This window comes from Bidens hawaiensis, unplaced genomic scaffold, assembly GCF_021521415.1.
Source record: "Bidens hawaiensis isolate Kalapana, Puna unplaced genomic scaffold, B.hawaiensis_p1.1 tig00033481_1, whole genome shotgun sequence".
In the NCBI taxonomy this organism is placed as follows: Eukaryota; Viridiplantae; Streptophyta; class Magnoliopsida; order Asterales; family Asteraceae; genus Bidens; species Bidens hawaiensis.
In genome coordinates this window covers 19,392-91,480 of record NW_027495730.1, presented here as the reverse complement: position 1 = coordinate 91,480, position 72,089 = coordinate 19,392, and the positions used below count along the sequence as shown (strand labels likewise).

The following is a 72,089-nucleotide window of genomic DNA, read 5'->3' as shown; positions in this document are numbered from 1 at the left end:
TAGCAGCTCTCAACAGGTTCATCTCAAGATCCTCCGAGAAGTGCAAAGACTTCTATGACATTCTGAGAAAGAATAAGAAGTTCGAGTGGACGGAAAAGCATGAGGCTGCACTCAAAGCCTTGAAGGATTACTTATCCTCATCTCCAACTCTGATGAAGCCTGTGGATGGAGAATCCTTATACCTGTACCTAGCTGTTTCAGGAACCGCTGTAAGTGCTGTCTTTGTGAAGTATCATGAAGGTGAACAGCATCCCGTTTATTATGTAAGTAAAAGTCTTTTAGATGCAGAAGCCAGGTATTCTCATTTAGAAAAATTAATTCTTGCACTTATTATGGCTTCTACTAAATTGAGACATTACTTTGAAACTCATACTATTATTTTGAGAACTAATTATCCTATTAAGAATGTTCTTAGAAAGCCAGAGTTGTCAGGTAGGATGGCCAAGTGGGCTGTGAAGCTAAGTGCATATGATATTCAGTATGAGCCTAGAACAGCCATTAAATCACAAGCACTCGCAGACTTTGTGGCTGATTTCAGTAGCGACATGCAGAAAGAAGCTGATTTGGAGGTTCAACAACTAGAAGAGAGCAAGGATCCTTGGATACTCTTCACTTATGGAGCTTCCAACGTAAGAGGAACAGGATTAGGTATCCTACTGAAATCGCCACAGGGGGACATATTACCCCAGTCTATAGCCTGTGAGTTCCAAGCAACGAATAATGAGGCAGAGTATGAAGCTCTGATCGCAGGTTTGCAATTAGCTAAGTGCATGAGGATCAGGTATCTTCAAGTATATATAGATTCATTATTGATTGCTAACCACTTTAATGGCTCATATGCTGTTAAAGGAGAAAAACTAATCAAATATCTAGATGTTGTAGGAATTAGCAAAATCCTTCGAATTGTTTAGCATTGTACAGGTACCAAGGGAAGAGAATGCTGGGGCAGATGCCTTGGTAAATTTAGCCTCATCTCTGAAGATTCCAGAAGACACGAAGATCCCAATCATTCATATACTCTCGCCATCAATAGGAGAACAAGAAGTTGGAGAGATAACAACTGACAAAAAAATCGTACTTTGGGATCCATCATCCTCAAACAACCAAGGATCCTGGATCCTCCCAATCAAAAAATACATTCAAGATGGAGAAATTCCAGTCACGGAGAATCCGAAGTCTTTCAAACTCAAGGTATCACAATACATTTTATTACATGATGTGTTGTATAGGAAATCTCTTGCAGGTTCATACTTGAGGTGCATCGAGGATCCTGAAATTCAAGAGGTGCTCAAAGATTTTCACGAAGGTGATTGTGGTAATCACACTGGAGGTAGAGCTCTGTTTTCTAGGATTCTAAGAACAAGATACTTCTGGCCAACAATGAAGAGAGATGCCATGGAATACTCAAAGAAATGTGATGTTTGCCAAAGGCATGGAAACATCCTACATCAACCAACAGAACCTATGTATCATATATCCTCATCATGGCCTTTCATGAAGTAGGGCATGGATATTGTAGGCAAGCTACCAAAGGCACCAGGCGGAAAGGTCTTTATGCTTGCTATTACAGACTACTTCTCTAAATGGATTGAAGCGGAAGCATTTGTGCAAGTCCGAGAAAGGGAAGTTATATCCTTTATTAAAAGAAATATTGTAACTAGATTTGGGATCCCTTCTGAAATTGCTTGTGACAACGGTTCCCAGTTTATCGGGAAAAGAACCACTAAATTTTATGACAGTTGGGGCACCAAGATGATCACTTCTACACCAGTTCATCCTCAAGCCAATGGTCAAGCGGAGTCTAGCAACAAGATAATCATCAACAACTTAAAGAAGAAACTAGGATCCAAGAAAGGAAAGTGGGCTGAAGAGCTACCTTATGTTCTTTGGGCTGACAGAACAACACCCAAGAATGCAACAGGCCAAACACCCTTCTCATTGGTGTTTGGATCAGAAGCAGTAATCCCTACAGAAATGGTGGTTCCTACAGCCAGAACAAGCATCCGTGATCCTGTGGTCAATGAAGAAATCCTTCTTGAAGACTTGGATACTGTTGAAGAACTCAGAGACCTAGCCAAGATCAGAATGGCAGCATATCAACAAAGGGTAGCTGGGGCATACAACAAAAATATAAGGATCCGAATATTTCAAGAGGGAGATCTAGTTTTAAGGAAAGCCTTCCAAAACACAACCAATCCGGCAGATGGGAAGCTAGCACCCACGTGGGAAGGTCCTTATCTGATCGAGTCAGAAGCAGGGAAGGGGGCATATCATTTGCTCACCATGGAAAGCAACAGATTACCGAGAGCATGGAATGCTATCCATCTCAAGAAGTATTTTTTCTAGTCAGGATCTAGTATCCTTCGAAAATCAAGCATCCATCTAGGTTCAAGGATCCTAAAATTGGTAACATCTATCTGATCACTTACCCTTTTTCAGATTCTTATTAATTTAAGGATAATATATTTTTAACGTTTTTCTTTTCCAAGTTTTTAAGTAACAATGCAGGTTTCAATAAGAGGTTCAATGTCTAAGAGGTTGGCCACCTCTCCCTCACGCTTAAGGTACATTGCTATTTTCCTTGGCCTAGCCCACGATTGGATATGACCCCCTATGGTCATATCCTCCAAGGTTTAAAGGTTTTCACTTGCAGGTCCCTATCTGAGATGCATTGAGGATCCTGAAATACAAGAGGTACTTCAAGACTTCCACGAAGGCGATTGCGGCAACCACACAGGGGGGAGAGCATTATTCTCCAGGATACTTAAGACTGGATACTTCTGGACAACAATGAAGAAGGATGCTATGGGATACTCAAAGAAGTGTGATGCTTGCCAAAGACATGGAAACATTCTTCACCAACCAGCAGAACCTATGTATCCTATATCCTCTTCATGGCCTTTCATGAAATGGGGAATGGATATTGTAGGCAAGCTACCAAAGGCACCAGGCGGAAAGGTCTTTATGCTTGCTATTACAGACTACTTCTCTAAATGGATTGAAGCAGAAGCATTCGTGCAAGTCCGAGAAAGGGAAGTTATATACTTTATTAAACGAAATATTATAACTAGATTTGGTATCCCTTCTGAAATCGTTTGTGACAATGGTTCCCAGTTTATCGAGAAAAGAACCACTAACTTTTGTGACAATTGGGGCATCAAGATGATCACTTCTACACCAGTTCATCCTCAAGCCAATGGTCAAGCGGAGTCTAGAAACAAAATCATCATCAACAATTTAAAGAAGAAACTAGGATCCAAGAAGGGAAAATGGGCTGAAGAACTTCCTTATGTTCTTTGGGCAGACAGAACTACACCTAAAAATGCAACAGGCCAAACACCCTTCTCATTGGTGTTTGGATCAGACGCAGTAATCCCTACAGAGATGGTGGTTCCTACAGCCAGAACGAGCATCCGTGATCCTGAACTCAATGAAGATATTCTCCTTGAAGACTTGGATACTATTGAAGAACTTAGAGACCTAGCCAAAATTAGAATGGCAGCATATCAACAAAGGGTAGTTGGGGCATACAACAAAAATATAAGGATAAGAAGATTTCAAGAAGGAGATCTAGTCTTGAGGAAAGCCTTTCAAAACACAACCAATCCGGCAGATGGGAAACTAGCACCCAAGTGGGAAGGTCCTTACCTGATCGAGTTGGAAGCAGGGAAAGGGGCATATCATTTGCTCACCATGGAAGGCAACATATTACCGAGAGCATGGAATGCTATCCATCTCAAGAAGTATTTTTTCTAGTCAGGATCTAGTATTCTTCGAAAATCAAGCATCCATCTAGGATCAAGGATCCTAAAATTGGTAACATCTATCTGATCACTTACCCTTTTCAGATTCTTATTAATTTAAGGATAATATATTTTTAACGTTTTTCTTTTCCAAGTTTTTAAGTAACAATGCAGGTTTCAATAAGAGGTTCAATGTCTAAGAGGTTGGCCACCTCTCCCTCACGCTTAAGGTACATTGCTATTTTCCTTGGACTAGCCCACGATTGGATATGACCCCCGATAGTCATATCCTCCAAGGTTTAAAGGTTTTCACCTTTCTTATAAATTAGAGTTTCTACACTCTCGCCTGGAGCGCACGCTATCCAACGTATAGTCCGGGGCAGCGGGACCAGTACACGCTTAGTGGCTGACAATTTTGTTGTCTTCGGCTATATGGAGGATCCTATGATTTATGGTAGACGTACCATACCACCGGTTTATAACGTCTTCACGTTATCTCAAGACAAAGGTTTCTAACGTTTTCATATTAGCTAAGGTTTATAACGTTTTCACGTTATCTCACGTTTGGGCTAAATTCCGGTTTGGGCGAGTCCCCAGTTAACATCCGTATCCTTGGGCCAGTCCCCAGTTTGGGCTTGTCCCCAGTTTTTGGGCTTGTCCCCAGTTTAACACCAGTTCATGGGCTTGTCCCCAGATTACACGGGCTTGTCCCCAGTTGCACGGGCTTGTCCCCAGATTACACGGGCTTGTCCCCAGATTATTTTATGGGCTTGTCCCCGGTTTATTGGGTTTAATTCCAGTTAATATCATAAGTTATTTTCATAAGGTATCATAAATTAGATTCTGAGGATCACCGAAGGATCAATACTTATGGATTCAGAATCCTTTAATTCAGTTTTATAAGGATTACAAAAGGATCAATACTTATGGTAACTTAGGTCTAACCAGACCGTAAGGTATGATTTCTGTTTATCGGTTTACACTTATTTGATTTCAGTATATATCTTCATAGATATAAGGATTCATTATTCTCAATCTATTTTTATAAGGATTTAAGATCCTGGTTTATTTTTGCAAGGATATTTTATCCTAAAAAGTTTTTACTAAAGAATATTTCTCAAAACTTTCAACAAGTCTAAAGCTATATCAAACAAACTTTCAAAATAACAAACAATCAACAAATAGTTAAAAGATACTATTTATTAAACTTACTTGCAATTACCAAAAATCCTTAACCCGGATATTACCATTCATAAAAATGGACCATCCACCCGGGTTAAACAGGTGTTACTAGTTGTTCATGATTTGCAGGGAGAAGGATATACAACCGGAAGGAAAGTTCCCAAGGAAACTCCATTAAAATATGACAATTATATCCAACTTGTCAAATCTCATATGTTTTTGTAGGAAGTTTGAATTCAAAGGCAAAATGACAGCTGTGATCTTATCACAACCGTCATTTTGGGGGCAATTGTTAGTGCACAGAAATTTGACACTTTGGATATGTTATCCTGGCATATGTTTTGGATCTGTTATCCTAGCGTGTGTTCCAGATCCCATCAGGATCAAGGATCCACAGTACTTATTATTTACTAACGGTTGTTCTCATGTGTAGTCTTATATTTAGCAGGTGTAACGATTAGAAGACTCAGTCTATGTACTAACTTGCAGTCAATAAGATATTGACGTTTTTGAATCAATTATCCTTCTGAAGAGTTCCAGAGCTATGTCAGGATCCTGGATCCTCGGTATTTGATGCTATTAACGATTATTTCTTATATGAAGGCTGATATTTGTCAAGTGTAACGGCTCCAAGACCTGGTCCTCCCCCTAATTCGCAGCCTGAGTAATGGAGCATGTGGTCAAAGTGGCTATTACAAGTATATTTAAGATAAAGGCAGTTTTTTAGGAAAGTTAGTTAATAGCCTTTATTATCAATAACTCCATTGAGTTATTATCTATTATATATAATTGAGATTGTGATCAGTTATAGGACACATTGTAGACACACACTAGAGCATAACTTATAATTCTCTCTACACACTAGCATTTCGTTGTAATATCGATCACAATCTCCAAACACTTGTAACCACCTTTTATTATCAATATAATCGACGGTGATAGTTTTCACCGTCCGAGGGTTTTTTGTGCCGGAGATCACGATAATCACATACTTATCGACCAAAGGTTACTTTGTTGATCCTTGACCGAAAAGATTCAACCATCGATTATTTAGTTAATCCTTAGTTGAGGAAATTCGACCGAGAGATTACCTTGATAAGTTTTGAACGAAGTAAGACTATCTTGGTTAAGGGCTTTTTCCCTCGTGATCAAATCATTGTGTTCACCCAGATTACGATTACGCGTTCGATATTATCGAGTTAGCACCTTACCTCACATTTACGAATTTGGATACTTGATCCTTAACAGATTTTTGTCCAAAACAAACTTGTTATAAATCTAAGTTAGACGTGAAAACTATCAAAACAACGTAGTTTTGATTAAACATTACCAAAAATAAAATTAGATCATAATTAATTAATAATATCATTTATTACATCACTTTCGCTGGTGACCTACTAACAAGGGGAAAGAAAGATAAATTGGATGTGGCTCAATGGTAGAGTACTCACTTTAATAGTGAGAGGTAGGGGGTTCCAACCTCAGTATCACCAATTTATATGGGAGATATGAGGGATGACCCTGGCTTGTCAGGGTTCGAGTCCTGATCTCACCCGGTTTTACCGGCTCCTTGCTGTCGTGCCATTTGGCGGGCGTGGGGGTCGGGTTTTATCCGGTGAATCCCTCAATAGGTGAACCGCTAGGGGCTCCGTCCGTCCGGACTAGTGGCCGGCTCGGGCTACCTTTAGCCAATGGGGGGCGCATACGAAATACCCGGCGTTACTTAGTTGGTCGTTCAAAAAAAACAAGGGGAAAGAAAGATCATAGATTGAAAGCAACTAATTAATCATTGAATGATTCTAATGAATTTGGAGAGCGATGGAAAATCAGTAACATATGATCAATTTTTTATTTTTATTACTTTTTTTGGGGGGGGGAGGGGGGACCCTGTTGTATATGGACTTTGAGAACGATCAGAATCAAAGTAGAAAAACTGATTCCCAATTCATAATTTAAATATATAATTATTAATTGCTTATTAAATTGAAACTTGCATGTATTGAATTTAATGAAAACTGTATTGAAATTGATATGGTGATATTAAATAGACATGTTCTTCGTGATGCAAATAAAAAGAGAAAACTAATTCCCAATTCATGTTTAGATAAATAATTGATTCCCAAATCAAACTACCATATATTGTATTAGTGTAAAGATGGTGTATTTGGAAAAATGTCATCTCGAATCAGCTAAATCAGAGAATAGCTCATCTCAAATCGGATCGATTATCCGTGTAATCGCTTGTTTCATGTAATCAAATTTTCAATTTCTCTCAACAACTTACACTAACTAACGGTATGGACGAATTTTATAATAGGCCAAGCTCGCCTCGCCCATCCCGCTTTTTCATTTAATAGGGTAAATTTTACCCAAATATATATATATATATATACGTGTGTGTATTGAGTCCGGCTTATTCATACTATTTGTGTTTGTGTCATATCCACACATGATTTTTTTTTAAATAGGTTCCGTTTAAAACCGAAAAAAGAAAGCCCTATAAGCCATTTCTTTAATAATAATAATAATAAATCTCAAGCCCAAACGATTTTTGGACAAAAAAAGAAATAACAATAAGCCCACACTCCCAATTCTAATCGAACAACCGAAGCAGAAGAGTTTTTGTTCGGGCGCAAAGGTGTGAAATTTGAAATCGTACAAAAACATAAGTAGGTTGTTCAAAGAAGACTCGGACCATTAGACCACTAGACTAGGGACAAGTCACGAAAGCTCACGAATCACGATTTAAATTTTAGGCAGGCAAAAGGTTCGGCTTTTTTTTTCCGATTTGGTATGTTAAGGTTTGGAATTTTTGGAAGAATTGATGCCTGAATTTGGTCTCCTTTCATGAATAAGGAATATGTGTGTTTTGATTATGTGAAAAAATGGTATTTGAATGTGAATTCGATGTGTTTTGATTATGCTAATTTTGATTCCGCATCTATAATTGATAAGTTTAAAGATCTTAAAGGTCGTCATGCTAAGTTGTGATTCTTTTTCAAGTACTCATATTTCCCCTCGCATGTTGTCTTTGTTTTTAAAGCTGTTTTTTATATGTAAGAATTGTAAGCTAAATGATTGAATTTAGAGTTGAATGATTGAATTAGTATTTTAGTTGAATGACTGAATATAATTTGTTTGACCCAAACCAAACCGGATTACTGACCCGAAACATAGAAGTCGGAAAAAAAATTGGATCTTGTGACTCTTGGCTCATCCATACTAGATGTTCAAGATCTACTACTTGCAGGGCTAATATTCTGTATAATTATTAGGATTGTGTGTCTTTCTGTTTGTATACAGTTGGTGTAGTGCATACTCAGCACGTTTATTTTATACGGTAAAAGCCCATTAGGCAAGCCCACTTAGGGCCATGAAATATAAACCTTGGAAAAATAGGGTCCCTATAAAACACTTTACCCATTTCTCCAAATAACACTTAAAAGAAACTTCTCAGCATCTGAATGTGTATAAGAGGAAAGTTGACCAGGCTGCACAGTCTAAGGAACATCTTCTCCAAACACTTGAAGTGCTAAACTTAAACTCTCCACTCTTCTTGGATCGATGGGAGAGAAACCATTTACTAACATTGGACCACCATATCATTTTGTGGTTAATACTTTAGTTGCAGCCCCAGGAACCATCAACAAACAACTTAATTGCTTCTATCTTTAGAACAACTATGGTAGAAGAAGGGAGTAATGAGCTAGCAAGAAGCGTTATGGTTGATGTGTCTATTCTTTCGTTAAACGAAGTTAGAAGAATTTCATAATCATCTTCAAGAACTTCAAAAAGAGAAGGCATATGATTTACTTCAAGTCTACACTATCTCTTAAGAGGTGGGAAAATTAACGGACATGGCGGGTTGTGTGACGAATCAAAATTGGTACGAGTCAAAACAACTAATGTGGTTGCCAATGTTGCATATGGTTTTTTTATAAGTTAGATATGTTTTGTACTTAACACGTTTACTTAAACTTCTTTCTAATCCGTTTGCTTTGACGTTGTAAACTTAGTGATTTCTTGGTGATCATATGTTATGTTGTAATGTTGTATCAAACCGGTTAGAAACCGAATCGGGTTGAACCTCCTGAAACTTGTAGTTGATGAAACTGGTTGGGGTCCGTTCCAAACCGGTTTGTCTTGAATCAATTCCAAACCGGTTTAGAGCTGTTAATTAAAAAAATGTAGAGTACAAATGTATATTTAATGGCATTTGTGTAACGGCAGCTGTATATTTAATGACATTATGGCAGAAACCGATTACCATTTGTGTCATAAATGTTCAAAACTTACTGTTTTGAAGTTTCGAAATTTTAAATGTTTTGAGACCAATTTACCCCCTAAAGATATAGTATAAATATATCATGCAAATTACAATCAATTACACCAACTTGAATTCTTCAAGATAAAACTTTCACTTCTCCAATATTTTAACCTTCAAGCTACAAATTTACGACAGCCAACCACTACAATATCGATATGATAATCAAAACCGAATGAGCCTCAACGATTTGGAAGCACTACGACTTGTGTTTGACGCGAGACAACATGGAATACCCGAATGCAGGTATTGCAACGCGTTCCTCCAAGCCAACTACAATTCAACTTTGAAAAAACATACCGAGTGCATTTGCCCGGTGGATGAAAGGCAACAATTTATGCATGTGTTTGTAACAGATCCATGAACCTTTATTGTTTCTACACGTGGAGTGGTTGTCTCATACGTATTTACTTAAATGACGTTTTTTTTCTAACCCTAAAATTTTAATTTACTAGCAATGATTACTTCATTTATTTTACATTACAAAATATAAATGTCATTGAAGTAAATTCGTCTTAGAGAACTATTCTACACGTAAAAACAAAAGTGGATCTACTACAAACACATGCATATATTGTTGTATTTCATCAACCGGGTAAAGCCCTTAGATATGTTTTTTTCAAAGTTAAATTGGAGTAGACTTTGTGCATATAAGTAATTAAAACTTTTTTCAAATGGTAAAATTGTCTTTTGAAAACTATGATAACTAATCTACATTGTTTATAAATGCATATTTAATCAACTACATAGTATATATAAAAATGCACTTTTAATATTGATAATAATAATTATTATTATTTTTTAAATAATAATACCCAAATATAATTTATGTTTGAGAAAGGTCGAGTTAGATTTAACACTTACGAACCCGTCACAAAGCGTGGGCAATTCACTATTAAAAACAAAAGAGATCTTGATGCACCACAACTTTATTTTATTTCTTTTTAGTTTGTTTTATATTCCTTTCTTAACTTTGTCTTTCAAATTATTTGTTGAAGCTCGTTAATTATTTGTTGAAGCTCATTTTGTTGAAGAAGAAAAAAAAAGAGCAAATAAAATAAAGGGAACATATTTATTGCTTTTACTTTGGTTAGATCTGATATATATTTCCTTTGTTTGTTTTGTCCAACTCTTCGACAAGAACGAACTTCAACAAATACTATTAAAGAAAATGAATAAAAAGCAAATTGAAAATAAATTTAAAAAATTAATAAATACTTTAATAAAAAAGTTAAGGTACATGAGGTTCTTTTTTTTGTATTATATGAAGTAATTAAAAATGCTAGTAATTTAAATTTTTAGCGTTAGAAAATAACTATACATGTAGAGATAAAAAAGATGTGGTCTTCTTTATCTGTTACAAATACATGCATAAAATAAAAATGTTTTTAAAGTAAAAGCATTACACATTTTTTCTTATTTTATTCAATTTTACATTTAAAATTAAAAATAATGTGATGACGCAGATGGCGGTCACAAAATCACGACGAATCAAATTAATTTAAAAAGTTAAACTTTATCCGTAAAATTCATCTTTAACCATTAAATAAGAACTAAAAACCTTACCAATACAAAATAACTAACTCTAAGGGTTAAAAAACATTATATTAGAGTGAGAAAAACATGTTGTAAAGTAGAGAAGTCACACGTAGTTATGGGAAAAAAAAGAGTAAGTTTTCTATATTGATACAATCGCATCCATAAATTGTTGCATTTCATCAAGATTTATAGTTAAATTTTCTCATATTCAATCTAGAGTTTTTACCTTTCTCTCATGGTAATTATTATTACTTAACCATGCTTTGCTTTTTTTAATTCAAATTATAACAAGTCAATTTTTCATTTCAAATAAAAGGATCCAATTACAATAAAGAGGCAGGTAAGCGGGCAACAAGTTGCGTCGCCACCCCCTTTTGAATGGCAAAACCGATCCTACTGAAAATAAAATTATCTTTCTTTGGCGTTGTTGAGTTACTGTGCACGACCCGCTTGCTTTTTAACTTACTTTCCGCCTAAAATATTGGTTCAAACTAAACAAACATTGTTGAACCATGTTTCTGCTTACAATAACCGTTTGGTGCTAGTTTATTAATTGTGTGCTTATTCATATAGGATCAGGATCATAAGAGAACTTTTTTTAAATTAAGATCTATAAGAACCATTTTGGACCACAAAAAACAAAAAAATAAAAAAAATCATAAAATAAAATAAAACAAAACACAATAATCAAAAAAGTAAAAAAAAAACAAAATTCTTATTTTATCATCCCTGTTTCATAAAAAAAACTCGGTTTAGCTAAATTATATACACATATGTATACTATATACATATATGTATATTTACATGTTTTTTTGTATATATGTGTATAATTTAAGATAAATGATAATGTACATATGTGTATATTACGTAACTAAAGATTATTTAAAATTATACATATGTGTATAATACGACGTTTTTTTTATTTTTTTATTTTTATTTTATTTTTTTTAATGAAACTGGAATGAAATATAAGAATTTTGGTTTTTTTTTACTTTTTTAAAATTTTTATTATTTTTTGTTTTATAATATTTTTAAATATTTTTTTAAAGGTGTTTTTAGTGGTTCAAAATGGTTCTCAAAATTCTCAATTTACAAAGAGTTCTTTTAGGATCCTTACCCTATTCATATATTGCTCTTTATCGAGTTTTTGGTTAAAAAGAATAATAATTTATGGAACTGGATTTGATTATATTAATTATTACTTATTCACCCACACTTTTATCATAGTAAACTTCATTCCATTTGATTCTCATCTACCCTTTAGCTTTATCTTCATTAACACATAGGACCTTATCATAAACACTCATTTCTCTCCTTACATTATCATTTTTTACTTTTGATCAAACTATTTTTATTATACCAAAAAATAATAATAACAACTACCATGAGAGAAAGGTAAAAGCCCTAGATTGAATTTGAGAAAACTTAGATGTAAATCTCGATGAAACACAACAATTTATAGATGTGATTGTATCAATATAGAAAACTTGCTCCTTTTTATTTCATAACTACGTGTGACTTCTTTTCTTTACAACGTGTTTACCTGAGTACATGTTTTCTGACCCTAAGTTAAATTAATAAGCTATTTGGTATTGGTAAAGTGATTTATTGCTTATTTAATGGTTAAAGACGAATTTTCTGTTGGGGAATTTATGCAAATAAGTATCTTCGGATATCTGAGATGCGTGTAAACACCATCCGATCAAAATTATTTGTGGTTCCCAAGTATTTTGACCGGATGAAACTCAGATTTAAGAGCAATAATCAAGTATGGATTTCGTGTGTGTTATGACGAGCCAGAGAAGTTACGTATGATCAAGATGAATGATATTAGGGTTGGGTCAGTTATATCACAACAACATGTTTGAAATTCAAAACATCAAAGAACACTCCTGTTGTTTGATTAAAATTAATAATCAATTAATTACGAAATTAAATTTAACTAACTTTCTAATATGATTTTAATGAAGAAAAAAATGTCCGAAATAAAAATAGGTTACAACTCAACATACCGAAGGGACTTACCCGATGGATCAATGGCAACACTATATGCATTTGTTTGTAACACATCCATTAATCTTTTTGGTTCTACACCTGGCGTGGTTTTCTTATACGCATTTACTCAAATGGCATTTATTTTCAAACCCTAAAAGTTTAATTACTAGCAATGATTACTTCATTTATTTTTATATTATAGAAGTCATTAAAGTAAATTCGTATAAGAAAACTATTCCACCATATAAACAAAAGCGGATCTATTATAAACACATGCATGCATATATTGTTGTCTTTCATCCATCGGGCAAATCCCCTCGATATGTTTTTTCAAAGTTGAATTGAAGTAAGCTTTGTGCATATAGTACAACATTTTATGCATTCATTATATGGGTGTGTTTCGGGTCGGTTTTTTCGGGTTTCAAAGTTTTAAATTTATACCTGAAACCCAACCCAAATCTCTCACGCTTTTTTTTTGGGGCCAGGTTATTTGGGTTCAGGTTTTTTCGGGTTTGGTTAATCGAGTATCTAAGAAAATAAAAAAGTAAAGAAAAGATATACAAAAATAATCTAATTATAAATAAACATAACCCGGTAAAGGAAAATTTTTTTGTTCTATTACGGTTATTATTAGAAAAGATATATAAAAACATATAGTCAATCAACCATAATATGTGGAATAGGAACAAATAGAATGCGTATGTTGTTTTGTATATGGTGTACATACCTAATAATAATATTATATTTTTAAACAAATAGTTTATTTGGTTTTTCGGGTTGACCCAAAACCTAGAAATCAGACCCAAGAACCAACCCGAATTACTTCAGTTCGAGTTTGGGTTGGCCTTTTTTCATGTTCGGGTTTTTCGGGTCGGGTTAGTTTGGATTCAGGTGAAGATGAGATAGAGGTCGGTGAATTTGATTGTGGGACTAATAAACCTCTTTGTTCAAAGGTTAAGATCGGATCGAATCCGACTTTTAAGGTTTTCTATAATGGTGAAGAGGTAGCTAGATACCGAGGTACGATTTTACTTTAATCTTTGCTAAAAACTATCTGATAAGCCAGTTATTTTAGCAATAGTTATTTATCTTATTGAATTTGAATTTGTAAGCTGATTAATTATTAGTTACACGTGATGTTGAGTCGATGAGAACGTTTGTTTTGAATTCAGGTTCGGGTTTTCTCGAGTTAGGTTTCATGTTTTAGTTGAAAGTGACAATTCTAATTCATTATAAGTAAGAAAAAACTTTTTTCAAAGGGTAAGATTGTCTTTTGAATACTCTAATAACTAATCTACATTGTTTATAAATGCATATTTAATTCACTATGTTAAGAATATATAATAATGCACATTTAATAATGAAAATAATTATTATTATTTAAACAATAATAATACCCATAAATAATATACATTTAAGTCAGATGGGGTTAGATTTAACGCTTACAAACCCGTCAAGAAACGATGGCAACTAGCACTAGTACAAACAAAAGAGATCTTGATGCACTGCAACTTTTTTTTTAATTTGTTTTATATTCGTTTTTTACTTTTTCTTTCAAATTATTTGTTGAAGCTCATTTTGTGAAAGAAAATAAAAGAGCAAATACAGGGAATATATTTATTGCTTTGACTTTGGTTAGATCTTATATATGTTTCCCTTGTTTGTTTTTTCCAACTCTTAGACAAGAACGAACTTCAACAAATACTATTAAAGAAAGTGTAAAATATAACTAAAAACAAATTGAAAATAAATTTACAAAATAAATAAAAATTTTAATAAAAAAGTTAAGGTACATCATTTTTTTTTTACATTTAAAATTAAAAATAATGTGATGACGCATATGGTGGTCACAAAATATGACGAATGAAATTAGTTTTAAAAAGTTAAACTTTATCCATAAAATTCATCATTAACCATTAAATAAACAATAAAAAAAGTTACCAACACAAAATAACTTATTAATTTAACTCTAAGGGTTAAAAAGCATGATGTCAGAGATAGAAAACACGTTTTAAAGAATAGAAACCAGGTGTAGCTATGATAAAAAGAAGTAAGTTTCTTATATTGATACGATTGCATCCATAAATTGTTGCATTTCATCAAGATTTATAGCTAAATTTTCTCATATTCAATCTAGTGTTTTTACGTTTCTCTCATGGTAATTTTTATTACTTAACCAAACTTGCTTTTTTAACTTACTTTTCCCCTAAAATATCTGTTCAAATTAAAAAAACATTGTTGAACCACGTTTCTGCTTTCAATTTTCGTTTGATGCTAATTTACTTATAGTGTGATTATTGATATATTCATAAAAAGAGAGTGATAATTTATAGAACTGGTTTTGATTATATTAATTATTACTTATCCACCCACACTATTATCACAATAAACTTCATTTCATTTTATTCTCACCTACCCTTTAGCTTTATCTTCATTAACACATAAACCTTATCATAAGCCATTGTTAAAATACCATCCGGCTGCCACGTTAGATTTCTAATAATCTTTTATAAACACTCATTTCTCTCCTTACATTACCATTTTTTACTTTTGATCTAATTATTTTTATTATACCAAATAATAATAATAATAATTGCCAGAAGAGAAAGATAAAAACCCTAGATTTAATTTGAGAAAATTTAGATGTGAATTTTAATGAAAAACAACAATTTATGGATATGATTGTATTAATATAGTAAATTTACTCTTTTTTTCATAACTATGCGTGGCTTCTTTTCTGTACGTGTTTTCTCTCTCTGATATCATGTTTTATAACCTTCAGAGTTAAATTAATAAACTATTTTGTATTGGTAAAACTTTTTATTTGCTTATTTAATAGTTAAAGATGAATTTTCTGGATAAAGATTAATTTTTAAATAAATTTATTTTTAAAAGTAGAAGTTCGGTGAAATAATAAGAAAAAAAAAAGTGTACGTAATGCTTTTACTTTAAAATCATTATTTATTTAATTTTACACCATTTTTATTATTTGTACACTGCTTTAGTTTATTTAAAGTATTTGGTTATAAAGAGTGATAATTTGATTATATTAATTACATGAGCATGCATTTTACACAAAATGAGGAAGATGCTGCTGTTATAAAAATTAGTTAAATACTTAAGTATATTATAGGTACTTGTATTTGTGTTTGTGTTTGTTTGGATAAATTAGTTAAATACTTAAGTATACTATAGGGTCAAATGAATGAATGATCTTCTGATACCAGAAATAAATGGACAAGAACAAGTTAATGCAAATTATCAACAGTTAACACTGAAATCCTAAATCAGGTCCCACAATTTGAGTTTGTTGGGTATAACATCGTAAGCTTCTTCTGCCTTATGGTTAGGAGTATTGATGGTCGTTTTGTCAAGAGAACAAAAGTTGGTTCCTTGAAGAACACAACAGCTTCTGGTCCTTAAAAAGCGTGTGCAGACATAGATTGATGAAACACCATTTGGTGTTGATTATGTTTGGTTCAAGTCGCAACAGATGTGGTCGACTCAACTCACTTTTTGTTTAGAAGTTCTAGTTTTTTTAATAAATAATTAACGGGTCGACTAGACTCACTAATGTTACATCTTGGACAATGTTTGACCCGTTAAAGATAAAGAAAACCGGCTTATAAATAAATGCATGAACCATACATTAACTATGTAAGGCCCCGTTACCGGTACCTCACATTTGGACGTTGGGTTTACTCATCAACATAGTTTTAATCATCAGAGTTAACAAAACATTCGCGGAATATAAAAACTTTCATAAAATATTACATACGATCCATAACTTGTCTTGGAACAACATCTTTGTCTTTTAAAATAAACAAAACATTAAACATAAACATCATAGTCTTCCGATGCCAGCCTCTTATTCAATGCCACGTGTTCCCCTCAAGCGAGCTGCCTCATCCTACTCACCTGCGTGCATACTAAAAGTCAGCTACGCTGAGTGAGTTCTAGTTAATCACATAACATACATTACATACGTACTTACATACTTTCATTCATACTTTCATATATTTATCTCATTCTTACTTACCTTCATTTCCTACGTTATAAAGAGCATTACGCCCTACTTTCCTCGAGTATTGTTAGGGCTCGGTCCCTCCTTCCTCGAGTATTATTAGGGCTCGGTCCCTCCTTCCTCGAGTATTATTAGGGCTCGGTCCCTTTTCTCGAATATTAATAGGGTTCGATTCCCTCTTCCTTACCATACAACCATACATCATTTACATTCATTCATATATCATACATAACATATCATCATATAACGCAACATTTACAACCTGACAATACGTGTAATATCCGAAGATCGTTCATGTACTAACAAGCAATCATTCGTACTGTTCACATAATCACGTAAGGCATACATTTATCACCTAGTATAAATGTATTAACAAACACATCGAGTATACACACAGCCCGAAAACATAACAAGGAAGTGGGGCTAGAAACTCACCTGGATGCGGTTGCGTTCAACGTTAATAGTAATCCCTTTCTTTAGCTGTGCACGGCTAACTGTATAATAATTACATGTATTAATTAACTATTACTACTTATATCGTGTTTCTATCTTTGTATAACCCACAACGAACGGGGGTCCGGGGGCAGCGCCCCTGGCAGCGGGGTTCTAGGGGCGGCAGCCCCTAGCGGGGTCCAAGGGGCAGAGCCCCTGGCTGGGGTTAAGCTACCAGGTCAGGTTGGAAAATTTTTATTTCCATTAACTGTCTTAAAACATTTTCCCTTAGAATTTTAATTTATTTTCTAATTCATTAACTCATTCTTCATAACGAATTAAGTCTGATTCGCTATCTAATTCGTTAAGCGAACATGTCAGTGGCGAACTTATTTCACGCGAACTTGGTCAGCTGGCGAACTTGGTCATAGGCGAACTTAACAACAAACGAAGTTATAGCCAACGAACTTGGTTATTAGGCGAACTTATAAACGAACTTAACCATCAGCGAACTTAATCAATCAGCGAAGTTGACCAGTAGGCGAACTTGCTTGCAGGCGAAGTTGTTCAGTGACGGCCACGGGTTTGGTTTTAACCCATAAACATCTCCGTTTTGACGTGAAACCTCTAGATATGATGTTAATGTTCCACGTAAATTGTTCCCATGGCTAATTTTGGATAAACGCAACCCGGAAACTCATAAAGTTCGGACCTTTATCCTTAAATGTTCAAAACTAGATCTTAGGATTCTTTTAAACGGGCCGTAAAGGTTCATTAGGTTCGGTTTATCATCAAGTTTACAACTTTACGTTCCGTTTATACCAGATCTATTCTAGATTCAAGTTTCAAGACTAAACGTTTATAAGAACGTAAACTTTAAGGTAAAAACATACCTTTATGTGTTCGTTTGGTCTCGTTTGGCTTGATTATTAACTCTAGATCTTATATTTATCTTGTGTATTGAAGAATCTATCAAGAATCACGCACACTCGATCTCGTTTCTTCCCTTTCCTCACTCAGCCGCAAATAATAAGGAAGTGTGTGTGTTTTTGAGTGTGTAGGCAAATATGGAAAGATGGAATGAGAATTAGGGTTGCAGGATGGTTTAAGGGGTATTTATATCCCTTAAAGCCTATAAACCTAAGGCCCATTATCCTTTTAATCCATCTTAATTAATCCAAGTCCATGACTCTTCTTTATTAACACTAATTAATAATTTAACACCCGACAACTTAACACAACTTTCTTTATTTAATATTAGAATATTTTAGGATGTTACAAACTAGTGCATGGTTTTATTACTTGTAACAGGACTGCTTCAAAACCTGAAGCTTTGATTCAGGTTTTAACTCTTAATTTCCACTTATTTATGCAGAAAATATTATTTGATTTGTCTCCGGATCACTCACAGTTTCCTTCAGCTTTGAACTTTCTATACAGATTTTGTATATAAATTTGTATAAACTCTGGCAACTATTTATTAAAAAAAACTAGAACTTCTGAGCAAAAAGTGAGTTTAGTCGAGTCAACCACATCTGTTGCGACTTGAATCAACATTAATCACTACACAGGGAATCTCAGTTTCCTTCGGGTACTTCCAACTTTCTATGCAAAAATATGCATACTATGATAGTTTATATCTGTTGGGATAAAATAGATGTTGCATTTATGAGACTTATATTATAAATACTGATAATGTTTTTCAGGTCAAGATATATATACACAAGAACAGCATCATGCAAATTATCATCATTAGCAGCAGCAGGGAGTACCACGCATGTTTCCGTTTAACGCCAAAATCCTGAATCCGGTCCCACGACTTGAACTTGTTGGGCATTCCATTGTAAGCTTCTTTCACCTTATGGTTATATATTATGCATGGCAAAACTGATAGGTCGGGTCGTGTAACGGGTCAAAACGGGCCATGATTATCTTCAAAGTTCTTGGTTGGTGCATGTGTTGACTTTTACAGGGATGTGCTCCAAATGATGACAGCTTATGGTCTGCCGTTAGTAAGATACGTGATTACATGTATGTATGTATGTATGTATGTATGTATGTATGTATGTATGTATGTCTTCAAAGATCATCATTGTATGGATGCATTACCACGTGATACTGAGGCGAAGGGAATCACATGCAAAAGCAAAAGTCAAAAAGAAACTTATCAGAGACATAAATTAGGTAAATTGTGATTTTAAAACTTAAGGATGAATTTGGTTGGTAAAAGTGGTAAATAACATGTTATATTTGTCATGTTTTAAAGCAATATCTTCATGACTCATTGGTGGTCGTTTTGCCAAGAGAACAGAAGTTGATTCCTCAAAAGAACACAACAGCTTCTTGTCTTTCACAGCGTATGCGCTATGAGTCTACTGAAATACCAAGGGGCGAATCAGTCAATTCGCTCAGTTACCAGGCATCACATGTTACCGAACCTAACTCCACAGAGGTCGGTTGCAGTGCAAGCAACTTGTTATCGAAGCAAATTATTCATGAATCCAAGGGGCAAAAAGGTGAATATACGTTTTGTTTTTCATGATGAAGGTCTTTTTCATGTGTTGTTATGTTGGATTTTGTGGCATAATTTGTACTTGTAATGTTTTCCTTTGATGTTGAAGGTGTTGAAGTAACACTATCAATTGCCTATTTTTAAGAATTTTCCAAGCATATAAATAAAACCATTCTTTCCCAAATCAGAACCATTATATATTATACAATGGAAACTTATATTTTGAATATCATGATCTACAAGTTAGGGTGATATATGATTGTCCCTCAAATAGAAGTACATTTCTTATAAATATATGTTTGTTGGACATGGTTAAGTTCATAATAAAAATGTTTATAGAATGTGTATGAAAATGAACATATGCAGTGTGAAGTGAGTTGATGCAATTTTAAAATCATTTTAAGATGGAGTTGATGTATTGTTTATATCATTAAGAATTTTAATTAAGATGAGTTGATCAGTTAAGGTATTAAGTTGAGGGGTTTTCAAATCATCTTAAGATGTCATAAACACAAACACTTGTCTTTTACCGTTACATGTTATAAATACTTGTTAGCCAGAAGTCATAAATACTTGTCCTCTCGCCTTTTAATAAGATGTCGGACTCTCATTTTAATACATGGGATGACATACATTCATGAAACACATTTTTATGGGTCTTATAACATGTTGGGGGTTGCCTGAGACAATTATAAACTCAAGCACCAAACTGTCATGTACTTAATACTTTTCTATCAAGTGTCATGATCAGTCATGGTCTCACATTCTGATAAGTTATTAAGTTGATATGTTCACGTAAAACCACTTTTTTGAAAACAACTAATACATAACCGTAGCCTCTCTTTGTGTGCTACAAGGTTGTGCGTCTCAAATAAACATCTCTACACGAAGAAAATATACAACTACATGATGTGTTAAGTTTCATTAGAAAAACGTATGTGTTTCACGAATACAAGATTCCACAAAAGTGGTTTTTCACCTAAAACGTGATTTTCGTATACGTTTGATGGCATACAATATGCACGGGTTAAAACAGATACACGGTTATAATTTTGCATAACTCCCGACTTTATGAGCTATTAGTGATTTAGTGTATTACATTACTATAGTACTATGTTACTCATGAAATAAAAACTAGTTTCTCATCTTTATGTTAATAACATCTTTCACCTTTCATAATAATCAAGATTTATCCACCTTAGGCCTTTAGTTTTCTAGCATTACATCTTGACACGAACCTAAGTTACAATTTCAAATTGTTTTATTTTGACCCTAAATCATTGAATCCAAACCTGTTAAAGCCTGGCACCAATGGAGTAACAGTTTTTACTTTTAAGTAACTAGTACCAGTAAAACCAAGTCTAGTGGACGCCTCCCACTGCCATGTCGCCAAGGTGGGTGCACCACTCCCCTTGAGCGTTGGCCGAGTAACACTCCAACATCTCCATGCTCTTCAATTTTTGACTGTTGTGATTGGTTCATCCAAATAACTTAGTTAACTAACTCTCTACAATACACATGATTTACGGTTTAGTTAGTTAATATCTCATGTTCTACGTGACTGTTATTTTTGTTGACTAATCCCTCTCCACTACAAGGTCTAATAGAACAAAAAAACATATTTAGTTCAACATTTTACTTTTTACTATATATAAACAAATAATAATAATAATATAATAGTTCTCCCGTAAAGACAATTATCTCGAGCCCTCGAGCCCACCCAATTAATAATAATAATAATAATAATAATAATAATAGACTATGACAATTAAGTATCTAAGCTAGACCTTGCGAGGTTGTCAATTTATATCTCGAGCCCTCGAGCCCACCCAGGCTTTCGTCTCACTGTATGTTACGACGAAAAGTTTTGCTTTTGTGGTGGCACAACGACTTCCAGTGACAATCGGCAGTATGGTTTTAATAAAACGCCTAAACTAAACTCTAAAGTTAACCTAGGCTCGATTAAAACATAATAGTCTAGCCGAGGTGAACAAATGGGGTTCTCCAATTTGGGAAACAAAGTATGAGATTCAAAAAGAAATAATTAAAATAAAATAAAACTTTTATATTGATTGATCTTGAAGGTAATAACATCGAATCTGACGATCTGCAATCAATCGGAAGAAGCTACTGCAGCCATGAAAGCCAATCATCTATCCTCCGTACTGTTGATTACATTAGTTTTACTGTCAACTTTTGTACTGGATACAAGAGCTGAAGTCATAACCCTAACCGAAACTACCTTCTCCGACAAGGTATTCAATCAATCAATTAATCATCTTTTTAATTTCATTTCAATTCAGTTCGTCTATTCCTTTGATGTGTTACTGTAATTGATGCGTTCTAAGATCTCCGATTATCTGCTATTTGTATTTTATCTGTGCCCTAGTTATTTTATACAAATTCAATTCAACGTTTATCTTTAGGAATTCATGTTTATTTAATTATTTAATTCAATGTGAGTTTGTGTTTCTGATTAACCTCTTGATCAAGTTTGATTATCACTAGAGGTTGTAGATATTACGGCTGTAAACCAACCGATTCGAACTAGGCCTTTGTTTATCCCGTAACGGACAAGCAGACGGTTCGTGAACACTTAAGCGTACGAAATTTCTTGTTCGTGTCCGTTCATTAACGAAATGATGATCTTTTCGTGAACGGTTTGCGGACACAAATGAACTCAAAACAGTATTTTATATGATTTGACTAACCAAGAATGGTCGTGTCAATGGTTCTGTCCGGGTACCAAGTTTATGTTGGGGTTTTTTTACATTTCTGTTTGTAATTTTGTATGTTAACTTGTATATAAATTACTAAATTAGTCATATCATGCTCATATATGTTGTTTTATTGTTAATAATTTGGCTTAAATCTATATAGCAAGTTAGAGAAGTCATTAAAAAGATACTAAGGGGGTGTTTGGGATTCCTTATTTGCCTCCTTATAACTTTTCATTAAGTTAATAAGTTATAAAAGTGTAACTTATGAAACTTTTCCTCTCACAATATAAGTAATCCCAAACACCTTATTATTTTTTAAAAAGTTTATAAGTTATAAGTTGGTGAAAATAAGCAATCCCAAACACCCCCTAAAAACCTTTAATGAGCAAGCATTAACAAACAAACAAACGTTAAGGAACGTAAATGGACGTAAACAAACACATTATCGAACGTTCACGAACACGGCCTTTGTTCGTGTTCATTCATATAGTTAGTCAAACGAGACTCCTTGTTCATGGTTTATTAAACGAACGAACCTTCCCGCTGAATGTTCCGTTCGTTTACAGCCCTAGTGGTATATGTGGGATAAGTGATTTAATATCTGCATTTTTTGTTTGCTTTGTGTGTGTTAAGGTGAAAGAGAAAGACACTGCTTGGTTTGTGAAATTCTGTGTGCCTTGGTGTAAGCACTGGTGAGTAATTATTTATTTATTTCAATCTATTCATTTCATAAATCAGTTTGATGATGAGTTTTGAGAGGTTTGTTTTGAGATTTTGTGATTTGTATTGATAATACAGTAAGAGTTTGGGTTCATTATGGGAGGATCTTGGAAAAACAATGGAAGGTGAAGATGAGATAGAGGTCGGTGAAGTTGATTGTGGAACTAATAAACCTCTTTGTTCAAAGGTTAAGATCGGATCGTATCCGACTTTTAAGGTTTTCTATAATGGTGAAGAAGTTGCTAGATACCGAGGTACAGTTGTATTCAATTAATCCAATTATATTAGTTGTATTCATTTATCTTGACTGAATTTGAATTTGTGAACTGATAATTATTAGGTGCACGCGATGTTGAGTCGATGAGAACGTTTGTTTTGGAAGAAACACAAAAGGCAACAGCTGCAGCGGTGGATGCACATCTACAGGATGATAAAGAACTATGATTTACTTTTCAGGTATTTTGGGACATCCTTTTGTTTCTTGTGATTTTGTTAAGTAATAATAATATTTAAAATGCGACTGCTAACTCGTTTATGTGTTATGTCTGGAACAGATCAGGTCAGGAGGTTTGAACGCGGATACAGGTGACACTACTTGATAGTTGTATTACCTTATTGGGCTAGTGTTTTGATAGAAAGGATTTACTGTTTCCCCATTTATGTTTTTTGTGTTCTTATTGTCGATCACAAGCACAGTTTTGTTGTGGTATAATGCAAAACTAGATCTTTGTTTATTTATTATCAATTTTAAGTTGTGAGGATTGAATTTGGAGGCCTTCTATTTTTGCCATTTTTTATGCTTTGTTTTCGTTAAATTAAAAGGTGTACACAAGTCGAGCCCGTTTCCAAGCTCATCTATTCTTGTGCTCGACTTGTGATTAGTTTTTTTTAGTTTGGATCAACTAATTTATTATATATCAGTTTTTTATGGTATTTAGCTGAACCTTGCTATATAAAGTCTAGCTTGAGTTCGATTATTAAACGAGTATTAATTTAGGTTTTGGGAGTTGGGATCAAGTTGGACTGATTTGAGATTTTAGAAAATTGGTTTTAAAGAGGTACCAAAGCAAACCTTAGTGAAAATAGTATGTAAGGCCCCGTTACCGGTGCCTCACATTTGGACGTTGGATTTACTCATAAACATAGTTCTATTCATCAGAGTTAAATAAAACATACGCGGAATATTAAAACTTTCAAAAAAAGCATTACTTAAATCCATAACTTGTTTTAAAACAGCATCTAGTCTTTCAAAATAAACGAAACATTAAACATAAACGTCTTGAGTCTTCCGATGCCAGCCTCTTATTCAATGCCACGTGTCCCCTCAAACGAACTGCCTCATCCTACTCACCTGCACGCATACTAAAAGTCAGCTACGCTGAGTGAGTTCTAGTTAATCAAACATAATACAATATATACGCTTACCTTCAATCATGCATCCGAAGATACATAATAATTACTTTGCTAACTTACTCTCATTACATAATTTCATACGTATATTCATATTTTATTACTTTCATACTATATAGATACTGTCCATTCTATCTCAGATATTATTAGGGTCTGGTCCCTCTTTCCTTTGTCTATCTCAGATATTTTAGGGTCTGGTCCCTTTCTTGTCTATCTCAGATATTATTAGGGCCTGGTCCCTGTTCACTTCTCTATCTCAGATATTATAAAGGGTCTGGTCCCTCCTTCTCTATCTCAGATATTATTAGGATCTGGTCCCTCTTTCTTCATCTTCGTACATACTATCTTTACATACCAATAACATACATACTTTCTTTAATCAATCATACATATTCATATATTGTACGTATATCTATCATACACATTCGTCCATCATAAACATACCTCCCTTTGTTGGCACGTGCAATATCCGAAGATCGTTCACGTACCGACAAGCTTTCATTCACATTTAAGATATACATACATAACATATAAACCATATAAGGCATACACTTACCAGTTAAGGTAAGTGTATTAACTATCACATCGAGTATGCACACAGCCCCGAAAACATAACAAGGAAATGGGGCTAAAAACTCACCTGAATGTGGTTACGTTCACCGTTAATCGTAATCCATTTCTTGAGCTGTGCACGGCTAACTGTATAATAATTACACGTATCAATCATCTATCGCTATCTATATTGTGTTTCTAGGTCGATTATAACCCACAACGAACAGGGGTCCGGGGGCAGCGCCCCTGGCAGCGGGGTTCTAGGGGCGGCAGCCCCTAGCAGGGTCCAGGGGGCAGAGCCCCTGGCTGGGGTCGAGCTGCCAGGTCAGCTTGGAAAAATTTTATTTTCATTAACTGTCTTAACACATTTTCCATTAACATTTTAGTTTATTTTCTAAGTTGGGCTTAGAATCTTTTGGGCTTAATTAAGTCCGTCCAACTGTTCATCTGGGCCAACAGGGTCCAGGCCCAAACCAACCAGAACCTGGGTGGCCGAGAACCTTATTCTTGACCGAGAACTAATGTTTCTGGCCGAGAACCTTTGGTGACCGAAAACCTTGGTTGACCGAGATCACCATGGCCGAAAACCACATGGCCGAGAACCATAAGGTTTGACCAAGGATTCTCAATCCTGGCCGAGAACTCCATAGGGTGGCCGAAAACCCCCAGTCCAGCTCATTATTCCATTTTATGATTTCTACTTTGCTCAATTATTGATCTAAGGTTCAAATCATGAACTTTTAACCTCCTATCATCATCAATCATAATCGTTGCACCCCCGTCACTATACTATCATCTAGATCTAACCCGTTTTAGGCATAAAGCTTGGGCCTTTATACATTTGAAACGTTCTAGGCTAGATCTAGGGTTCCTTTATGAACCGTATATAACCATATGTCTATTAAGTCCGTTTTAATCATCAAGTTTGCATTTTTATGATGTATCTAGACCCGATTTACTCTAGTGTTAAGTTTCAAGGCAAACCGCTCATAAAAAAAACGTAACCTTTAAGGTTAAAGAACATACCTTTTTGGTGTTTCTAGGTTACGGCTAGCTTGTTATGAAGTATTGATCTTGTATCTAGCTTGTATCTCAAAGATCTATCAATAAAAGGTTTGGTTTTGATCTTGGTTCCTTGATCTAGGTTGAGGCCGAAAAAGGAAAGGAGTGTGTGTGTTTTAAGGTATAGGGAGAATAAGATGGATATTATGGATGGAAATGGAAAGATTTAGGGTTTAAGGGGTATTTATACTCCCTTAAGCCAATAGACCTAAGGTCCATCTTTCCTTTTTGTTCCATGATTAGTTCCATTTAATTAGTCTACTTATCTTTACCTTTTACCATTTTATTCATTAATCCAAGTAAACTTTTCCATTATTAATAATATAAATATTATTACTTGAAATTCGGGATGTTACATAGTACTTCCTCCGTCCCATTATAAGCGTCCTAGTTTGATTTTTCAAGTCTTTCTCGTTTAACTTTGACCGACAATATTTTTTGTTTATGTTATAAAATACTTGATGTAAAATATATGAATGGATTGGGTTTTAAATATATTTTACATTGATATAATTTTCATCAAGTATTATATGACACGAACAAAAATATTTACGGTCAAGGTTGCAAAAGAAAGACTTGAAAAGTCAAACTATGACACTTATAATGGGACGAGAGGAGTATTATAATATGATTTTAATGAAGCAAAAAATGTCCGAAATAAAAATAGGTTACAACTCAACATACCGAAGGGACTTACCCGATGGATCAATGGCAACACTATATGCATTTGTTTGTAACACATCCATTAATCTTTTCGATCCTACACCTGGAGTGGTTTTCTTATACGCATTTACTCAAATGGCATTTATTTTCAAACCCTAAAAGTTTAATTACTAGCAATGATTACTTCATTTATTTTTATATTATAGAAGTCATTAAAGTAAATTCGTATAAGAAAACTATTCCACCATATAAACAAAAGCGGATCTATTATAAACACATGCATGCATATATTGTTGTCTTTCATCCATCGGGCAAATCCCCTCGATATGTTTTTTCAAAGTTGAATTGAAGTAAGCTTTGTGCATATAGTACAACACTTTATGCATTCATTATATGGGTGTGTTTCGGGTCGGTTTTTTCGGGTTTCAAAGTTTTAAATTTATACCTGAAACCCAACCCGAATCTCTCACGCTTTTTTTTTGGGGCCAGGTTATTTGGGTTCAGGTTTTTTCGGGTTTGGTTAATCGAGTATCTAAGAAAATAAAAAAGTAAAGAAAAGATATACAAAAATAATCTAATTATAAATAAACATAACCCGGTAAAGGAAAATTTTTTTGTTCTATTACGGTTATTATTAGAAAAGATATATAAAAACATATAGTCAATCAACCATAATATGTGGAATAGGAACAAATAGAATGCGTATGTTGTTTTGTATATGGTGTACATACCTAATAATAATATTATATTTTTAAACAAATAGTTTATTTGGTTTTTCGGGTTGACCCAAAACCTAGAAATCAGACCCAAGAACCAACCCGAATTACTTCAGTTCGAGTTTGGGTTGGCCTTTTCTCAGGTTCGGGTTTTTCGGGTCGGGTTAGTTTGGATTCAGGTGAAGATGAGATAGAGGTCGGTGAATTTGATTGTGGGACTAATAAACCTCTTTGTTCAAAGGTTAAGATCGGATCGAATCCGACTTTTAAGGTTTTCTATAATGGTGAAGAGGTAGCTAGATACCGAGGTACGATTTTACTTTAATCTTTGCTAAAAACTATCTGATAAGCCAGTTATTTTAGCAATAGTTATTTATCTTATTGAATTTGAATTTGTAAGCTGATTAATTATTAGTTACACGTGATGTTGAGTCGATGAGAACGTTTGTTTTGAATTCAGGTTCGGGTTTTCTCGAGTTAGGTTTCATGTTTTAGTTGAAAGTGACAATTCTAATTCATTATAAGTAAGAAAAAACTTTTTTCAAAGGGTAAGATTGTCTTTTGAATACTCTAATAACTAATCTACATTGTTTATAAATGCATATTTAATTCACTATGTTAAGAATATAATAATGCACATTTAATAATGAAAATAATTATTATTATTTAAACAATAATAATACCCATAAATAATATACATTTAACTCAGATGGGGTTAGATTTAACGCTTACAAACCCGTCAAGAAACGATGGCAACTAGCACTAGTACAAACAAAAGAGATCTTGATGCACTGCAACTTTTTTTTTAATTTGTTTTATATTCGTTTTTTACTTTTTCTTTCAAATTATTTGTTGAAGCTCATTTTGTGAAAGAAAAATAAAAGAGCAAATACAGGGAATATATTTATTGCTTTGACTTTGGTTAGATCTTATATATGTTTCCCTTGTTTGTTTTTTCCAACTCTTAGACAAGAACGAACTTCAACAAATACTATTAAAGAAAGTGTAAAATATAACTAAAAACAAATTGAAAATAAATTTACAAAATAAATAAAAATTTTAATAAAAAAGTTAAGGTACATCATTTTTTTTTACATTTAAAATTAAAAATAATGTGATGACGCATATGGTGGTCACAAAATATGACGAATGAAATTAGTTTTAAAAAGTTAAACTTTATCCATAAAATTCATCATTAACCATTAAATAAACAATAAAAAAAGTTACCAACACAAAATAACTTATTAATTTAACTCTAAGGGTTAAAAAGCATGATGTCAGAGATAGAAAACACGTTGTAAAGAATAGAAACCAGGTGTAGCTATGAAAAAAAAGAAGTAAGTTTCTTATATTGATACAATTGCATCCATAAATTGTTGCATTTCATCAAGATTTACAGCTAAATTTTCTCATATTCAATCTAGTGTTTTTACGTTTCTCTCATGGTAATTTTTATTACTTAACCAAACTTGCTTTTTTAACTTACTTTTCCCCTAAAATATCTGTTCAAATTAAAAAAACATTGTTGAACCACGTTTCTGCTTTCAATTTTCGTTTGATGCTAATTTACTTATAGTGTGATTATTGATATATTCATAAAAAGAGAGTGATAATTTATAGAACTGGTTTTGATTATATTAATTATTACTTATCCACCCACACTATTATCACAATAAACTTCATTTCATTTTATTCTCACCTACCCTTTAGCTTTATCTTCATTAACACATAAACCTTATCATAAGCCATTGTTAAAATACCATCCGGCTGCCACGTCAGATTTCTAATAATCTTTTATAAACACTCATTTCTCTCCTTACATTACCATTTTCTACATTTGATCTAATTATTTTTATTATACCAAATAATAATAATAATTGCCAGAAGAGAAAGGTAAAAACCCTAGATTTAATTTGAGAAAATTTAGATGTGAATTTTAATGAAAAACAACAATTTATGGATATGATTGTATTAATATAGTAAATTTACTCTTTTTTTTCATAACTATGCGTGGCTTCTTTTCTGTACGTGTTTTCTCTCTCTGATATCATGTTTTATAACCTTCAGAGTTAAATTAATAAACTATTTTGTATTGGTAAAACTTTTTATTTGCTTATTTAATAGTTAAAAATGAATTTTCTGGATAAAGATTAATTTTTAAATAAATTTACTTTTAAAAGTAGAAGTTCGGTGAAATAATAAGAAAAAAAAAAGTGTACGAAATGCTTTTACTTTAAAATCATTATTTATTTAATTTTACACCATTTTTATTATTTGTACACTGCTTTAGTTTATTTAAAGTATTTGGTTATAAAGAGTGATAATTTGATTATATTAATTACATGAGCATGCATTTTACACAAAATGAGGAAGATGCTGCTGTTATAAAAATTAGTTAAATACTTAAGTATATTATAGGTACTTGTATTTGTGTTTGTGTTTGTTTGGATAAATTAGTTAAATACTTAAGTATACTATAGGGTCAAATGAATGAATGATCTTCTGATACCAGAAATAAATGGACAAGAACAAGTTAATGCAAATTATCAACAGTTAACACTGAAATCCTAAATCAGGTCCCACAATTTGAGTTTGTTGGGTATAACATCGTAAGCTTCTTCTGCCTCATGATTAGGAGTATTGATGGTCGTTTTGTCAAGAGAACAAAAGTTGGTTCCTTGAAGAACACAACAGCTTCTGGTCCTTAAAAAGCGTGTGCAGACATAGATTGATGAAACACCATTTGGTGTTGATTATGTTTGGTTCAAGTCGCAACAGATGTGGTCGACTCAACTCACTTTTTGTTTAGAAGTTCTAGTTTTTTTAATAAATAATTAACGGGTCGACTAGACTCACTAATGTTACATCTTGGACAATGTTTGACCCGTTAAAGATAAAGAAAACCGGCTTATAAATAAATGCATGAACCATACATTAACTATGTAAGGCCCCGTTACCGGTACCTCACATTTGGACGTTGGGTTTACTCATCAACATAGTTTTAATCATCAGAGTTAACAAAACATTCGCGGAATATAAAAACTTTCATAAAATATTACATACGATCCATAACTTGTCTTGGAACAACATCTTTGTCTTTTAAAATAAACAAAACATTAAACATAAACATCATAGTTTCAAGGCAAACCGCTCATAAAAAAAACGTAACCTTTAAGGTTAAAGAACATACCTTTTTGGTGTTTCTAGGTTACGGCTAGCTTGTTATGAAGTATTGATCTTGTATCTAGCTTGTATCTCAAAGATCTATCAATAAAAGGTTTGGTTTTGATCTTGGTTCCTTGATCTAGGTTGAGGCCGAAAAAGGAAAGGAGTGTGTGTTTTAAGGTATAGGGAGAATAAGATGGATATTATGGATGGAAATGGAAAGATTTAGGATTTAAGGGGTATTTATACTCCCTTAAGCCAATAGACCTAAGGTCCATCTTTCCTTTTTGTTCCATGATTAGTTCCATTTAATTAGTCTACTTATCTTTACCTTTTACCATTTTATTCATTAATCCAAGTAAACTTTTCCATTATTAATAATATAAATATTATTACTTGAAATTCGGGATGTTACATAGTACTTCCTCCGTCCCATTATAAGCGTCCTAGTAAATGGATTTTACTTAATAGTAGGAGTGGATACCTGAACTGATAACCATCTTTCGGCTAACCTAGCCTCTTTGGGACCAACAAGGGGTAGTACATGAATATTCACATGTTGGCCATCGACTACGCCTTTCAGCCTATCTTAGATCCTGACTCACCTTCCGTGGATGAACCTTGTGGAGGAACCCTTAGGTTTTGGGGGCATTAGATTCTCACAAATGTTTGTATTACTCGAGCCAACGTTCTCGCTTCCGCTTTGTCGGTGAACCTTACGGAGGAACCCTTAGGTTTTGGGGACATTATATTCTCACCAATGTGTGTATTACTCAAGCCGACGTTCTCGCTTTCGCTTCGTCCACTACCGATGACGCGAGTGCTTCATTCTAAGGCGGAACGCTAATGACATGTTCTATTCAAAATGCGTATGTTTAAAAAATGACAGCTTGATTCAGAAATATGAATACTCAAACTGAATTATACATCCAGAATAGTCCTAAGAAGTAGCAGGAACACATGGTCCCAACCCAAGCTCATACTTGACATGTCATATTAAAAAGCTTGGGTTGGAACCATGTCATATTAAAAAGCTTCAAAACACCATCTTCAAATCACTTTTATAAAATTGGGCTAACCAAATGTTGAGTTTATATTAATAGTAAATAATTTGAATGATGTTTTAACAAACCTGACCATATGATACAAACGTTCATGAACATGTATAAATAAACATGATGTGTTTTAAAATCCCTTTGTTCTAATTAAATGAACAAAAAAAAGTTCATGTGTGTTCGTATATTATAGAAACGAACATGAAAGAACTTCCAACTGATAGTTCTCTAAAATGTTCAGGTAGTTTACAGACCTATCAGGTTTGCGAACTTCCTCAAAACCCGATTATAATCTTAGGTGAATTCAAGTTTACCGTCTACCGTAGTTAGGATGTTTTGTTGCCCGAAAACCCGATCACAAAATCATCCAAAAAATCGAGTTCAGATACCAAACGCGTAAAATTCAACCAAATTCAGTTTTTAGTAATATGAGGGTTAACTTCAAAAAAATCTTTATTATATCATTTAACTTGATACAACGTAGTATTTGGTTACACGTATTGAACTAGTAATTGGATCAGGTCAACCGTGATTAATGCATGCTCGACCTTATTCTCAGTTTTGTCCTTGAATACCCCTACGTGTATTCTTCCTGAAAGCTTCGGGTTTTGGTTTTTCTTGTTCGACTCTAGCATTTTATGATATCCCTACATATAAAATGATTTATGCTACCAATTCATTCGCTTAAGTGATATAGTTGGATATGATTCCTCATGGCGGTGTTTGGGTTCGGGCCCTTGTTAATAAAAAAAAATAATCGGTGATATACCCAAACTAATTGCAATCAATCAAAGGTGTTGTAGTGCAACATGAATTATCCCTAGAACAAAAAAAACTTGTAATCCAATTTTTCCGAATATGTGGCATACCTTAATGAGGACTATTCGTGTTACGTATGAGCAAACTATTATTAGTCCAACCAATGTGCAATAAATTAGATTTTCAGACCAAAATGCGAAAAAATACAAGGACGCTTAACCCAGAGAATAATGCCAGACAACTTAGCAACATGATGAGTTGGTAAAAAGATGAAAGTAGCCAGATGATAAGTAGAAAAATAACAAGGCTCATACACATGCCACATAGGTAGCAAAGCAACAAATTTCCAAGGTTTTGGCTTTTGCTAAAATAAATATTAAATTTCAGAGTTTTTTAACCAACTACAAACTCTTCATTATAATAAGTTTGACAAATGATACTTATTATAACATATTTTTAATTTTTAGCTTTTAAAATTTTTAAAACATAATAAAAGGCTGGATAGCAAAATAATAAGTTTTTCAACCACCCAACTACAAACTCTATCATCATAACTATAAAATTGAAGCCACAACAAATGTCTGTAACCCATAATTAAAACTTCAGATATCAAATAACAAAACTCTTCAACAAAATAAAGTTCAAAACTAGTAAAAACGAAATGACAGAAAACATAAAACAGTCCATAAACCAACAAAACACAAACCACCTCACTTGGCTCCCTTCTTCACTGCAGCCTTGGTCACCTTGGCTCCGGTTGGGTCCTTCTTCTCAACACTCTTGATAACACCAACAGCAACCGTCTGACGCATGTCCCTAACAGCAAACCGACCAAGCGGTGGGTACTCAGAAAAGGTCTCAACAACCATGGGCTTGGTTGGAAGCATCTTAACCATACCAGCGTCACCGTTCTTCAAGAACTTAGGCTCCTTCTCAAGCTCCTTACCGGACCGTCTGTCAATCTTGGTCAAAAGTTCAGAGAACTTAACAGCAATGTGGGAGGTGTGGCAATCAAGAACCGGTGCATAACCATTACCGATCTGGCCAGGGTGGTTCATGATGATGACCTGGGAGGTGAAGCTAGCAGCACCCTTGGCCGGATCATCCTTGGAGTTTGAAGCGACGTACCCACGCTTGAGATCCTTGACAGCAACGTTCTTGACGTTGAACCCGACATTGTCACCGGGAAGAGCCTCTTGAAGAGCTTCATGGTGCATCTCAACTGACTTAACTTCAGTGGTCAACCCTGATGGTCCGAAGGTAACAACCATACCGGGCTTGATCACACCAGTCTCGACACGTCCCACTGGCACAGTTCCAATACCACCGATCTTGTACACGTCCTGAAGTGGGAGACGGAGTGGCTTGTCGGATGGTCTCTTTGGCTCGTTGATCTGGTCAAGAGCCTCGAGAAGGGTGGGACCCTTGTACCAGTCTAGGTTGGTTGACCTCTCAATCATGTTGTCACCCTCAAAACCAGAAATTGGAACGAACGGGATTTTGTCAGGGTTGTATCCGACCTTCTTCAAGTATGATGAAACTTCCTTCACGATTTCATCGTACCTAGCCTTTGCGTACTTGGGTGTGGTAGCATCCATCTGCACATTAATCAAAACAATTAGCAAACTTTAAATTAAAATGTTAACACATACACATTGTTAAAAATCATAAACAATGTAGACTTATATATACCTTGTTACAGCAGCAAATCATTTGCTTGACACCAAGGGTGAAAGCAAGAAGAGCATGCTCACGGGTCTGACCGTCCTTGGAAATACCAGCCTCAAAACCACCAGTGGTGGAGTCAATAATCAGGACAGCACAGTCAGCTTGCGAGGTACCCGTAATCATGTTCTTAATGAAATCACGATGACCGGGGGCATCAATGACAGTGCAGTAGTACTTGGTGGTCTCAAACTTCCACAAAGCAATATCGATGGTGATACCTCTTTCACGCTCGGCCTTAAGTTTGTCAAGCACCCATGCGTATTTGAAAGACCTCTTGTTCATCTCAGCAGCTTCCTTCTCGAAACGCTCGATGACACGCTTATCTATACCTCCTAGCTTATAGATAAGGTGACCAGTTGTGGTGGACTTGCCAGAGTCGACATGTCCAATGACGACGATACTGATGTGAGTCTTTTCTTTACCCATCTGATAAACAAAAAAATTATGTTAAAACAAGCTTCATATATAAATATAATACAAAAATAATAAAAAAAATAAGCACAAAAATTATTTTAACCAGATTAGCAGACTACAAAACTAGTAAAAAACAACATAAAATAAGTTTAGAAGCAAAATCTATAACACATACAACCACTTACATATTATCAGCTTGACTAAGCTTAAGCTAAACAAATCAATAAACTGTATTAACAAAACAAGTTTATTTAACAAAACAATGATTGGATCTCTCAATGCACCACGAAAAAATTTAAATTCTTAAACCAACAAGTGCAGTTAAACAAGCTAAAGTAATAATAAACATAAACAGTTCACATAAAGAAAATCAATAACAAGTCAATATATGTATAGAACACCGATTTAGCTAGCTAAACAAATTAATCAATCAAATAATGATGCAATTTGTTGAATAAAACTATGATTTAAGCTGATCAATAACAATTTACAAAGCAGATCAGAAAATTATTAAAAGCAATATCAAAAACAAATATACAAGGAATATATATTTAACTAGCTACACAAATAAAAAAAACTAAATAATCAGGCAGTCTAATGAATCAAACTATAATTTCAGCTCATCAACAATGCAAATTCTTAAATCAGCTTCAAATAACAGTAACTGTTACAGTCAACTAAATAGTGAAGTTATTTGTTAAATACAAATATGCTTTCAGCTCATCAATCAACAGCACATATAAAATGAGTTTACAAGCAAAAGCAAACAATACAAATAAGCACAAAATATTTATTTATAACCAGCTATACAAATCAAAAAACGTGATAACAAATCAGTTCGTTGAATAATACTATGCTTTCAGCTCAACAATAAGTTTCAAAAACAGTAAACTAATTCAATCAAACGAGTTTCTACGGCACTTCAACCTAAACAAAATTTATAATAAACAGCGTAAACCTAATATTAATCGATCTACAGAGCAGATCTGAATCAATACTTCTCAAATCAAGCTGTGACAGATTAAAAAACAGAAAACTCTAACAAAATTAGTGAAAATTAAAAGGCGATTAACAAATCTAAGACTATTTACATGAATCTATAACAGAGCGATTATTTCAACAATTAACATACAGTAGATCAATTCAATAACGAACAACTAGCAGATCTATAATAATACATGAGCTATGGATTAGAATTGACCTTAGCGAATAATAATAAGCAGGCAACGGCAGATGAGTGAAGATGAAGAGAATGGAAGAGGTGAGGTGCAAAGAGAGGTTTTATAAGTGGAGTTAACAAGGTATGGGATTAGGGTTTTTTATGGGCCGTTGGATTAATGGATCTGACGGTTGTGATGGGAATCAGATGTGGAATCTTTATTTAGATGCCCTAGCTGCTGCCCAGCCTCCTTTTATCATTTTTGCTTTTTGTATTGTCGTCGTTGTTTAGGTATGTTAAATGGAATGTGTTATTACGGAATTAGCCTTGGTAAGTTTCGTTATTATCAACTCTTGTCCCTTTGGTTTTTTTTTCTTTTTCTTTTTAGGTATAGATTCGAGGAAACCATTTATAGATGAACTCGGTATCATATCACTGCTAATGATATCGATTTTGAATTTTTTAAAATTTGATATTGATACTGAAAATGCTCAGTTTGATACATGTACAATTAGGGGCGTAGAAGACTTTTAAGGAACGAACATGTACAAACATCTTTATAATGATATATATTCGTGAATTTTGATATTGCATCCGTAAAAATTTTGACATCGAACTCGTAGAAAACTCAAACTTAAGTGATAAACAATCGGTTCGTCTATCAAATTTTTTCGGTCTCGTAGGAAACAATTTTTGGCTACGCCACTGGGTCCCGAAGGCAAAAATTCGATAATACCGTTACTGAATTCCCGATCTCGATTTTCTTAAAAAATTAGTACCAATACCGAAATACTCATTTAGATGTCGGATCTGGTGTCATTTGCTCATACCTAGAACCTTGAATATATAGTAAGTTAAACATGTTGTGTTTGTGTTAATCTGGCGGGTTTATGAATTAACCTATCTACCTGTTTGTTTACTTTCTTGTTTCTAAATCGTGTTTTATGTATTAACATGATGGGTTTAAACTAGGGGTGTGCATGGGTCGGTTTGGGGCGGATTTAAGCCAAACCCATAACCATAACCGACATGTCAGTTAATGGATAATCATAACTATAACCAACCCGTTATGGCGGTTTCGGTTAATCGTTTTGAAGATTATAATGGGTCGGTTATGGGTCGGTTAACCATAACCAAAACAATGTAATCGGGCCTAAAAGTTTGGCACAAATTATTACAAAAAAAACCATATGACATAATACAACAAAATATATAATCCATAATATTAATACCAAATTATCAAACAAAGAGAATGACATTATATAATCCAACAATGAAATTCAACTTAATTTTATAATATTAAAATGATATAATCCAACTATATGTTAGTGGAAGTTAATCCCAAACATATTACTGGTTAAATAAATGGGTCGGTTCGGTTATGGTGGTTTTGGAATTATCTTTAACCAAAACCGCCCCGTACTTTGCGGTTTTTATAAATTTGTTAAACCGACCCATCAGTTATGACGGTTATCGGTTAAAATTGGTTCGGTTATGGTTCAGTTAACGGTTATGGCGGTTAAGTTGCACACCCCTAGTTTAAACTACTTAGGTGTTTTTATAAACAAAATTTAGAAGTGTATAAATAAGTTGGCGTAATTAAAAATATTTGCTTCAAAATTAAAAGTTATATGCAAATTCAGAATAAAAATACATTAGCGTGCAAACATTAAACAAGTTATGTTCGTGTCAATACATAATATTTTGAGGCTTGTGTTAGGTTCAACCTGCAACACAGACATGTTTTACAACCCATTTAAAGTATCACCTTGCCGGTTTCGTTGGTTTAAGCGGTTGATTTCAAACACAATTAATCGCTAGGGCGTCTTTCTTTTCCTTTTTTTTTTAATAGCAATGGCTCAAACACACTGGGTCACTCTTTCACCCGAATAACAAAGCGTGGTGACTGGTCCGCCCATCCAAAAGGAAACTCATAACTCATAACTGATAAAACCTCCTGCCTTTCGGCTCAACCCAAAACAAATTAATCAAAGCAAGACTCAAACTCACATCGTCTCAAAATAAAATCCATGAGACTATCGCTGTGTAAATTGGCCTTTTATATAATATCACAAGTGCATCTAATGGTTCACATTTCCCACTAACGTGAAATGCGTTTAACAAAGTTAGTCAACCATAACTCAATGATAGATTCTTATGGGTGGGCCTTAGCCTTTCAACCATTTTAGTTTGTGATGTATGTATCTATATAAAATCACTTCCTTAGGGACTCGCCATCCTCGATAATATTTGCCCCAACATTCTGAACGGCTCAGGAGTATCTTTGATACCATTTATAACATATGACCCTCCATACCACCAATATTGTTCGTTTTGCTATCGATCCAATAACTCACGAATTTGTTTTTAATGGCCTAGTGGAGACTCCATCCTAGTAATCTGTTACTAATTCCACGTGATCATGCTTAACTGTGAAGCTTTCATATGCTCTATAGCCAACTAAGCCCAAAATACGTTTGTGATTTAACTTAACTTGACTTACAGTTTGTTTTCATAAACTCACTGGTTTTATGCTAGTGTTTATCTTAAAACATGTATATTTTTAGGAAACTAACATATGAAAACCTATTGAAGATTTACCAGGTAATTAGAGGTGGATATTTGAGTTAAGGTTATTTTAAAGTTTTGTAAAATGATAAGTTTGTACACATTGTAGTTTCCGTTGTAAGCAATTTTTAATAAAAGTTACAAACCGCTGCTAAGTTTGTATGAGTCACATAAGCCTTTAGAAAGTGGGATGGTAACCCTTGAAGCATACAAAAGGTGTTTCTTATAGGTGAAGAAAAGTTTAAATATTTAACTCATAACTCATGAGTATATAATTGTATAAATCAACTTATACAAATTGTTTCAATATCTTCTTATATCGTTTGACGTAAACAAGTTTATCAAATGTCAATATAAAATATGAATAACATACATTGTAATTCATGAACATATATGAGCAAAACGAATACCAACCAGTAAAGTATATTTTTACATATAAAAATGTTGAGTAATAACTAACTGTACCATGATCCCTGAATACCCCTTTCATGGTTTCTAAACACTGATGGAAACATGTCGCTAAATGTGACAGTTGAGAATGTTGATTGGAGTGGCATGATAAACCATACATACACCGATCAATACAGGCATTCATAGTATGGCTTCCTCAAAACCCAAAAAGCACAAAAAAACGCCCCCACGCCATTATGAAGGGAGAGTTTTCGTCCTAAAACACATTTATGTGGGAACATTGCTTGGGCACAAAAAAGGGGTCCCACCATTAGTTCAACCAACCTCCATCAATCACATTACTCCACAACTGTTAACTAGTTATTTTGTTTATATAATTTATAATCATCTAATCATTATAAAGCTTCAACCACTATGGATAAAATTAAGCTCCCGTGTCTACGTGTTGTTAACGTGACATGAAAAAATGATGTTTTTTTGTCACTACAGATACCCTAATAAACTTGGAAGGCCGACACAAAGGGTTCCAATTTTCAAAGTCTCAAATGGTTTGTGAATCGATTGATACATAAAAAGGATAAAGAGAGAAAACTGTCATGTGATCACCATTTTTTTGATGATTTGGAAATTCGATATTGTTAGCCTTGGTTATAAATACATGGAATCAATCCCTTAATACGTGGAGGAAGAAAAGGGCAAATGCCCCCAAGGAACATGTCAATCTTCTTCTCGTCGAAAATGTATACATTTATTTTTCTAAGTATAAGAAAATTACATTTTATGAATTTCAGTTTCAAAATATTTATGAAAGTAATGATAAATGATATTATTTATAAAAAATATTTATCTAGACCGTCTAAATGTGATTTATTTATAATTTTATAAAATTGATTTATTAAAAATTAAAATGTGATTTTATAACGTTTTTCATTACTTGTATTCACAAACTAAGATAATTTTAACCTTAACAAAGGCTGTCTAGTTAAATAAGTAGCACACGTAATACATCGTTGCCTGCCTCCATGTGCCGGGATTCGCCCCATCATTATCACTGCGTGTCTATAGTCCTTTTCTGCGCTACCGATATTGATGTTGCTTCTTATCAAATTCTCTATACTCTTATAGTTTGTCACTAAATACTTCTCTGTGTACTATGACTATTTTCTTTTTCTCCTTTTCACTTTACAAAAACTTTTATTGATTTTTTTAGCTTGTTTTCTTGGTTCTTTGATTTTTATGTTTAACTCCTAAATACTAAATCCGTAAACCTTAAAATCACTTGTGAGTTATACGTTATTTGTTTAGTTTAAGCAAAATATTATATGTTATCATTTTACTTCAAAGACAAATACTACATATTAGTTTATGAGTTTAGAATCGAATCTTAAATCATTCATTGGATTGCTAGGACGAACGACCAAATCATGTATGTATTCACTAAGATGCTTAAGATTAATCCAGACTAATCTAACATTTTTTCATGTTATATAAAGAAGAAACTTCTCAAGGGGTGTTTGGGCAATCTTTTAAATTTTGCTTATTCGCTTATATGATTTTTGAAAATCAAAAGATGTTTGACAAAACCCCTCCAAAAGCTTTAAAATGAAGCTTTTCAAAAACGCTTTTGTTTTTCAAAAATCAAATAAGCAAGTTTGAAAAACTCACCCAAACACCCCAAAGTCAGTCACCGCTAACAATGACAACTCAACTCCACATGTCATGATTGACCATTAAAGCAACACATTTATGTGATTTAAGTAATGTCTGCAAAAATCATGCATAGGTGTAAAGTACTCAACGAGTAATCTTTGAGTACTCACCGTCTGGACTGAGTACTCGCAACTAGAGATGCGTAAAAGAGCCGGTTAACTGAACCGACATGAAAATAAAACAAAAACTGAACCAGTATGAAACGATTATGTAGAAACCGGTTTGGAACTGATTGAAACCGAAAGTTTGGAACCGGTTTGTAATTTTCTCCACCAAACCCGGTTCTAAACCGGTCAAAATCCGAACCGAAAGTCCAAAACCGATCATAAATTGGTTTTTAACTTTTGTTGATCAAACCGAACTGATCTGTGCACCTCTACTCGCAACTCGCCAGTCAAAAGACTTGAGTGCTTACATTCTTCAATTCTCCCCGCGTTCGAAAGACGTAAAATTGTTGAAAATTTAAAACACTTTTGGCAGTCTCGTATTTGAACAAACCTGGAAACTCGAGAAGGTTTATCAATGGCGGACCAGTACAAACCCTAGCTCACCAAATCACACAATTCATTCCACCAATGGACACAGCCGGACGAAAGGACTCAGCTAATCCTGCTACAAAGTTCGCCGTATACCAGAATCCAGCTCCCTCGGCTGCCTTAACTACCAACAGCCTCCGTCCGTCCAAGTACACGTTCTTCTTCATCCTCTCTCTGTCGTCCGCTTCTGCTCTGTCTCTAGCTTCCTTCGTTCTCAGGTATTGCTGTTCGCACACACTCGTTGCTATTGCTTTATGAGTGAATTGTAATTTAGAAGCTAATTGCAGGTGAATTTGGCTGTTTAAATGTTCATACCTGTTATTGTCAAATTATTATTCAAATTCTCATAGGTAGCAGTAGCTCATGCAATGTTATCAGGATATCAGTATAGTAGATTAATATGTAACCTAACAGAAGCACATTGAGAATTAATATGTATACCTCACTGCTACAGTTACAAATTGTAGCTTAGAAGTTAATTCCAGGTGATTTTAGCTGAAACTAATGGCTGTTTAGTCGTTTAGATGTTTTCGTGTTCATACCTGTTGTTGTTGAATTTATATCCGAATTCTCATGCAATGTTATCAGCATAGCTGATTAATATTATTATTAATCTAACAAAAGTGTATTAAGATAGAAACCCTAGGATCTAATCCTGCATTAATACATTTTGTTTCGCACACTATACCTCACTGTGTCAGTTACATTTCTGTTTATTGCTTGATTAGTAGTTTCTGGTATTGCTTTTCAGTATACTTTGTTTTGAGCATGTTTGTTGCGTGAATTGTAATTTATAAAATAAATCCAGTTGAATTTGACTGAAATAAATACCTATTTAAATGTTCATACCTGTTATGAGAAATAACCTGATTGTCAAATTTGATAGTAGATTCATATGTAACCTAACAAAAGTTACAAAAGTACATTAAGATAGAAACCAAGTATCTAAAATCATAGTGCCCGAATTTAAAGGTATATGATAATCGATATAGCAGAATTGGGAAGCAGGGTAAGTTTATTAGATCAAATTTAGAGCTACAAGTGATGAGAAGTAGAAATTACAAAGAGTGAAGGTGAGAGAGAGAAGATAACAACTATAACAAAATGCTTAACAAACTATTCTCAGTCCTCCTTATATGCAATATTCGCCATGCTCTTGATGTCTCTATTCCGTTTGGCTGCCTTGGAATGTGCCGTTGAATCATTCCATTTTCTGGGTGGTTGAATGGACATGCTACTTCTTCTAGTGGCTATCCCGGTACTGGGTTGGGCTTGGGCCTGGGGTTGATTATTCATAACATGAATAAGCAAGATTGATAACCTTTTCTTTTACATAAGCTTCTTGCATCCAAAACTAATACATTCTATTATTGTATACTATTTTAGGGAAAATGATATCATTGACAGCTCCAAACTCAAATATGTTACTCAAGACGTTGCTTGTAAGTAGCTTCTGGTCTTAAATTGTTAAATATTGAGTTGATGTATGTAGTTATGTACTCAATTTTTTATGTTTGTCTACAGATATTTTCTTGAAAGTAGTGCAGGCTGTCACGGCTCTGGTTTGGATTGGATCGTTATTTGCACTTATCAAAGCAATCTCATTATGGAAAATAAAAGCTTCCACACCTGCATCTACTTCCCATGACCAACCAAATCTAACCAACCGACAACGAGAGCTATTGGGAACAAAACCAAAGTTGCAGCAGACTGAATTAAAAGAGCCACCTAAACCTAAAACCAGCACATCACCTTCAAGCCCACTTGCCCCCCTTCACCAACCATTTGTCACTTCGGGCTACATGACCCGTAAAAACAGTGAAAAATTGACTACAAACAGTGGAACCAAGATGCATTCTTTCAACACTCCATCAAAACCACCTGTTTCTCCATCAGTCTATCTTGTCTCCTCACCAAACATAAAGACACCACCCGGCCCGGACCAAAAACTTTCCACTCCTTGGTCAAGTAAACGGGCTTCTTCTACACGAGAGATATCAACCGAACAACAGCTTGAATCGTTCTTAGCAGATTTTGAGGAGAAGTTTTCAACTTCTGCTGGTAAAATGGCTACTCCACCTCCTACAGCAAACGGATTTGGTATATCTAGCCCGAGTACCAATACTTCTGGTACGGCAAGAAGTACACCATTAAGGCCTGTTCGTATGTCTCCTGGTTCTCAGAAGTTTAGCACTCCACCAAAGAAAGGGGAAGGTGATCTACCTCCACCTATGTCCATGGAAGAGTCAACTGATGCCTTTGAACGCCTCGGTGTTTATCCACAAATCGAGCAGTGGCGTGACCTTATCAGACAGTGGTTTTCTTCAGTTGTGCTCAATCCTTTGCTTTTCAAAATTGAAACCAGTCACATAAAGGTTTGATGCAGTTTGTTATTTATGTAGTTTTACTTGTCTTTTAAAGCTGCTTAACTTACTTGTATGCATGCACACTAATTCATCCAAATTGGTTACATTATGTGCATCTGTTATTTAATCATTCATGGTCATTTTGTTACTTTGTTAGCACAACAAAGAAGACACGTTTTCAACAAACAACATGCATCTTAAGTCTTAACAAATGAACACGGACAAGAAAACCCCGTTCGTTTAGTTGTTAGTGTTTGATCGTTTCTTCTGGTTTGTTAAATGGTTATTTAGCACTGATAAAAAACACTTCATTTAATTTATACCACTGATTTATTAACAACTTTTTATTTCTGATTTTATAGGTTATGGAGACTGCTTCTAAACTTGGTATATCTGTCACAATCAGCAAAATAGGAACTGATTTGACAGCTGTAACTACCACAACTGCCACATCCAGTGAGAGGACTAATGATTGGCAGCCTGCATATACACTTGATGAAGATGGACTGCTTCTTCAGTTACGCACAACTCTTATGCAAACTCTTGATGCTTCCATGTGTAAGTACCTTTGACTCATTTTTCATATGTTCCCTAAATGTTTGTCAGCTTTGATGTTTTTTGTAGCAAGGCCTCCACTAGGTGGGTTCCAACAGATGCCAGCTCAGAACCCTTCAATACCTGTCATACAGGAGTGTATAGATGCCATTACAGAACACCAAAAGCTTCTAGCTTTAATGAAAGGTGAATGGGCTAAGGGCTTGATACCCCAGAGTCATATACGGGCCGATTATACAGTACAAAGAATCCGAGGTAGTCCTTTTTCTTAGTATTTTCCTTTTTCTATATTAAGATAGTAAACGTCCTCACTCGGAAACCATAGAAGTGTTCTCATCGACAGAAAACCAAAAAAACGAATATCGATACCGCTATCCATGTTGTAAAGGATATTGACACGTGTTTTACATCGGTTGAAAACCATAAAAATGAATACTGATACTGGTCACGATAATACCGACACAAGTATCTATGTTGCTCGGTTGGTATCGGTTGCATTTGTCATGTTACCGGGACATTAACTACACTCGGTATAGTTTATGATCCAAAACAATGCTTTATTTTGAATACAACTTCTATTTTAATAAAATTTATATTGGAACCTTGAGAAAAAATAATCGCAACTGCCCCTTTAGTTTTTCTTTATAAAGTTAACGAACTCAAGTTATAAGAGAAAAATAAAATTACTAAAGAAATAAAAGTTAAATGGGTTAAATATGCATCTTTTATATGGCATATGGGTTGAAAACCATAAATACAAGCACCAATGTCGGTCCTGATAATACCGAGTTACCGACACCGGTACCTATGTTATTCAGTTGGTATTGGTTCGGTTCATCACGGAATCGGTATAGTAACAACACTCAGTATAGTTTACGATACTAAAAAAACTGCATTATTTCAAATATATTTTGCTTTTAATAGTTTGTATCGGAGCACCAAGAATTCAAAAAATGACAACTGCACATTAATTTTTTTAAAAAAGTTAACGAACGCAAGTTATTAGAGAAATTAAAATTACTAAAAAGTTAAATGGGTTAAAGACGAATATTATTTAATACAATTTAGTTGTACAATACACATTAAAGTTTGTAATCTTTACTATTCAACGAATAGTAGAATTCTCTCACAACACCTAGTTTGTTTTTTTACTATTTTTATAATATAGTAATTTAATTGATCATTAAAATTCAAGTTTGAGTGCATGAAAATTAAACTGTGAATACCCATGTGAACCGATATTTTGCAGAGCTTGCTGCAGGAACTTGTGTTAAGAACTATGAATATATTACAAACGGAAACAACTCGAGTAAGAAGTGGACTGAAGTTCCAACTGATTCACATCTTTTGCTGTATCTATTTTGTGCTTTTTTGGAACACCCAAAGTGGATGCTACACGTGGACCCCACGTGTCATGCGGGTGTACAGTCAAGCAAAAACCCTTTATTTTTAGGTTTACTTCCACCCAAAGAACGATTTCCTGAGAACTATTTGGGTGTAATTACTGGAGTCCCGTCTGTGCTTCATCCCGGAGCTTGTTTACTGGTAGTTGGCAAACAAAGCCCTCCTATTTTCGCCTTGTATTGGGATAAGAAGCCACAGTTTTCTTTTGAGGTATGCGTATATTAACTTGAAATTGTTTATGATGCCATCCAGTTTGGTAATAAAGTTTTTTTATTTTTTATATTTTAATTACAGGGAAGAACAGCATTGTGGGACTCGGTGTTGCTTTTTTGTTATAAGATTAAGACAGATTACGGTGGCATTGTTAGAGGAATGCATTTGGGATCTTCAGCTTTGGGGATTCTTCCAATTTTTGAAGAAGAAAACAGTGAGTGATGCTTTGTAGTGATTGACTAATGGTTTTAGCGACTCGTTTGTGTTTAAAAAATGTGCTAACTGTCTTGTGACTATTTTACGTGTCACAAAAGACTGGTTTAACATTTTTTTCAGCTACTTAAGTTAGGATTTGATTACATTTTCTTTATATTTCTGGTGACTATCTGTATTTGCCCTTTATATGTTGGCCTAACAGAAGCATTTGAAATGTAAATAGGGGTGTAAACAAGCCTAGCGTAGCCTGAGCTTGATTAGGCTCGAGCTCGGTTCGTTTCGGCTTACAAGAGCTTGAGCTGCTCAAGCTTAGCTCGTTTCGAGCTCTTTTTCTAAAGCTCATGCTCGGCCCGTGAGTCATTTTTTAAGCTTGTGCTCGACTCAAGCTCGGCTCGTTTATTATTTATTAATTAATTTATATATGTTATATTTATCTTTATATATTGAGAAGAACCTTAAATGAGGCTCGGTGCAGCTCGGCTAGGGCTCGTGTAGCACCTTAAACGAGCCAAAGCTTGGTTTGAGCTCATGTAGTACCTTAAACGAGCTAATGCTCGGCTCGGGCTCGTTTATGCATTGTGAAATTAATACACAGCATATAAGTCCAAAAGAGGTAAAATTTTAAAATACACAAGGCTCATTAAGGATCTACGAGCCTAAATAAGCTTCTCATTCGGGCCCAAGCTTGGAAAAGCTATGCTCGTTTCGAGCTTTTTATCTATCCAAGCTCAAGTAGCTTGCCAGTGATGGCTCGTTTGCACCCGTAATTGTGATGTTGTCCACAAACTATGTCATGGGCCACAGTCCGAAAATTAATTCTGCTCGAGTAAATAAAAAGAATTGCTATTGCTGTGTTTCACTGTTTTTGAAATGTTCAATTTAAAAACTTTAAACTTCTATAAACTTTTTAAAAGCTATCTTTAACACTATAAGTAGGGGTGGGCAAGATAAGGGTCGGACCCTTGAAACCCGGTTTCCCGACTTTTAAAACCCTTAATTAGACCCGAATATATAATATGGGTCGGGTAAAGGGTATTCATATTTCACCTTAAAGGGTAAAAGGGTTTCAAGGGTCCGACCCTTTTTCATACCCTTGACCCGTTTACTAGTTTCTAGATAGATGTATATGAGATTCGCGATTAATATGAAATTTATGAGAGATTTGTATTACATATATGATTCATTCGAAATTTCTCAATTACTAAGAAAAATAAAAATAAAGGGTCATACTACTGACTGTTTCAATCGTTCTCTACATGTAATTTGTAAATGTGAATATTATATGTATCAGTTCAAATGGATGATTAACTTTCAAAGTTAGACTTTACTATGTTATTAAATGAAAGAATAAGTGTTCTAAGATTCATATATTAAAGTCATATATAAGATATGTAACTAGTAAATGCAGAAAGAGAGATGTGATTACTGCCTTAAAGGGTAAAGGGTTGGACCCTTTAAACCTTTATTTATACCCGACCCTTTTATTATTTAGAGGGTAGGGTCTCGGGTCCACGTTTCTTCCTAAAAGGGTAAAGGGTCCGGGTAGGGTATTAGGTAAAAGGGTAGGGTCTTACAATTTGAACAGCCCTAACTATAAGTCTAGCCATTCAAGTATTCAACATCTCCGACAACTTTAGTACACGAATTGAGATATAATTTGCGACCGGGAAGGGACCTTACCTTTGTTGGTGATATTATTTGCGGGCATTACTTCGATCTCATTCTCGAATTATTTTATTTTTTATTTAGATTGTAAATAAATATTAAACCCAATACTCCAATATATAACCCTCCAAATTTAACCCAGCAGTATTGCCCAGAGAAGAATATTGTTACTCCTAGTCCTATACATGTAACATCTAAAGTTCTAAACCATGGGGACTAAACACGTCATGCAGCGAACTATAAAAGAGTCTGATGCCAAGCATTAGACCATGTGTAGTCATAAAGCTTCACTACCAGGGGTTATGCGCCACTGGCGCCCAGTCAGAGTTATGGTTTTGTACAAAAACAGGCTGTAGTCATAACTCTCCACTACCAGGGGTTATGCGCCACGTGTCGCCCAGTCATTATTAATTTTATTTGTTTTTTTAAATACTAAATCATTTAAATAAATTAACATAAAATTAAAAATTACATTAAACTTCCAAATAAAAAATACATTAAACTAAATTAAAAATTACATTAAACTTCCACGTGGCGCCGTGCAATGTACGCGGCCATTTACGGGTCATACATTTGCGGGACGGGTACGGTTGGCGTCGGGGCGGTAGATTGGTTCGGTTGTGGATTTTGGTTGCCTTGACGGACATATTGGCCGAAACCGAGAATATTTTGGTTGTTGTTTGGAAACATTTTGGTAGAAATATTTGTGTAAAAGATATAAATTGGTATAGAAGTAGAAGGAGTGTGTTAAAAAAATGAGTTTGGTTTGTTTATATAGTATAAATATAATTAATATATATATATATTTTTAAATCTCAACGGCTCCAACGGCTAGTTTTTTTGATTTCTGTGCCACCATGCGCGTTTTGTATACAATGCACAAAAAAAAAATTATCATAACGCAGGGGGGGGCGGTGTACCCCCCGCGTTTTCACCCAAAACGCTAGCCACAACGCTAGCAGTACACATGGTCTTAGAATTCACCAGCGTATTAGCGTTGTGGGTGGTTAGGTTTTTTTTTTTTTTTTTGGGTGGGGGGCAGCGGCTGTATGGAACAAAAATTATTTTGATGAAATTGGTCAATCAATAATGTATAATCTGAATTCAAACCCTTATCATCATATATATATATATATATATATATATTTATTAAAAAAAAACTTCATACATATTCATACTGTACAATTATGAAGTACCGTCTCATCAGTAATGCTAACTTTTCTTTTAGGTGTCATAAATAAGTTTATTTAAAATCATAACCTTGTTATCATGTTACTTAAAATGTTAATAAATTCCAAAATATTGACATAAATAATTACAAAATTTAGCTTTGTTTTATTTCTGGTTTCATTTTCTTACGTAACTCTGACTAACTAGTTGCAAATGAGCTGAATGGCTCAGGAGCTACTCTTGACCAAAAGGTAAAGTGTTTCAACAAACCAAGTTTAAATGAGCTCGAACTTCAAATGAAACTCTTCCATTAAATGATCCTGAGTTCTACTTTCACTTCTCAAGCTCAAGTAGGCTCGCAAACATAAACAAAGCTATTATTTCTAACTATTTCCTAACAATATGTCAAGTCTCTCTCTCTCTCTCTCTCTCTCTCTCTCTATATATATATATATATATATATATATATATATATATATATTTTAAAAAGTTATTGTTGTAGTAAAATTATGATAAAAAGCTAAATAATAGGTATAATATCATATAAAACAAATTATAATCATAAATTTATAGAAATAAATAAAGGCGAACATTTTGTCCTTTGGATGGAGTAGAGGGAAACATGCGAGTGTGGATATAACAGGGATTTCCTCTTTGGTGGGCTTAGGGTGTAGACGTGTAATGGTTTCACGGCTGGACAAGCAGCTCTAACAGCTGCTTCATACAAGGTGACTAAACATGAGAAAACTTGTCTTGACAACCAACATGTATTTATGCCGTTCGCATTGGTTCCCTCACACTTGAAGCTGTGGGGCTACTTAGTCGAGTACAACGGGTCATGCATAGCAATGTTATGACTCCAAGATCTATCAATGTAGTGTTTAAAAGATTGGATTTTGCTATTCAAAAATGGTCTGCAGCGCAGCTTGTTGCCCGTTTCTCAATAATAATATTTAATAAACAATCCTACCTGAACTTGAAAACGGCTAGGCTGCTAACGGGTAGACCACATTAAAAGGTAATAGTACTTATAGCCAGATATATAGAAGTCAAATAAATCCTACAGGCATGGCATCTATTTTTATTTAAACCGGTAAATTTGTTATACTTTGTGTTCCAAGATGTTGCTGAGATTCGTGAGATCAAGAGTGCCTGCATCATCATCATCATCATCATCATCAGCAACAAAAGCTTTCTCTCGATGTCACAACGCGCTCTTTTCAACTTCAATGTTGTTCAATGATACCCAAATACAGGTTCTTGTTTTAATCTACCGAGACCAAGTGTTTTGGGCGCCACCCAAAGCATATAAACTCACATTCCATATTTTTTATCAATCGAATTAATACAAACATTTGGTTAACAGATTCTTCTTTATTACACAACTTGAGGAGTTAGTTAGTTAATGTCTTACTGCCTACGTCATTACGTGACAGTGATAAGACACCACTTTTGGTTAACTAACCTTATTTCAGAATTCCATAACACGTAGTCTAACTGATATTTGTTATTTTTCACCTTTTTGATTAACTAATTCCAAACATTATAGACTACTTACAAACACATTATATAGATCTAGGATTTCAACTTCACACTTTATCTAATCTAGAACAAATCGAATCTTTGAATTAAGCTAATCTAATTTTGACAACACGAGCAAATAATCTTTATACCCCGAAAGATCATTCTTTTTATTTTACTAAAGTCTAAAACTCACCATAACTCTAATATAATATTAACTTTTTTTCTTTCTCTCACCACCAAAAGTACAATTCTATAATTTGCTTTAGGTCTCGATATACGGTTAGTTTCTCACAATCTGTTCCGATATCTGGTGACAGTTTAAGGAAAGCATTGCACAATTTGCGCAAGAGCATATAGCTCCTCACGCAGAAAACATAGACTGAACAGATACTTTCCCGAAGGTTTCAAGACAAATTCATTATTGTTTTATGTGTAAATATATTCATACAGAATTACAAAAAAAAATGACTGTGTTTTGTGTATTTCATGGTATAGGATGTGAACTTATGGAAATTAATGGGAGACTTTAATCTTCATGGACTTACTGCTCCAGGTGGGTAAAAAGTGTTTTATAATTTAATGTATGCAAAATTAAATTTTAAATAGTTACAAGAAAAAAATTATAAAATCTTTTACTCCACTAATGACCTTGCCTAGCCTTTGCCACCAACGTCCAATCGTCCATATCCAGCAGAGAACACGGTAAATAATTCTTATGATATCTGTATATATATATATATAACGTTTGAAATATACACGGGCCAATATCCTAGTATATATAATATACCAAGGTTGCATAACATTTAGTTATTTAAGTAACATTATTTATTAAAAATCACAATGGCTTGATTTGTAACTTCCCATAAAGCGAGACCCAAGCTTTTCAATAGGACTCTGGCGTCGGCATGGCAATGGCGGACAAAGACTATAACGCTTACATCACCAAATGTGTATTGGTTTTAACGAGATATCTAAGACCATTTCCATGACATAAAATAAAATAAAATAAAATATTAATTTTTTATAGTTGATTCTTACCAAACTAATTTACCAAAACAAACTAGTTTGAAAACATGTTCTATGTCATCTTTCATGCAATTACTAGTTCATGTTTTTTTTATCCTTTTTCCTTTTTTTTATTCGTTAACCATTAATATAGTATATAATTTGGTTTTTGTTTAGTAACTTAAACGGTTAGCTTTAAAAACAAAATCTAAAAAACAACCGTGTTTTTTTTTAAATTAACACTTCGATATAAATTTTATTAAAAACGAGGTTTTTTCAAAAATATGTATTTTTTTCTTATTACTTACTAGTTTCCGATATAATATTATTGTTTCGTAAACTTATTATTCAAAGTTTTATTTTTTTATATATTTTAAATAATCATAAATTATATTTATAAAACAAAACTTCAACCCAAAATAAAAAAAAAGGTCATGCATTATTACAAATTAAAAATTAAAAAGAACATAATAATCCACCATTCATCAAAACATGTCACATATTATAACAATGTCCAACCAAATACCATTCATATATCATCATCATACTCACCTTAGTTCATCTCCAAAACTCCTCTTAACAATGACATCTCAAACTCTCTCAAACACCACATTGAATCCCAAAAACTTGTATATTCGACATCGTCGTCATCTTCCTCTGAAATACTCTTGTTCGCTACAATCGACGCAAGATCACTCCCAAATTCAACGTTACCGTAATCACATTCATCAACCGTACCCTCACATTCATCACCATCATCATAACTTGCATCATTAGCCAAGTACTCAAAAGCCCCTTTAGCCGAAGTACTACGAATAAATTCAAAATCAGACTCGATCGATCTCATCTTCATAGTGCCCTTAGTCTTGTCTTTGGACTTACAAGCCGGGTGGACATGACACCCGTTGCAACGTGACTTAGCGCATTTTCCAGTGAATTTTGATTGGTTCGTTGGCTTAGTTGAAACTTCGGTGAATACACCGGCTAAAGAGGCGGCATCAACAGTTTTAACGTGTCGTCGTTGAATAAAGGGAGCCGGAAGGATTGCGTGGCTTCGAACGAACCCGTGTTGACGACCCTCTCTCTTCATTGGTGTGAAGGTTGCTAGAGGATAATGATTTTATAGTCTTTTAGAAACAGTTTAGAGTGCTTTTATAGAGGACTTAAAAGAGATATAACTTGGGGTATAAGTTAGTTTGCTTGTTTTAATATTTTACATGTTACACAATGTGGATGTTGTACTTGATACACAAGTTAACTTATGACTACATATTTGAAAATAACAAAGTAGATTTATCTTTTATATATAATTTAAGAAGCTTGCTAATATATATGTTATTGGATTGAAAACATGGGTTGAGTTATAATAAAAAGATTAGTTTTTCTAGGAAGGATATGAAATAATTTTGTCCATTCATTTAAGAATTGAATGGTTGAGATTATATTAGAGAGATCATCAAGTGTAAAAGAAGGGTAATGGCATAATAGGGATAACACATTTGTTGACTTCCTCTCTCCACATACAAGGCACATGTCAAATTCCTCCATCATTTTAAAACGTCTATAACTTTTTTATACGACATTTTTTTTTCAAAACAATTTCACCATAAAAACGAGTGTTTTTTATCTTTTATATGAGTACCATATTGTTTTATAAAAATAAAATAAAAAATTCGTGGGTTTTTACAAAGTGTGTTTTACCATAATTGTGTTTTACAAAATTGTGTTATACAATTGTGTTTTATTTTTTCATAGTGTTTTTTGCATTGTATTTTTTACATTGTGTTATTTAATTGTGTTTTATTTTCATAGTGTTTTTTCTATAGTGTTTTTTACATTGTGTCTTTTTCATTGTGTTTTTCATAGTGTTTTATTTTCCGGCGAAATTTCCGAAGACTTTTCCGGCAAGGTGGTGGCGGTGGGCGGTGGTGGTTGTAGGAGATAAGTGAAAATTTAAGTGGGTTTTAATTAAGTGGGTTTTTGCAATTAAATTAAATGGGTTTTCAATATTAATGTATTAAACAAAAATACCCTCCTTCCTAGCCTTTTTAGAAAAATCAAACTTCTTATTTGATCTTTTCTTTTGAAAACATAATTGGATTTATTAATTGAAATATTCTTGAATCTACTCATATACATAATCTATCAGTTATGAAATTTAAAACCAAAATATAGGTAATCAGTTATAGGTTTGATTTTAAGTTTTTAACCAACAGCCTACTCTAAGAGGATAATATATTTAACTATTTTTTTTAATTATTCCATTCAAATATCAAATATTTACGAATTTCTTTGACCAAGAATTGTTTATGCATAATTTTGTAACAAACTAAATACATATATTAAGTAATAATATATGGACTTTTCTAGTTAAGAAAAATATATATAAAAAAATTTGTTTCAGATGTTAAAACTTTTATATCCTTTACCTCAAATGTCATGAACACACTTTGGACGCTTAGGTAGGGATAATACAAAAATGGACGACTTTGGAAAAGTCTCCATTAGACAAACCAAAACAAATTTGTGACTCTTCGTGACAAAAACGAATAAATGTTGGTTGATATGAATTTTATTTTTATTTTTTTTTAACAGTTGAATATGGAGGACTAAACATTGGTAACTTGTATCAATGTATGGCAATGGAGGAGATCAGTCGTGCTTCGGCTGCAGTTGGGACTTGGGGTGTCTTTCGGTGTCCATTCTAACGTCTGCCTTAATCAGCTGGTTAATTATACCTTAAACTTCATAATAATATATAGTCAGTAACTCATAAACTAATTAAACTTGCTCATGTAGGTGAGGCATGCAAATGCTGCACAAAAGGAAAAATATTTGCCAAAGGTTCTACTTACTATAAAAAAATTATTAGTTAAAATACTTTAATGAACTTGATATGCATGATTATGATTTTAATTATCATATTGATTTTATTAAAGCTAATCAGTGGGGAGCATGTAGGAGCTCTCTCCATCAGTGAGCCAAATGGTAATTTATTAATAACTTTTGTTCACAATTTGTTGTTTCAAAATATCATAATTAATAAAAGTTTCAAAATGACAGAAAGGGTAAAAAAGAAATTTATTTTTGTTGTTCACAATGTTTAGTTTAACTAATTACATCAACTTTTTATATTTAAATAACTTTTGTAATTTTTTTTAAAAAAATATACTAATAAAATCAAGAACTTTTATTATATATATGAAGTGACTTGTAAGATGTTTGTATAAATTTAGCTTTGATCTTAAGTATATCTTAGACTAAAATGACACCAACTGTTAAGTCAATATGTTTTGTTGTAAATTACTTCCTGCAGCCGGTTCGGATGCTGTTAGCATGAGAACCAAAGCTGATTGTGTCGATGGCGGTTATGTATTAAATGGAATCAAGATGTGGTGCACAAATGGGATGATTGCTGATACCGTTGTAATGAAATAATCATTATGTAAAAAAATCTTAACTATTAACTTTCAGCTACACTGATTAATATTCTTTTTGATCATCAGGTGGTTTATGCTAAAACAAATGCGGCTGCTGGCTCGAAAGGGATAACAGCATTTATCGTTGAGAAAGGATCACCCAGGTATATATGTTTAACAAATTTGCTCTTTTTTTATATGCAAGTTAAGATAAAATTAAAGGTTTTTAGATCGATATATGTATAGTTTTATCGCTTCCCAGAGACTGGATAAACTTGGAATGCGTGGAAGTGCCACGTAAGTATGCCCGCCCGCTCGATTTACCTTTAAATTGAGTGAACTGCGGTTTTCATCCCTGTGGTTTGTCCAAATCTGCTGTTTTAGACCAATAGTTTCAAATTTGCGATTTCCGTTCCTGTGGTTTCATTTCACACATGGACGAAATGAAACTATTGGACTAAAATTGCAAATTTGGGTTTAATTGCTGGTGAAATGAAACCACAGGGACGAAAATTGCAAATTTGAAACTATTGGACTAAAACCGCAGATTTGGACAAAACCACAGGGACGAAAACCGAAGTTTACTCTTTTAAATTTGATGAAAACCATTGTACTAATTATATAAATTGAGTAGAATTTATGTGATTTTACTATATTTGATATATATACTTAAAAAAATATAATTTGATAGCATTTTAGGTGTTAGAAAAAAAATGATGATACCATCTAACAATTTATGAATCCCAGATGTGAACTTGTTTTTGAAAATTGTTTCGTTCCTAGCGAGAATGTTCTTGGTGAAGAAGGAAAAGGTAACATTAATTTGACAATAATATTTCTTATGAATGTTTTGGTATATTAAAGTTTATATGCATTTCAGGAGTTTATATCATGATGTCGGGTCTAGATATAGAACGAACTGTATTATCAGCCGGACATATTGGCATCATGCAGGCATGTCTTGATGTTGTTCTTCCTTATATCCGCCAAAGAGAACAATTCGGTCGCCCCATTGGGGAGTTTCAACTTATGCAGGTTTAATAATTAATTAAAACATTTCTTGTTAAAACTTGTTAAAGAAAATTGATATTAACATAACATTCTTATTTTTAATTTATGTACTGATCATTCATATATATTGTGTGAATATAGGGTAAGATTGCAGATATGTATGCTTCTTTGCAGTCTTCCAGGTAACTTAATACATTCTAAATTTATTCGTTCGGAATGTAATTAATACTTGACCTCGTTATTATGTTTATTGATCGGTTGATTAATTGTGTTATATGTATATAGAGCTTTTTTATATTCTGTTGCTAGAGATTGTGACAATGGGAAAATTGATCCAAAGGTACGCGTAATTTTAATTTTTTTTTTAATTTGGATTGTATATTAATCAAGAATTGTATTTTTTTTAGGATTCTGCTTCGGTTATACTTTTCGCTGCTGAAAGAGCTACACAAGTTGCTTTGCAGGTCCAATAAGTTAATTTTTGCACTCGTAAATAACGGTTTTTAAACTAATTTTCTTTGATTAATTGTAGTTATTAATTTACTAGTATTTTTTTTTAAGGCTATTCAATGCTTGGGTGGCAATGGGTATGTGAACGACTACCCAACTGGCCGACTGCTTCGTGATGCTAAAATGTACGAGATTGGTGCTGGAACTAGTGAGATCCGAAGAATGATTATCGGTCGTGAACTCTTAAAACAACAATGACGAGTGATAACATCCGGTGGACTCTTGAATGCTGTTGCAAAGATGCATGGTTGTGTCATGTATGTTTGTAACATTGTGTGATCATCATTAGCTGAATAATAATAATAATAAAAAAGTTTTGATTGCAATAAACTTTGGTTAACTTGACTTTTTTATATTTTGTAACACTGAATGACTAATAAAGAACCTTTTAAAAAACCAATGTGAAATCGAATCAATGACCAGTTTTGACTGTTTCTAGGTTTTAAGTCAAACGTTAACGCCCTTGCTCATCACTTAGAATCTAATAATTCTTAGTAGACTTTTTGGTGGTAACCCATCACAATTTGAGAATCATACTAGGCGTCAAGCCTGACATCACTAGTCGTTACCCCCACTGACTTGTCACCGATTAATCCTCATTTGTCCAAAATCAGTCAAAATTTGGAATATATATTTATATTTGGAAACTTACATATAAATTTCAATCCGGTTAATCCCGACTAATCCCTATTAATCTTAATCAGTCCCCTACTCCATCGCCCGGCTAGCTCCTAATTGGTTGTCTTAAAGAAACACAAGTTTTGGATCGTTACAGATTTGCAGGCCGACACAAGTATCTAACACGAGACGTCCTACAAAATGAAACGGGTTTCGGATCAGAATGGGTTATGTTCAGATTGAGTTTCGGGCCAACACACATTTCGGATTAAAACGGGTTCGATTCGGGTTTCAGGCCGACATAAGTATATGATAGAAACTTGGTTCAGGTTAATACCCATAATGCCAAACGGTTCAAGTCAGTTAAAAAACATATGCAGTTTCCCGCCTATCATTTAATTTAAAGAGTATTTAAAGAAGAGTCAAAGATTAAGACTTAATTTGAGGAGTCAAGTGCTAATGTAATGGAGAAGTTTCAACACTCATTTAGAATAAATAGTTCTAAGGTCATATCTTTAAGAATGTCAATGTTTATTATTACTATCTAAGTATTATGTTTTCTTTAACCTTGTATCGGAGACTTCCCATCTTGAATCGGGTAATCGGAGACCTCCCATCTCGAATCGGGTTATTATGCTCAAGTAATTGAAGCGTTTGTTTGAGTCCATATTCTAGAGACTATCATTTATTGATACGATCCCATACCTTGGTCAAATCAGTTATTAAAAGAGGGGATATGGGGTTAATGAGTGGCTGGAATTTAGTACCGGTTATTATTCTATTAATAAAGTGTAGCTTAAGTTTAGGGCAAGTTATTTATATATTTTGTTATAGTGAGGAGGAGGTAAATTTTTATTATTATCTAAGTATTAGGTTTTCTTAACCATGTATCGGAGACTTCCCATCTCAAATTGGGTAATCGAAGACCTCCCATCTCAAATCGGGTTATTATGTTTCAGTAATTGAACCGTTTATTTGAGTCCAGATTCTAGACTCTATAAGTATATGTCCAAAATTCTGTAAACATGAAAAACTCCATGAACCAATTTATCAAAATGCAAGTAATTCACCACCTCATTTCAAAGCAACACTCATTGCAAAGTCAACCATGCATCTTGAGTGACTGATTACATTCTTGAGGTATGTCAATTAAATTTTAAAGGGCTATCTAGGATATTCATTTTAAACCTTTTTATTATTTCTCATTGAAGAGTTCACGCCCAATAATCATTCTTCTAATCTCACTTGTTCCAGCACCGATCTCGTATAATTTAGCATCGCGTAGCAACCGACCAGTCGGATACTCGTTCACATACCCATTGCCACCTAAGCATTGAATCGCCTGCAAAAAATATATAATTTAAATATAAACAATAGGAGTAAATAATAAAATTATGATTTGAAATTGGAAAAAACGGTTTTAAGTCTTTAACCTGAAGAGCAACTTGAGTGGCTCTTTCAGCAGCAAAGAGTATAACTCCAGCACAATCCTGTAACCGAATGGTACAATTGTCAGTGCACGTCGTACAAATTATAAAGCACATGACACGTTGATTAAGTTAGAACATAAACGCACCTTTGGAACAAGTATTCCATTGTCACATTGTCTTGCAACAGAATACATATATGATCTGTAAAAAATGTTGATTAACTGTTAATAAACGTTAAACACGTACATATAGTCACGTGTGTAATTGAGTTACGGTTTACCTTGAAGACTGCAAAGATGTATACATGTCTGCAATTTTACCCTGTTTTCATAGAATTTGTTTTTAATTACGGAAGAATATTATTTATTTTGTAATCATATTTAACTTGTTACTAATAACTAACCTCCATAAGTTGAAACTCGCCAATGGGACGACCGAATTGTTCTCTTTGACGGATATAAGGAAGAGCAACATCAAGACATGCTTGCATGATCCCGATTGGTCCAGCTGACAGTACAAGTCTTTCTAAATCTAAACCAGACATCATCACGTAAACTCCTGAAATTTGTAAGTTATAGTTATATATCATTCAAACTTAAATTTATATACATATATTATTATTATGATGGTACCTTTTCCCACTTCGCCAAGAACATTCTCGTTAGGGACAAAGCAGTTTTCAAAAACGAGCTCGCATCTGAGATTTGTAACAATTAGATAATCAAATGGTGTTCTTAATTTTAAATTAATAACAGATTAGGATTATATAATTAACTCTAATTTGAACTTACGTGTCACTTCCTCTCATTCCAAGTTTGTCTAATTTTTGGGCAGTACTGAACCTGCATTACACAGACATATACAAACATTGATTTAATTTGCAGGTATACAAAAACTATTTTAGTACTTATTTCTAGGTTTGTGAATGATTCGAGCGTTCAATGAACCTTTTGTGAACCGTGTGACCGGAAGATCGTTTATGTTCGTGTAGTTAATAAACGAATACATGTCTTCTTCGTTCCTTTATGTTCATTTATGCATGTATGTTTACGTTTGTTCAAGTTCATTTGTTTAAATTCATTAATACGTATTTAAATTTTATAGGTACATTACAGATTAGTCTAGTTTTTATAACTTTTTAGGCCCGACACGATGTTGTTCGCATATTTTTAATTGGTTCAGCCCAGGTTATGTTCGTTCAGTTATACTATTAACAAACGGACATAAACGAACACGAATGCGTTCATTTTCTAAATAAATGATCAAGAAAAACCAGTTTGTTTAACTGTTCGATCGCCTGTTCGGTTAAAGCTAAGTGGACAAACATGAAAATGATCCGTTCGTGTTCGTTCGGTTCGTTTACAGGCCTACTTTTTTTCCCAATACAGTCATCAAGATCAACATAATATGTACCCGGGCATCCCTTTCTCAATAATAAACGCGGTTATCCCTTTCGATCGAGCAGAAATATCCGTTTTAGCATAAACCACCTGGTTTTACCCAAGAAAATAAGATGTTAACAAAGATAATACAAAGAAGCGATGAACATATTACTATATTAAATTAATTAATTACCAGCGTTTGAGCAACAGGGCCATTGGTGCACCACATCTTGTTCCCATTAAGAACATAACCACCATCAACCTGATCAGCTTTGCATTTCATTCCAACAACATCCGAACCAGCTGATAATATGAAAAAACAATAATTAACTCAAAATAAATCCTCAACATAATCCAAAAATAACCAAAATTACTTAAATAAGATATACCATTAGGTTCACTCATTGCAAGTGCTCCCACATGGTCCCCACTGATTAGCTATATATCAAATAAAAGAAATTAAAACCAAAGCCGTGAATAACATACATAAATTATTGTTTTTTCATATTATTGTTTTTCATTCCGGCGTTTTTTCATAAATAATAAAAGATTAAATAAAAGTATGAAACCTTAGGCAAATATTTCTCCTTCTGTGCAGCAGTTCCATTTCTCACCTGCAGCATCAACAAACTCATTATATCAAAACTTGTTAAACACGTGACGTATCAAATATTCAAAACTACACAGATTTAATTAGCTATTCGGTATTACCAACTGATTAATGCAGAGGTTAGAATGTGCACCAAAAGATAAACCAACTGATCCCGATGCACGGCTAATCTCCTCCATAGCTAGACAGTGATATACATAACCGATCCCTAGCCCTCCATATTCCTCTACAAAAATAATATTAATATTATGGTCTAAATTTGAAAATTAACAAGTAATTGACAGTAGAGGCTGCAACTCTACCTGGAGCTGTGATGCCATGAAGATTAAAGTCTCCCATTAATTTCCATAAGTTAACTTCCTAGATCATCCATAAACAAGATTTAAAATCAGTTTCTTTGGACATTGGTATATATGTATAACTGTATAAGATATATAAAACTTATAATTGATGTCTTGAAAATTAGAACCTTTGGGAAATTATTCATTTCGTCAACTTTTGATGCGTGAGGAGCGATATGCTCTTGTGCAAATTGTGCAACACTCTCTTTAAACTGTCATAATTTCAAAAAAATTGTCAGAAATCAACCAAATATTTCCTCCAACTGCTCAAGAGGTCAAGTAACAGAAATAATAATAATAATAATAATATAATAATAATAATAATAATAATAATAATAATTACCACAATAATTCAGCAAATCTTTTGAAACAAGGAACACAAGTTTTCTATATTTTGTGATAAACTCACAACAGATTTTAAAAAATTTTAAAAGCTCTACTTTAATACTTTGTACCCCCATTACCAATTGTATACAATAGTTTCTTCTGTGTAACAAACTCCACAAATTTTCCCCCTGTTGTAAAAATCGCAACTAGTCAACGATTAATCGCTAGTCAGCCGATGACTAATTAATTTTTTGGGTAATCGGCCAGAAAATCGGTAGTCGCCTCTCGGACCTTAACCTGGCCTTAATTCCTGCCGATTTCCAGCCCCCCCACCCCCAACGCGCGCGCGCACACAGGCATATATCTATATATATGTGTGTGTGTGTGTGTGTATACATAAAATGCTTATATATATATAAATTACATATAAAAGTGTGTGTGCGTGAATAAACAAAAAATTGATAATTATATATAAAAATTTCCAATCCAACTAATAATCCCGATCAATCGCTAGTCCTCACCTGACCACCGGACCATAGTTAGTTGAACAACAATGAATTTGACCTAAAATGAATTATAATCAAAATGATACTAATTATAGGCTTATAAGAGTCTAACAACTATAAATACCATAAATAAATACTAACTCTATGCATTCATTCTGTCCAATAAATAACTAACAAACTAAATTTGTACATGTTAAGCAACACACATATTATTCATGAGAGTAATAAGTAATAACCTGAATCTGAGTATCATCGAAGAGCATAGAAGTTGAAAACCGTTGTAATTGAAATGAAGCCCTAGGTTTCGTCAACCTCCGCATTAACATCAGTATTATTATTGAATTACGAAGGCGTTAAAGCCGATGGATTCAAATTATTAGTTAAATAAGCAAGCAAGCAAGCAAGCAGACGAATGACTAATTGGTGTACTGATTATAAGTAGGCATGGGCAGCAGTAGTTATAGATGTGATTGCCATGTGTGTTGTTATGTAACGATAAGTTTAAAATGTCATCAGAAGGTAGTAGCGTGGGTACATGTCTCACCTTACTACAAATTAAGTATTATTATTATTATTATTATTATAATTAATTATAAATTATAAATTTATAATTCGTTAAGTTTTTGTTTTCTTCCCAAAGTCACGTTTTTAACCTTTTTTTCGTTACAGGTTACCGGTTACTTTATTTCGAAACAGAAATATGTATGTCTTGTTTAACGGTTTATGTTTTGGTTTAAATGTTAGACTTAAGGCTGGTTTAAAAAGTTTGTGGCTAGCTCGAAAAAATCTTCAGTTTAAATGAGCTGGCCTCGAGCTAGGGTTGCCTCGGCTCGTGACTCGATCTTGACTAAGTTGGTTTTAATATATCAACATTTTTGAATAAAAAAGAGAACAAAACAATTATTATTTTTTAATTAGGAGCTTGGCTTGTGCTACGAGTCGAGATTGAGCTTGATTTTTTAGCTCGATAAAGTGAACGAACCGAGCTTGATCCAACTTGTTTAAGTTCAAGCTCGAGCCTGAGCTCACCTTGGCTTGATTATAACCCTAGTTAAAGCTAGAACCAGTCAAAGACATTTAACATTTATTATTTAGTTTTTTATTATAGAAATATAAAGTTACATATAGATACATAGTGTTAGGATTAAATAGAAGTGAGTAGAGATGGGGAATTGAAACCGAACCGCTAGATCCAAACTGTATTATTGTATTTCGTGTCTGGTTTCGGCTTTTATATTTGGGTGAAAACGATTCTTGGTTTGGTTATGGTTAAAGAACTACCTAAACCGGGTTAGGTTTAAACTTTAAAGATTATATTTAAAACACAATTTAAATAGTGAACTTTCCAACTTCCAGGTACAGTGACTATCCACATTCTCATGTTCCCAGTTATATCCAATCCCCTTGCAATATCAAAAGCGATAATCATATTCACTTATTGTAAATATGCTTTAAGATATAGTTTTTTTTATGTAAAATCCCGTGGCATTCGAATCCTCTTTCAATCCTATCCATTAAAATATAACATGTTGATATGATTATGTTTTATTTTATGAATTGTCCTTTGTTTCTTACACCTTCTAATAGTTCATATTTAGGATTTTATTGAGAATTGTTTAACCCGAATCTGAACTGAACCGGAACCGTTAAAATACGGTCCGGTTCTAGTTCTTATATTTAGCATTTAACAATTCAAAGACGGTTATGGTTCGGGTTCAGTTCGATTTATGAACCGTTGCACAACCTTATGATCAAATACAAACAACTTTTAACACGAGAAATGTGAAAACCAATAAAATTTAAAATAATAATTATTATGCTAGAACAAAATGAAACATAGTAATTATTAACACTCTAGTTCAAAACTATAACATAATACTAGACGGGTGCCCGCGCGATGCGGCGGGAACCAAAATTATAGTAATCATGTAATAATTGTGAATGTTCAAGGTTCGTTTGAAACTGTGAAAACGTTTGAACCAATCATCACTTTTGGTCAGTCAGTTTCCGAATGTTTAAACCATAGCAACTGGTTTGGTTTATGGTTTATACAAAAAATTGACCATATAAAACCGGACTGGACGGTAAACTTATTATTGAAGCTCAATGCGCGAAACCAAACCATTAGTAACGAAGTTTAAAGTTTTTACGGTTCAATTTCGGTTCTCAATAACAAAAAATCGAACCAACAGTTTGGCTCACGATATAACTTAGAAACCGTTAAAACCGAATTGTGAACACCTATATGTAATATGCTAAAAAATTTTTTTTTTAAAAAATATAGCAATACCATACTCAAATCAAAGACAATAAAATGCTCATTTTTATGGTGCAATTTTTTATAAAAAATATTAACGTATGTAAAAGTTATGACCGTTGGAAAATAGTTTGTGGGAAGTTATTTACAATTAAAATTAAATTGAATATATAGGTAAAGATAAAGGTCCAAAGTACTACTATTTCTTAAATTTACAAAATTTGTTTAAAGTTGAGGGGCAATGTTGTAATTATTTCAAGACATATTTTCTAATGAACAAGTTTGTCCCTCTCTCACATGCTATATAAGATGTCTATTATACATTAAAATTTGTAAATCTCTTAAAATTAAGGTGTCTTGATTTGCCTTTCTTTTATACATTATATATAGTATAGATTAATTACTCTAATGTTAACATAATTGTTTCAATAATTCTTACACTAGCATTAAAAACCGTTTGTAGTGGATCCCCCAATCACGCGCGCGCTACGCACTTACGAAAATATTAATAAATAATATCTAAAGTGAAAACAATTGTGCAGTCTAATTTTTATGATTCTTTTTTCATTATTTATAAGATAATAAATTTAAAGTGAAATATTTCCGATTGCAATTATAGAATATCTGAACAAATAATATTAAACCGAAATTAAGTATCAAATTGGGATAGTTAAATAGAAAGAGTTTATAAATTTGAAAAAAATATGAATATATTGGAAACCGTATTTGAAGTTATATAAAATATTGGATTAAAAGTTAAAGAAAATATATAATGTATTAAATAAAAAATCTAAAGAATAAATTTGAATCTAAATAATCAGGTGCAAGTAAATGCCATAGGTGCACCTAAATTAAACACAGATGACAAATCCATGTGAAGAATACTGAAAATTTAATTAAAAAACTAACGCTCTTAGTTACGTGCTAAAGCTTACGGATACGATAAAAAAAACGTGGCTGTATTCGATTTTACATATTTCTCAAATGTCAATATCGAAGTTCTGTCCTTTAACGTGAACAATTTTATAATTTATTTAATCATATAGATGTGACTTATTTTTAATAATAAAGATGTGTCTCGTGTCTCATGCCACATCTTTTTCCCATGTAACAAATTATCATTTCAAAGTGCTACTAGCTAAATTCGTTATATTGGTATATACTCGCATTTTGATCTAAACCTCATCTAAAGGCAACGTCCGTGAACACTCACCCGAATGCACGACAGTATGGTAAGGTAAAACTCGTTCAGTTCAAAGTTCCAACTAGTAAACGTCACATATTCGCCTAGTCTCCCAAAATCACTCGGTATTGCCGAAACTAAAAACTAAATGACGGGGGGCATGAATCATATCTGGCTCACATTGAACACTAATTTTCTCACTTACCATTCCATCACCAGCTCATTGTCCACCTCGTACCATACCGGTTGGGTAATTAGCATAGTTGTAAAAGTCCTTGCAATTAATTCATGATTAATCGTCAGTTCTCACTATCTTACTAACAATTACTACAATACTGGTAATTATGCGTTCAGTAACAGTTTTATTTTGTTAAAAGTGATTCGTTGTGATTTCGAAAAGAAAAATCTTACTTTTCAGATTTTTATATAATTTTGTTACTCAAGTAAATTAAATATATAAAAACTGAAATTATATGAGTTGTCGATTACATAAGAACAAAGAAAAATAATAAAGAAATATTACATCTATGATTCGAATAAATGACTATGTATATTTATGGTAAATGGGTCAGATATCACTTAATATTATATTTGTCTCATATCCAAAAAAAAGTTAAAAGCTAATCTCATACTGGGTCACATGTCGGATATCCCCCATTACCTAGGGGTGTTAACGGTTCAGTTTAAAACTGTGAAACTGTCTAAACCGATCATCTTTTTTTCCGTTGCTTTTAGTCAGCCGGTTTCAAAAGTTTCAAGCTGTATTAAACGGTTTAGTTTACGATTTATATCAGAAGCCAATCAAGCCGTGAGATTTAGTTACATTTTTTTTAGATATGTCATATTATATATCTTTAACCATTTATGTATTAGCCAACTTAAAACTTTCAAGTGAACACTAGAACTTGGGCTAATTTAAGTGAATTTTTTTTCTCTCTAACTTCTAGAAGTGAAGTGGCCACAATTGCTATATTACTCCCGTTCAAGCCTACAAACTTTTATTTTTATTTATGTCAAAATAAGGTCTAGAAACACTAGAAACTACTAATGTTTGATTGGTTAAAAAATCACACACTATAAAAATATTGTCTACCTTTAATCATTTATGTAATTCAATTTTTTGATATCTAAAGAAAACCTATAAGTCGGTTTTCTCAGTTAACAAGGAAACTAAACCGAACATAAGGTTTTTGTAATTGTAATTTTCAAACCGTGAAATCAAACCGTTTCTAATAATTCAGTTTGGTTCAAGTTTAAATTTCAACAGTTCAATTTTCGATAGTAAAAAACATTGGTAACAGTTTGCTTTACGGTTTGACAAAAGAAAAACTGTCAAACCGAACCATGAACACCCTACCATTACCCATTTGAATGTTTTAGGTTTGCTCGTTGATTCCAGGTTCATTTATGTTCATGGATTATTGTTTTAAATACGACTACATACTTTAAAGTTAGGGATCGAATTTTTATTAAGATTTACTGAGATAAAGATAATTAATATATCAAAGCTATTAAATAACGACATAAAGTTAAAAAAGAAAATATTATATAAAGTATGACTTGTGTGGGAATTGGTGCGAGGCCCGCCACTGCAGCATGAAGGGTGTAGAACACCGTCATAGAGGGGTGTGAGAAAGGGCGGGAGGTAGTCAACCCCCCCCCCCCCTCTCAATTGAAAAGTGTGCGAGACTGTACACTCATATACAAGGAATCGTCAAAAGTTCATACAACGATAAACCGATTTTTTTAAAATAATACTTAGACAATGGAACATTTTGCTAGAAACAATAAAGCTATACGGATAATGCACCATGGGGTATCATGTGGCATCATAAAATGTCATAAATATTTATATCTTGATTCTTGAGCAATCTTTATGTAACCATCACGAAGTCACGAACCATATGCAAGGTTATGAACGATAGCAAAATCAGAATAAAATTAAAGCGTATAAAAGAAATAGTTTTTTAAATAATGTTTTTAATTAGAAACATTATTGTTGTATATGCACACCAAATTTTAAAGAAACAATATAAAATCAGAATAAAATTATTGTATATGTTTGTTTTATATATATGAATCTATCTTTTCTAATAAAAGAGGATTCAGATGTTTATGTGACTCTCATATTCATCATTTGACAATTTTTTCGGTTCATTTTTTCAGTTTTTGCTTAGAGCAAATCCAGAGATATATGGTTTTGTACCCACATCTTATTAAAATAAACCTGATCATTTCCAAACAATAGGAGATTTTATAAAATAAACCTCTGTTCATATAAATCAATTTCAAATTTGATCAAAAGTTTAATTGATACAGTTAGTATATTAATTAAATGATTTACAAATTTAGCATGATATTAATAAAAGATGGACAATTGGGAGTATTAAGTAGCTATTCCTTTTATATATAACACAAACCGAACTACATCTGGATAATGGGTAAGCGAGCAACAAGCTGCGCCGCTATCCCCTTTTGAATCGCAAAGCCTATTCTACTAAATATAAATCCTTAGTTCCTCGGGCTCTGCGAGTCATTGTGGACCACCTTCTGCACCCGCTCCAAGAAGCGAACCGCCTCGGGAGCTAGGGATCCAAAAGTGTCGAAGGCAAATGGAATGAACACGTGCTGATTCTCCAAACACGATGTCTCATGCTTAGCAACCTTCCTAGACTCCGCTCTCAAAACCGTCTGTCCCGATACGAATCCACTGTCTCTCAGCCCCACCAACTGGGACACCCCAGTGAGGTCAACACACGCATGCTTACCCCCTGCCCAGCCAAACACAAGAACATCCGCAGGACGCAGGGTAGATCTTCCCTCACGCGGATCAGTCAAAAAGTTAACAGGTGGCTCTTTCTTGGCTGAGATTCCGGCACGTCTAAGCACATCCCATAACACATCTCTAACCCAGTCATGACGATACTTGAATCCCGGCAATTCCTTACAGTGGAGGGCATGCTCACCGAATCTATCCAAACAAGCTTTTTTACAAATGAGGCATTATCTTTTACATGTTTATGCTATTCCTTAAATATAACATTTCAATTTTCAAGAACTTTATATATTTATGTTATTATCTTTTACCTTTAAATTTTTATTTTTATTTGTTTAAAGACTTTACTTGTAACATTGTTAAGTTACATGATTCATTCTTTTGATCAACGTTTCGTAGTAACACACCGGGACACAAACTTTTAATATCAATGGGTGATTTAGACACCCATGAAATTTTAGATCATTGAGAACATCAGTTGAATATAAGTTCGGATCAAAGTCTTCGTTTACATAACATGACTTACATATACTATAAGAACTTAAGCATTCCATATATGTGACCCTTAATATCTAACTCATTTATATGTAGTTTGACTTTTAATGAAGTTAACTTGAACTCTTCAATGGTAATCACCAGTTGCATCTTATAGCTTTCAAACGTGTTTCTTATTTTCTTTATGTATATAGGAAGTGCTCGCTGGCGACAAAGACCATATGTATGTAGCAACAAAGACATTGTATATATCTTTTGTTAAATAAAAATATACATTATAATTTTTAGACTAAAGTATAAAGACATTCCACCCTGTTTGGTCGGATGTGACACTCATGCATGATTTAACTACCAAAGAGCATGCATATGAATAGTTGAATATTGAAGTCAACCATAATAAATATTCGAACTTAACTTACTTTAATATAAAAGGAAATTGTATAGTTTTTAGTCTAAATTAGTAAATTGTAAAAATATTCCACCAAGATGCATATGGATTGTTAAATATTGAAAGTCAACCAGAATAATTATCTACCTTATGTTTACTAGTTGTTTGGGAGAAAAGAAAAATGGGTTATGTATTTGTATAACCGCCTTATGTAATATAGTTAAAATAATGCTAAAATACGTCTTATGTAATACAGTTAAAATAATATATATATAAAAGTGTTTATATATGTCTTTGTTATATTAAAAGAATGAAATGAAAAAGTTTGAGAGGTAACTATATTTTTCAGGAAAACAACTTGATTAATAAGAATGTAGACATAAGGTGCAACACGTTAAATTAAATATGTTGTTATAAATGAGTTGAACGGGCTAAAATGTTGACATGTTTAATTAAACGAATTAGATAAAATAACTGAAATTTAATAATCTTCGTGACACATTGACGTGTCAAAAATTGGTTGTTTAACACGCGAACAGCGCCTCTAGCCACTTACATTTGTATTCCTCATATATGATATCTTTATGGGTTTATAGTTGGCATCAAGGTGACACGTATAATAACTACGTATAATAACTAGGGGTGTAAACAAGTCGCGTCAAGCTGAAGCTCGACTCTTTTCACTTATGAGAGTTCGAGTTTGGAACGTGAGTAATTTTTCAAGCTCAAACTTGGCTCGTTTATTATTTGTTTATTAAATCATTAATATATTAATATATTTATATACTTATAATTATTTTTATACATTTTTATAGTTATAAGTTTTATCATTATATATGTACTTATTTTTAATAATTTCATATATAGAAATACATATTGTGAATATATATTTAATGAATTACAACAATTATATAAATGAGGCTTGCCAGCCTATTCTATATCGATAAGTGTAGCCCAGACTCGTTTGTTTAAGCCCGGGCTCGTTTATTAAATGTATTTTTAAACTCACGAGCAGCTTTTCTCGTGTGCCCAACAATTAGTTATGAAAACAAGAAATTGTCAACACTTAACGCTTAAACAATTAAAAGTTAAAACATAGCTGTTGCATAACTTGCTTATTTGCTTACATATTGTTGCATCCAAGTTTTGCAAGCACTTTAAACTTGCTTAAAAACACAAAGATTCCATTCAACACAAACAACATAGTACACACTACAAAACAACCATACAACAGTTCGATATATAATACGATGATTATTATTAATCAACCGACGAGGATTTAGCCGTGTCAATGACAGCTGGCGGTTCCTCCAAGCAGCTCGTGTTGTCACTAATCACCCCACTGCTCATCAGCTTCTCAACTTCTTCCGCAGTGTATATGTGTATTTTCGTAACAATTCTTGCAAACTCACTGCATAAAACATTTTACAAACATGCTTTAAATTTCAACACATTATGATTCTAGAATATTATAAGAATCAATGTTTTAGAACAAAGTACTGTACTTACTCCCATGGATCGTCCCCAACAACCATCATGTCGTTTTCTTCATCCGTATACAGTAGTCGCCATACGCCATTTGGATTATTAAACGCGCCTTCCATGTTAAATAGCACTTCTAGCTCCATGAACAGCTCACGGTAACTCGACATTTTTGAAAGATCGATGGCCCTTCCAACTTTGTTTCCTTGTTTGTGAACCTATATATGATCCAAAACCAAATTCAACAAGTTTCTGATAATCTTTATAATCATATACATGTGTGTGTTAAAAATAAAAGATAATGATATGATTCTATTCTCATTTCGAATTTCGAAAAGAATATTGATAAATTAGTTTGATTTTTCGTTTATATATATATATATATGTAACCTACACATGAGTAGGTCATGTGTAGGTTAATAAACAAAACATATGACAAAATTAGTTTGATGTTTTTTTATGAACATAATCTACTTACGTGTCCGCCCGCCCGCATGGAGAGACCCATGCGGTACACTATATAATTGTGAGAACTTGTAGAACCAAAAAAATCATTCACTTTTTCAATCTTATAATTTTTTTTTTTAAATGATAGTATTGCAATGTTTATTCGTCTCCCTTGAAATAAAAATAATTAAATGGATTTTGTTTAAGTATATAACCTACCACATGTGTAATATACACGTGTAGTAAATGATTAAAAACTTAAAAAACATATGAAGAAATAACTTTGATTATCTTTTATGTACATAAGCATACACATTTTGTACGTAAGAAGTACAAACTTTAAAAAAAATTATATGAATCATTGATAAAAAAAGTTAAACAATTTAGATTCGTTCTTTTTGTTCTCGCACTAAATTCGGTATGCATGCAGATGCATTACTAGGATGTTACCTTGGTACAACTCCTCTTGTTTAAGCCTTTAGCATCTAATAACTGAGGCGCTTCATTCAAGTGAAAACCAAAGAGTTTACAACTACTCCCAATACTATCCGAAGCACCATCGTCTTTTTCACTGCCTGAATTAGGTTCAATAACCGTTTTCTCAACCGGCCCACTTCCCACATTAGTTGGAATCACAGGAAACCGGTTTAAGTCCGCAGCCATAACCCGAGCCCGGCTAGGGCCCAGGCCCAGATCAGGGCCCGGACTTGGTCTTACCCTCGCGTCGTAAACATCAGGATTTGGAAACCCAAAGTTCCGACCACCTGCTGATCCAAGTTGATAGAACCCGGTCTCGGGTGTTCGGTACATGTTGAGAATATTGCAATGACTGGTACCAAGATCGGTTCGTGGTGGGGCCCACGAGCCGATTTCGGTTTTACCGGTCAATGACCTCATGGAGCAAATTTCTTGACCTTGCAAGACCTGCGGGAATCTAGTATTATTATTATTACCCGGATCCCAGAAAGCCCGAGTAAGGGGTGGTTGAGAGCGGTTGATGATGAGTATTTCTCATAAGTTCGACAAAATTTGTATTCCTCCCCATCATCATCATCCCGTTTGAGGGGAAACCTGTGTGCATCGACGGTTGTACCCCCGAAGCTTAACGAGTTGTTCATCTTATCACGCCCATATAGAGGTGATACATGACCTACATTTTCTTGACCTTGCAAGACCTTAGAGGATCTTAATGACTCCTCAAAGTCTACGTATCCACCACGCGCTGCAAAAAGAGTAACATAATTAAACGACTAACGTTTACATAAATTAAGTTATATAAATTCATACCGGCTGCAGGAGGAGTTGCATGCAGATCGGCACGTAGTTTCTTGAGGCGTGGGGAAGATTGAATATTTAGTAATGGGAAAGAACCGGTAGAAAGATCGATTTCCCATGGAGATATTTGATCTTGATGATCATGTCCAATATCTTCATCCCACCTCACCTATTTTTCAAGCAAGAAAGCATGCAAATATGAACATTAATAATTTATTTTACATCCTGCTTACGGTGCGCGCGTATAATGTATATATGTGTGAACGCTCGGGTGGGCAAAAATGAAATTGCACTAATTTTGATGTTATTTTACTAATCTCGCAAAAATAAGGCTAAAAGTGGCGGAAGGTTAATCAGGCATCATGTGGTGGCGTTGATAACCGAATGTCAAGGGTGCATGCACCAATTAGTTGGT

The 72,089-nt window shown here is 33.6% G+C and overlaps 4 protein-coding genes and 2 pseudogenes across 8 annotated transcripts in view; 3 read left to right on the top strand and 3 right to left on the bottom strand.

Moving 5' to 3' along the window:
- Positions 1–21,843: 21,843 nt before the first annotated feature.
- On the top strand, positions 21,844–23,963 carry LOC143584870 (protein disulfide-isomerase 5-1-like). Of its 2 annotated transcripts, none has more exons than XM_077066804.1 (5): positions 21,844–22,006; positions 23,105–23,163; positions 23,270–23,445; positions 23,532–23,639; positions 23,744–23,963. In XM_077066804.1, exons 1-4 carry the CDS (start codon positions 21,890–21,892, stop codon positions 23,633–23,635), a joined length of 456 nt encoding a protein of 151 aa, XP_076922919.1. In that variant the 5' UTR covers positions 21,844–21,889; the 3' UTR covers positions 23,636–23,639; positions 23,744–23,963. The 2 variants fall into 2 exon arrangements, with proteins under 2 accessions (XP_076922919.1, XP_076922918.1); XM_077066803.1 differs by having other exon boundaries at positions 23,532–23,647; positions 23,746–23,963.
- A 9,188-nt stretch (positions 23,964–33,151) lies between these two features.
- Positions 33,152–36,112, bottom strand: LOC143584862 (elongation factor 1-alpha-like). Its single transcript, XM_077066798.1, has 3 exons — positions 35,917–36,112; positions 34,266–34,727; positions 33,152–34,171 (listed from the first exon to the last, which is right to left on the bottom strand). The coding sequence occupies exons 2-3, from the start codon at positions 34,725–34,727 to the stop codon at positions 33,284–33,286; spliced, it is 1,350 nt and encodes a 449-aa protein (XP_076922913.1). The 5' UTR covers positions 35,917–36,112; the 3' UTR covers positions 33,152–33,283.
- A 4,871-nt stretch (positions 36,113–40,983) lies between these two features.
- Positions 40,984–46,031, top strand: LOC143584861 (uncharacterized). Its single transcript, XM_077066797.1, has 7 exons — positions 40,984–41,317; positions 42,486–42,541; positions 42,624–43,474; positions 43,828–44,023; positions 44,090–44,275; positions 45,270–45,634; positions 45,719–46,031. Exons 1-7 carry the CDS (start codon positions 41,139–41,141, stop codon positions 45,857–45,859), a joined length of 1,974 nt encoding a protein of 657 aa, XP_076922912.1. The 5' UTR covers positions 40,984–41,138; the 3' UTR covers positions 45,860–46,031.
- A 3,778-nt stretch (positions 46,032–49,809) lies between these two features.
- LOC143584869 (2-methylacyl-CoA dehydrogenase, mitochondrial-like) lies at positions 49,810–56,463 on the top strand (annotated as a pseudogene). Its single transcript, XR_013144443.1, has 15 exons — positions 49,810–49,944; positions 50,530–50,613; positions 50,708–50,765; positions 53,813–53,944; positions 54,017–54,061; positions 54,157–54,205; positions 54,534–54,643; positions 54,724–54,800; positions 54,883–54,933; positions 55,384–55,448; positions 55,517–55,671; positions 55,789–55,829; positions 55,933–55,987; positions 56,055–56,111; positions 56,209–56,463. The product of XR_013144443.1 is annotated as a 2-methylacyl-CoA dehydrogenase, mitochondrial-like (transcript).
- Positions 56,464–57,943: 1,480 nt separating this feature from the next.
- Positions 57,944–61,774, bottom strand: LOC143584868 (isovaleryl-CoA dehydrogenase, mitochondrial-like). Of its 2 annotated transcripts, none has more exons than XM_077066801.1 (15): positions 61,608–61,774; positions 60,667–60,750; positions 60,500–60,557; positions 60,299–60,423; positions 60,157–60,201; positions 59,962–60,025; positions 59,781–59,890; positions 59,619–59,695; positions 58,997–59,047; positions 58,838–58,902; positions 58,609–58,763; positions 58,486–58,526; positions 58,352–58,406; positions 58,209–58,265; positions 57,944–58,117 (listed from the first exon to the last, which is right to left on the bottom strand). In XM_077066801.1, the coding sequence occupies exons 1-15, from the start codon at positions 61,695–61,697 to the stop codon at positions 57,971–57,973; spliced, it is 1,224 nt and encodes a 407-aa protein (XP_076922916.1). In that variant the 5' UTR covers positions 61,698–61,774; the 3' UTR covers positions 57,944–57,970. The 2 variants fall into 2 exon arrangements, with proteins under 2 accessions (XP_076922916.1, XP_076922917.1); XM_077066802.1 differs by having other exon boundaries at positions 59,977–60,025.
- Positions 61,775–69,551: 7,777 nt separating this feature from the next.
- Positions 69,552–72,089, bottom strand: part of LOC143584860 (auxin response factor 4-like) — a 9,628-nt pseudogene continuing 7,090 nt past the window's right edge. The window contains exons 9-12 of the transcript XR_013144439.1: positions 71,687–71,843; positions 70,850–71,621; positions 69,980–70,170; positions 69,552–69,881 (exon numbers count right to left, since the gene is read on the bottom strand). The product of XR_013144439.1 is annotated as an auxin response factor 4-like (transcript). The remainder of the gene's footprint in view (positions 69,882–69,979; positions 70,171–70,849; positions 71,622–71,686; positions 71,844–72,089) is intronic.

What these genes read in the sequence shown, in the direction of transcription:
- LOC143584870 (XM_077066804.1), top strand. Translation starts at nt 21,890, where the DNA reads ATGAAAGCCAATCATCTATCCTCCGTACTGTTGATTACATTAGTTTTA. An exon ending in GTGCCTTGGTGTAAGCACTG is followed by an intron (nt 23,164 to 23,269) that starts GTGAGTAATTAT and finishes TTGATAATACAG; the next exon opens with TAAGAGTTTGGGTTCATTAT. An exon ending in AGAAGTTGCTAGATACCGAG is followed by an intron (nt 23,446 to 23,531) that starts GTACAGTTGTAT and finishes GATAATTATTAG; the next exon opens with GTGCACGCGATGTTGAGTCG.
- LOC143584862 (XM_077066798.1), bottom strand. Translation starts at nt 34,727, where the DNA reads ATGGGTAAAGAAAAGACTCACATCAGTATCGTCGTCATTGGACATGTC. An exon ending in TGATTTGCTGCTGTAACAAG is followed by an intron (nt 34,172 to 34,265) that starts GTATATATAAGT and finishes ATTAATGTGCAG; the next exon opens with ATGGATGCTACCACACCCAA.
- LOC143584861 (XM_077066797.1), top strand. Translation starts at nt 41,139, where the DNA reads ATGGACACAGCCGGACGAAAGGACTCAGCTAATCCTGCTACAAAGTTC. An exon ending in TTGAAACCAGTCACATAAAG is followed by an intron (nt 43,475 to 43,827) that starts GTTTGATGCAGT and finishes CTGATTTTATAG; the next exon opens with GTTATGGAGACTGCTTCTAA. An exon ending in AACTCTTGATGCTTCCATGT is followed by an intron (nt 44,024 to 44,089) that starts GTAAGTACCTTT and finishes TGTTTTTTGTAG; the next exon opens with CAAGGCCTCCACTAGGTGGG.
- LOC143584868 (XM_077066801.1), bottom strand. Translation starts at nt 61,697, where the DNA reads ATGTTAATGCGGAGGTTGACGAAACCTAGGGCTTCATTTCAATTACAA. An exon ending in ATTGAGAAAGGGATGCCCGG is followed by an intron (nt 59,048 to 59,618) that starts GTACATATTATG and finishes TGTGTAATGCAG; the next exon opens with GTTCAGTACTGCCCAAAAAT. An exon ending in TCTTGGCGAAGTGGGAAAAG is followed by an intron (nt 58,764 to 58,837) that starts GTACCATCATAA and finishes TACAAATTTCAG; the next exon opens with GAGTTTACGTGATGATGTCT.